Genomic DNA, 72,089 nt, shown 5'->3' with positions numbered 1-72,089 from the left:
TCCCATCTTGACAAAGACATCCGGAACCATCAAATGTGAACTCATATGTTTCCGAGGGGAAACAACTGCCAATGGCTTAGGCAACTGCTCGTGATGCAGATTATGCTTGGATGCAAATGGATATGACATGAAACAATGTGATGCACCAGTGTCAAATAAAACCTTTGCTAGAATATAATTAACCAAGAGATTACCCATGATCACGTCTGAGGAGTTTTATGCTTCAGCTGCATCCACCATATTGACCCTTGCAGACTTGGGATTGAACTTCACCATTGCATTGCATGGAGGCTTGGCTGGAGGAGGAGGCGGAAGACGCTGCTGAGTGGTGAACTTGTTAGAGTAATGACCCATCTGCCCACACTTGTGACAAGTCACCTTTGACAGTGGACGAAATTGCACTTGAGGATTCCCTTGCTTCTTCTGCTGCTGAAATCTCTGCTGGAAAGCTGGGTTGGGTGGGTGGGAAGAACCACGACCACCAAACTGCTTGAACTCCTGAATCTACCGAGGAGGAGGAGACACCCAATATTTTCGTTGCTTCTGAACCACCTGAGTTGAGGACGAGGAACTGGAATCTCTGAAACGCTTCCTCGAGTTCTCCATTTTGAGCAAAACCACTTCAGCCCTGAGAGCCAAATTGTAGAATTGGTCGAACTCAAGAGGCTCGTGCAAGGCAAGGGCCATCTGCAAGTATTCCTTTAGACCACCTCTGAACTGATAAATCTTGCTCTTCTGATCGGGGATGTCCTTTTTAGCATAACGAGCCAGCTCGTGGAACTCCACATTGTACTTGTACACAAATGAACCTCCTTGCTTCAAGCGAGTGAATTTCTCACGCATCTCTTCCACGAAACTTGGTGGAATATAATGAGCCCTGAAATCCATGCAGAAATCATCCCAGCTGATCATTCTGTCACCTTTGGAATCCTTCAATTGTTGCCACCATTCTACTGCTTGTCCCTTGAGCTGAAAAGTTGCAAACTTGAAGTCCTCTGGTTGCACATTACTGCACTCGAAGTGCTTGTTCATGTCATGAATCCAGTCATCTGCATCGAATGGCTAGTCACAAGAAGTGAAGGACTTCGGCTGGTTCGCTAGGAATTGCTTCAGAGTTGCAAACTGTTGACCACCATTGTTGAAATTTCCCTGATGCTGATGGTTCCTCTCTTGCAACAACTGAAGCAACATCTGAGTGTCTGCATTGGTTGTAGCCATCACAGCTTGCCATGCCTCAGGAGGAGTAAGCGATGGCGGAGGAGGTGGCGGAGGAGGGGTGGAGGAGGGTCAGCACTCTCACGGCCCGGATTCTGGCGAGTTGGTGGAGCCATCCTGGAGAAGGACAACAACGTTAGACTAGAGATGAAAAATCAAAGATTAAGTTGAACCAACGAATAGAAATATCTGAACAAGAATACTTAGCAATTGCACTCGAACTATAATTAGTAAGAATGCTTCCTCAAAATAATTGTCGACAACATCTGATTCAAATCCACTTGTAAACCAAGTATGAGCTAGGATTGCTCGGAACAAATGCATGACAGAGATTCCATCCGATATTTTCGTGGATAGGATCGCACGGGCTCTATCCTACAGTAGCCATCATGTACAAGGCAGTGCACACGACATACGAAGCGTCCCTGAGTCGTAGCAAGCTACAAGGACTCTTTAAGACACAATGAGAACCGTTGTAAGATGATCGTGAACAAACGAATCCACTGAATGTCGAATCCCAACCTCACATCATGCATCTATTGGAAGATTGTCCTATAAGTAACTACTTGAATTCCACCTAAGAACTCCCAAAGTTTCTGGTCATGCAATCTGGTCCACGGATACAAGGAGTAATATATCACTCAACTCCTATACTAACCTGTCCAATGTATCACATCCGTCAACACATAACTAGAGATTTCGGAAACTCATCTATGTCAGATCCTCGTGATCACAACAATACCAAGTATGGCAGTACCCCCAAACTCTCTGCACTAGTACAAGGGATGTCGGGGTTATCTCGCCACTACTAGTATTGAAGCAATTTCGAACATCCTCCGTCCTGAGATACTAAGAAATCTGAATGATAACGATGTGCTCAAGAATTCCTTGGAGCTCGACTCCCCGGAATAAAATCAACACAGCAGGAGTCACCAAGACAGAACTTTGTCACATCGGTATCATATATATTCCAAAATATCCGCGTGATCCTAATTTTTTTGAGCGATAAGAGGAGTAGAATTAAAAATTCCTAAGTCGTGAACCTCAACACAACATAGAAGAGGAGAAAAAAGAAACCTACTCCCGATATAACTAAGACTCAAAATAGTTTTTGCTAGACTCAACTCGGCCAAGTTCGATAAATCAAAGGCTCCTATGGTCGTAAGGCTCTGATTACCAACTTGTAACGACTAAAATGCGACACTTTCCTTATTTGGGGACGAGGCCTCAAAAGGGGAAAGGGTCGCATCTAACCGAATCACAAGTAGGATAACATTGCCATCACATAAATAGAGAGATGAGTATAAGATTCGGCTTACACTCATCACATGCTAGATTACAATCCACACAAGCATTCATTATTCATACATAAGACAGGGTCCGTCTACGGACAAGATAAACGGCAAAATCATGCTATCCCGCCTTGCTAGTCCCACGATCACGACCATGCGCCTCTAATCCTCGGATACGTCACATACAGTCTGCCACTGTCTTCGTCGAACTCCCACCTCAGCTGTGTAACCTCAGGGACGCCTGCATCTGGAGTACCTGTACCTGTGGGTGGTTGTAGTAATCTGTGATCCACAAAGGACTCAGCAATCTCATGACCTTGGTATCGACCCTAACTAAGTTAATGGGTGAGGTAGGGTTAAGTGTTTGAGTTTGCAGCATCCTAAGCATATTTGGTGGCTAGCTTACGAAGAACAGAAATATGATATGGTCGTATATGTAAGACGGTTGAAGACTAGAGTGGTCACTAAGTGATCCTGATCACCTACTTGCGTCATTCATAACCCCACCGTGTTCTCGATCAGAGAAGGAGCTCTGAAAGAAACAATCACAGTTACACACACAGTTGGCAAGTTTTATTTAAGTTACTTCAAGTTATCTAGAATCGGATGTTAACAAAATATCCATGTTTTCCACATAACCGCGGGCACGGTTTTCTGAAAGAATTTAACCCTGAGGGGTGCTCCAACTAGTCCATCACAAATTACCGCAGGCCGCATAGTAATCCTCTACCATGAAACTTGTGATCTCGTTGGATTCCTTAGTGGAAAACCTCAACTGTGAGAAGACCCAAAGTCTCACCGGAATCCCAGTGTGGAAGATATATCGTGAAGGTAAGACAAATCCAGCAAGACCTCCCGACGTGTCGACGAACCCGATAGGAGCCGCTTATCTTGTTCCCAGGACACGACAGATGGGAAATCCTACGGGAAAACCAGACCACGAGTTTCCTCGCGGTGGCCCCGCAGTCCGTCCGTTTTGGATCAACACTCATGATGTGCACTGGCCCAGGGGGGTTGATTAGTTCCTCGGGGTAGCTATTCCCTATGATTTTTATATTTATGTTATTAACAAATTAAAACCAAAGTTGGGTCTTGGCAGACAAGCCTTAACACTAAATGATTTATCAAGGGGGTCCCCATAACAACCCTGAATTTGTTAGGAGCGCTCGGTTATGGAATAAAACACCGGTAGCCGAAAGTAAGGCGGAAACATCGGAACAAATCACCTGGCAAAAGGCTAGGCCTTCCGCTATTTACCAAGAATATACGTGCATTAATTAAATAGCAATTAAATATGATGATATCAAATGCCCATGTTATCACATGGACCAGCTGGCACCTACAACTAGCAACGCTAATAAATTAGTGGTTGAGCAAGCCTAACTTAGCCAAACAATATTTGCTAGGAGGGGAGGTGTTTGAGGTTTCATGGAAATGTTTGATGGCCTATATATCATGTGGTAGGCAGCGAAGATGTAACGATAGAAACGAATCACTAAGGAAAAACAAAGCTAGAAAAGGTGTCAAGGTCACGATCATCTTGCGTGTGATTTCCTCAGAGTGGAACTGGTCCTGATCTTCCTGCATAAACTCACCGGACTCTTCGAACTCGTTTCCGGTCCGAGTAGCTACCCAATATAAACAAGCAGGAAATAAATACCAGCAAAATGATGATTCCACAGACATAATGATGCATGCATGCACAACCTCTAACCATGCACATGAACCACCCTACACAAATAATCAAGTGCCACCTCACCACAAGGTGACTTTCTACACAAATGCTGAAAACCATATTCTAGTACCACCATTGGATTCCTTGGGATTTTCTACCCCAAATCCATATATCATACTGCCACATTTGCATGCAGAAAAACACCACAAATAGTAAAGGAAAAGTTACACAGAATCAAACTAACTATAGTCAAGAACAGGAGTTGTTCTTGAGCCTGCCCTATTTGGCATATGCCAGAATAGGCAAATCCATTTTAGGAACATTCTAGAATTGGAAATTCATCAAACAAAAAAACAATCACACATGCAACTGCAGGGGAGGGTCCCACTGGTCATACTCACCACGGTCCCTAGTGCATGATAGGTGGGGAGAGAGGGGAATCGAACCCTGCACCTCCTTCTCACACACACAGCCAACCACCACTGGGCTAGGCTCGGGTAACTGCTCAACTAAGGGAATAAAACCTCCTAATCTGTCAACTACACGTGCAACGGAGGGGGAAATCCCAACGCAGAATAAAAAGGGGCGCGCTCGGACTCTAACCCAGGTCGCGGAGTGCGTGGTTGGCTCGGCTGCCAGTGGGCTAGGAGGGGAGGTTCTGATCCGAGGGGGATATATCCCGATACAAGGTCAAGGAGGCACCCTCTCTGTTTGACAGAGAGGCGCCAGCGACGATGCCGCTCGCCGGTGCACGCTGGCATGCACACGCGTGCACTACACGGGGGGAGGCCATGCGCTTGAGCCAACTGCTACAGTTGCCACTACCTACGCAACCTTGTTGCAGCTGCACCGAGCAGCATGTTGTTGCTGCTGCTTGCTACTACACGGCTGTTGTTGCTGCTTCACTACTACCTGCATGCGCTGCTGATGCACTATAGCTTGAGGACAGAGCAACGGCGGCGAGCTACACGGCGCGAGCGGTGCTGCAAGAAGGAGAGGGGGAAGCAGAGATGCAGACAACTCTCACCTAGGGTTCAGAAGGGAAGCGGTGGAGAACGCGCGACATAGAGGTGCGAGAGGGCTCGCCCGAGAGGAAGAAGATTGTTGTCGTCGTGGACGTCGAGGTGGTCGTCCTCGGCGTCCGATCTTCGCGAGAACGGAACCCCCTTGGTGTGTGCGAGCTCCTAATCCAGACGGGGAAGAAGACGGCCTTCCGAACAGCTGCTGCTGACGAGCTCACCTAGCTCTATTCATGGTGACGGCGGTGTCGGGTGGCTCGCCCCGACAGCGCTAGGAGGAAAGGGAGGGGGAAATGGGTGGAGAAGGAACCCTAGATGCGGGGCATGGCCAAATAAGCCGAAGAGGAGCCCTAGTGGCCGTCTGATGGAGGGGAGAAGGGATCTAGTGTTGGTGCTTTGTTCGTATAGAGATGATGAACGCGAGGAGGAAGAAGGAACGTGGAGGTGGGCTTGGACCGAAAGTAACCTACTGGGCCTCTTCTCTCTCTCTATGAGGTAAGAAAAGCATTTTGCAAAAAATAATAAAGTTGGTTTTTGAAATAATGCGAGAGGTTAAAAGAAAAGGAGAAAACAGAAAATAAAAATATAGCTGGGATTGTAAAATCATGCTCCAATTTATAAAAATAAATTGGGCATTATTTAAAGAGTTCAAATAAAACCTTTTTATTTAGAATAGGTTCTATTTTAAAATAAAACCAAAAGGAGAAAACACAAATTAAACCAGAGGGTTGCCTCCACATTTAATAGAATATTTTTAGGAAAAGATGAACATTTTTATTGGGGAAAACACGGGCTTTTAAATCTGCCACAAAATAAAATGGGATAATTAGATTTATCCCCCTAGTTGTGTCCCACTCGGCTGTTTTACCCCTAATTTCCAAAAGTCACCGGTTCTGTCCAAGTCACTACGCTCCTCTTATGCTTTTGCCCTTTGACCGTTTGACCGTTAGTTTGAAAACTTCATAATTGATTCATACTAAATCAGAAAAATGCAAATAAGATACCAAAATGTTGGAAAAAATATCACCAATATGTGAGTGTCATTTTGATTCATGACAAAGGTGTTGGAAAGTGCCCATCTGAGTTTTAGCTCGTATGATACCATCATGAATAGTAAAATATAAAAAATATAAAAATATATTTGGTAGCAAAGAATGACAAACGTTTTAAGTGCTTGCCAAGTTTCATGAGGGAACGACATTCATGGAAGTCATGGCAAAAAACAATTTATTTTGGAGTGTTGATTGTTTCTTTTGCTACGACTTCCACGAATGTCGTTCGCTCATGAAACTTGGAAAGCACTTAAAACATTTGTCATTCTTTGCCTCCAATTTTTTTTAGAATTTTTCGATTTTTTTATATTTTACTATTCATGGTGGTATCATAAGAGCTAAAACTCAGATGGGCACTTTACAACACCTTTGTCATGAATGCAAATGACATTGACATATAGGTGATATTCTTCCGAACATTTTGGTATCTTATTTGCATTTTTCTGATTTAGTATGAATTAGTTATGAAGTTTTCCAACTAGCGGTCAAACGGTCAAAGGGCAAAAGCATAAGAGGAGCGAAGTGACTTGGACAGAACCGATGACTTTTGGAAATTAGGGGTAAAACAACCGAGTGGGACACAACTAGGGGCATAAATCTACTTATCCCAAATAAAATAGAGAAAAGAGAAGGGGTTTTATCCCATGGTGCAACTTGTGGTTTTTGACATGCACTTGTTGCACCCACCTCAACAACACAAAGACACAACCACCTAACACTTGCACATCACATCAAGCTCACCCACATCAACACAACAAGAAAAAAAGAAAAAAATGCAATGCATGAAGGCATGATGCACATGAACACAATGTTGGGCTCACACCACATCTCATTAACATGCCAAGGTTGCCATACAAGGAAAGATTACAAAAGGGGGAAGAATTGCATTGGGGCTGTCACACCAATCCAGCCTGATCTTTGTGAATCTTTCAGGAAGCTCAACCTTCAAATAGTACCTCGGGAATTTCTTGCTAATCTCCAGATTTCTCCTACCTTGGAAGACCAAGTCCGCCAAGCTCAACTTCTTGATGCTATGGTGAAGAAAGTGAAGATCGGCTTGGCAAAGAGCATTACAAAATATAATTTCTTTCGTGTTGATGATAGAGATACCTTTTTCTTCGAGGACCACCTTGTTGTTTCGAAAGGAGAGCTAAGGAAAGTTATCATGGATGAAGCCCATAATTCCCTCCTCTCGATACATCCAGGAAGCTCTAAAATGTATCAAGATCTGAAGCAAACCTTCTGGTGGACTCGCATGAAACGTGAAATTGCTCAGTTCGTGAACGAGAGTGATGTATGTCGCAGAGTGAAGGCGGAACATCAACGTCAAGCAGGTCTCCTCCATCCTTTGCTTATACCCGAGTGGAAATTCGATCATGTGGAGATGGATTTTGTCACTGGGTTTCCGAAGTCCAAGAGGGGCAACGATGCCATCTTCGTCGTCATCGACAAGTTGACCAAAGTTGCTCATTTCCTTTCGTTCAAAGAATCTATCTCGGCAGCTCAACTGGCAGAGCTATACACTTCAAGGATAGTCTCTTTGCATGGTGTTCCTATGCTCATTTCTTCAAATCGTGGAAGCCTCCTTACTTCCAAATTCTGGGATTCCTTTCAGACTGCGATGGGTACTAAGATCCGCTTCAGTACAGCCTTTCATCCTCAGACAAGTGGTCAAGTCGAGAGAATCAATCAAATCCTTGAACATATGCTCAGAGCTTGTGTGATTTCTTTTGGCATGAAGTGGGAAGACTGCCTCCCGTTTGTCGAGTTCTCATACAACAACAACTTTCAAACAAGTTCAGGCAAGGCCCCATTCGAGATTCTATATGGTAGGAAGTGTCGCACCCCCGCTCAATTGGCCTGAGACTGGTGAGCATTAGATTCTTACGAATGACATGATCGCTAAAGCACAAGAAATGTGTAGTGTCATTCGGGATAATCTCAAAGCCGCTCAGTCCCGTCAGAAGAGCTACTACGATATCAAGCATCATGAAGGGCACTCAGCGCTTTGGTATCGAAGGAAAGCTTGCTCCTCGCTTTGTTGGTCCTTTCAAAGTTGTTGGCAAGAGAGGTGATCTTGCTTATCAGTTAGAGCTTCCATCCAACTTCTCCAATGTGCATGATGAGTTTCACGTCTCCCAGCTCTGGAGATGTTTCAAGACCCCCGAGCGAACAGTTGACCTCCAAAACATTGATCTCCAGCCAGACCTCTCCTACCATGAGCATCCAGTAGCGATTCTTGAAGAGATTGAGCACAAGACATGCAACAAGTCTATCAAGTTCCTAAAAGTTTGATGGTCACATCATTCCAACAAAGAAGCCACTTGGGAACGCGAGGACCTCCTCCGTTTCGAATTCCTAGAGTTCTTCGAGTCCTAGATCTCGGATCGAGATCCTCTTGTAGTGTGGGGGAGTTGTAACAGCCCCAATACATTCCTTTCCAACTCTGTATCTTTCCTTGTATGACACCTTCCTATGTTGGCATGTTGAGTGTGAATAAAGTTTAAGCTTGGCCTTCATCACTTGTTGCATCATGGCATCATAAGCATCATATCATTGCGTTGCATAATGCTTGTTCAAGTGCCATGTGAGTGGTTGTGGTGAGGTGTGTGCATTGTTGTGTGAGTGTGCTCATGTGTGGTTTCAAGCTTTGCAACACCCTTGTTGCATCAAATAGTAGGAAAACCCTCTTCTTTTATTTTAGGAGCTGGGTTAAAAGTTACTGGTTTTGGTCAATTAAAAATGTTGTTCCCCTCTATGTTGTTCTCTTAAATTTTGTAGCAGTAGCCCTTGCCTTGTTTGAAGTTTTTTTGCTGTCAAAAACCTTGCAAAACAGTTTGAATTAAATGTTTTGGGTGATATTTTGTTGTTGTAGAAAAATGCCAAGTCATTTTTCTAAAATAGTACATAATAACTGTGAGGCCACGGTATTTTTATTTTTGCAAAACACTTTGTATTTTTCTCTGTGTGCATTTTAAGATGTTTGTGGGGTTTTAAATAAAACAGTGGGTGTTTAGTAAATTAAGAGAGAGAGAGAGAGAGAGGCTTACCTGGGCGTTTCTCCGTCTCCCGGGGCAGCCCAACAGCAGCCCTGCAGCCACTCGCCAGCCCAAAGCATGACCGCTTCGTCCTCCTTTGTAGGGCGCGCATCGGCAGCACCCATGTCGACGACCTCGGTGATTTGACGGCCAAAGGTAGCCCTAGAGGCCTATAAAACACGTCGGGGAGCTAGCCCTAACTCCCCCCACTCCATTCCATCCCTCCCCTCGTCTTGCCGCCGCCAGGTAAGCATCTCCCCGCTCCCGTCGTCGCCATGATCCCAGTGCTCCGGCCGAGCTTCTACTCGAGCAAAGGGTGACCTCCTCAACCCTATTCCGTCGTGCTAGTGAAGCGAGAAGGATCCCCTGCTTCGCCCTCTACTTCCTCAACATCAAGGAGGACGCCAAGGACCTCCTCAGTGCCTCCCCCATTGCCATCTGCTTCCTGCAGATTCGGGCAGAAGAGCGTCGTCATTCGCCGTCCCCCAGCGCCGTCCTCCTCGCCCCAGCCACCATCTTCGCGTCCGAGGTAAGGAGGTACGTCCCCTCCTTACCTTCCCGCTTGTTCGTTTGTTGTTAGCCAGCGTACGCGTAGATCGAGCCGTCGTCACGCTCGTGCTCTCGGTGTTGTGTGCCAAGCTGTGTTTTTTCTTCAGTTTCGGTAGTAGTGAGCACAGCCCCGCGGTTCCCCGTCCCAGCGCGCGCCCCGCAGCCGTGGCACACCCGCATCTCCACAGCCGCACGCCCGCGCATGCCTGCTTCGCTCGATGAGCTCTCTGTAGTGACCTATCCGCCGCGTCGCCTTCCCTGTGACCGGAGAGGCTCGACCCCGCCGTGCCTCGCCTTTCCCCGCAGCAGCCCTAGTAATGGAACCCCCAAGGGATCCCGCATCCCCTCCGGCCATTCTTAGCTGCCGCCGTCGCCGCCTCGCCCATCGGAGGCGAGTTCATCCGTGTGTTTGGAAATGGAAGAGGGTGTGCACCGCTTCGTAAGTTAGCCTATTGGGGGCCGAACCCCTACTGGTTCAGACCATCCCCTCCTAGACTAGTGGTTGTCGCGTCGCGCCTCCACCAGGGAGACCCGGGTTCGAACCCCGGCTCCTCCCCCTTTTTCCCATTGTTTCAGCCAGCCTGATAGTGGGCCACATGTCACCCCCACAAGGGCATAGAGCCACTTCCAAGTGGGCCAGGTTTCAAATTATTTTGGTGATGTTGTTTTGCTGTGTTTTAATTGTTTTTAGAACGTTGCCAGAGTTGGTAGGTTTCCAAATCTGGACATGCCATATTTGGCTTTGGCCAAATAGGGAAACTTTTAACTTATAAGTCATTTGTGATTTTGGGGGCTATTTTTGATTTAGTTTGTGAGTGGTTTTCTCTGTGGAACATATAGGTGTGATATATGGTTTTGGGGTAAACAAAACCAAGGAATCCAATGGTGGCGTTGGATTTCACTTTTGAGCAAGTTTGCAAAAATGCCATTTTGTGATGAGGTGGCATTTTGCCATTTTTGTAGTATTTATTTTGTGCATGCTTTGGAGTTTGTGTCAACATGAAAGTTCTAGCATTTTCTGAATGCTAGGGCCTGGTATTTTTGTTTGGCATGATAATCTTGTATATAAGTGGATACCTTGTTGTTAACATGTATAGAAAATATTGTTGTTTGCATTGTTAGAATAATTTCTAAGTGGTGGAACTATTATTTTCTTTTCCTGTTGTGAGCATGGTTCCCATGGATGTTTTGATCTTTCGTGGTTGCACAAATGGCATGAATTGTAGTGGTTGAACCCCTCTACAACTTGGTGCCACAAGTTTATTCATAGGAGTTTGCATCATAGTTTTATTCCTTGTCAAAGTTGCTATTTTCTTGGAAATGGCAGCAAGTGAAAATCTCTGATTTTCACTAAGTCTGAAGATTCTGTTATTATTTTCTTGCCTTGTTACTTTGATGCTAGTAAGTTTTCTGTGGGGTTTTAGTTCAAGCTATGAACTAGTGAATTGTAGAATTTAGGATCCTCTATCACCCTGTTAAATTTCATGCCTTGAAGCTTGCTGTAACTTGCTATTTTGTTACTATCAAAATGCTTCAGGTTATAAACTGCCACTGGAAATCTGTGATTTTCACTAAGTCGTGAACTGTTATGATTTTTCCTATGTTTAGGGCTTGGTAGCCATTGATTCTTGTACCTAGTGCATTATCTATTTGTCGGTTGTTGTAGTACTAGTTGATAGATTTGATTTCATGCCTTGGTTGAAATAGTTGGATGGCTGTAGTTACCTTAATTCTTGTGAGTAAGTCGTAAGATGCTGTTAGTAGATAGATTGTGTGCTATTTTGTTTTAGTCTTCGTGTGAGTTGTGCTTGATGGAATTGCATGATCTTTAGCTCTATTCCACCTAGAATTTTGTGCTTGGTATAGTGGTAGCCTTGGAATTCCAAGTGAATGCCCATAGCATCTCATATGTTGTTGTTTTGTCTTCGTAGGCTTCCGTATCTTGTTTTGTAGTCTCCGAGAGTTCCGTAACTCGGTTCGCGGTGTTCTTTATATGTTGTTGCACCATTTTCTCGTGTTGCATCCATTCCTGACATGATAATGCATGTATAAATAAGTTAACTTGAGGTTCTGTCCAGAATGTTAATAACTCAAAAAATGCATGAAAGATGACTAGTATAGCAATGTCATGCTTCCTTTCATGCCACACATGCATCATATTTCTTGTAGCATCATCACTTGCTGGTTTTTATTGGTTGCTTATTTATTTTGGGTAGCAACGGGTGCTGAGAACGAGTTCGAGGATTCCGTTGAGTACGTTCAGGAAGATCAAGAGCAGTTCCAGTCTAAAGATCTCATAGGCAAGATGATCGTGACGCTCGCACCGTTTCTAGCTTTGTTATGCCTACTTGAATTGTTTCCATCATTACTTATCGCTGCCTACGACCTGATAAATAAGCCTCCAAACATTGCCATGAAACCTCTAACCCTTCACCTCCTAGCAAATATTGTTTGGCTAAGTTAGTGCTTGCTCAACCACTTGATAGAATTGCTAGTTGCAGGTGCAAGTTGGTCCATGTGGTAACATGGGCAATTTTATTATCATCTTATTTAAATTCTATTTAATTAAAGCACATATATACTTGGTAAAAGGCAAAAGGCCTAGCCTTTTGCTAGGTGATTTGTTCCGCTTTTGCCGCCTTAGTTTCGGCTACCGGTGTTTTATTGCACAACTGAGCGCTCCTAACACGTTAGGTTGTTGTGGGGACTCCCTTGATAAATTGTTTAGTGTTAAGGCTTGTCGACCCAACTTTGGTTTTAATTTGCTAACAACTTAAATATAAAAAGCATAGGGAATAGCTACCCTAAGGAAACTTAACCAACCCCAGGCCAGTGCTCCTCATGAGTGTTGGTCCAACCTAGAGCCGTTTGCGGGGCCAACCTAGGGCAACCCGGGAGATGTCTATCACGTCACCGTACGTTGTGTTTATCCGGCGTGTCCTGAGACTGAGATACGCGGCTCTTATCGGGGTCGTCACCACGTCAGGTAGTCTTGCTAGACTTGTCTTACCTTAAGGATATATCTTGTGCATCAGGATTCCGGTGAGACTTTGGGTTTTTCTCAGAGTTGAGATTTCCACTAAGGAGTCTAACGAGATCGTGAGTTTCGTGATCGAGGATTTCTATGCACCCTGTGGTAATTTGTGATGGATTAGTTGGAACACCCCTGCAAGGTTAAATCTTTCGGAAAGTCGTGTCCGCCGTTATGTGGCAAACATGGAAACTTTGTTTAACATCCAGTTCTAGATAACTTGAAGTAACTTAATTAAAATTGTCAACTTGTGCGTAACCGTGATTGTTTCCTTCAGATTTCCTTCTCTGATCGCGAACACGATGGGTTATGAATGACGTAAGTAGGTGTTCAGGATCACCTAGTGATTATTCATAGTTCAAGAACGTCATGCGTAGACCACTCTATCTTTAATTCTTGTTCAACATAAGTTAGCCACCATAAATGCTTAGGTTGCTGCAAACTCAAACATATACCCCATTCTTACCCAACAACTTAGCTAGATTCGATACCAAGGTCATGGGATTGTTGAGTCCTTGTGGCTCATAGATTACTACCACCACCCACAAGTACAAGTACCGCAGATGTAGATGCCTTCGAGGATACCCAGTTGAAGTGGGCGTTTGACGAGGACAGTGGCCGTATGTACGTGACATACCTCGACGACTAGAGGCCCTTGGACGTGATCGTGGGCCTAGTGAGGCGGGAACATTGCTTTTGTCACTTATCTTGTCTGTAGTCGGACCGTGCCTTCTAAATGATTTGAATAAATGTTGTGTGAATCTTGTACTTAAATTTGTGACGAGTGTAAGCCAAATCTTATTACTCATCCCTCTTGTATGTATTTCAATGTTTACCGTTCTTGCGAAACGCTTAGATGCGTCCCTTTCCCCTTTTGAGGCATCGCCCCCAAATAAGGAAAGAGTCGCATCTTGGACGTTACACGAAGGAAAAACTGAAGAAAGTTATATGCAATCCAAAAAGGATACGAGGGATTACAAAGAACTAACCAGTTAGTAATACTTACATCCAAACATGTTTATTTGCATTTATAAGCATAATAAACTTAGTTAGCTCAAAATGACATAATACTTACATCCTAATAAACCTATTTTCCTCTAAAATGACATAATAAGCTTAATTAGCTAAAAAAGACATAATTACCTAAGTTAGCTCTAAAATGAAAAATAAGGAATAAGAAAAGGAAAAACAAGGAAGAGGATAAAAAGGAAGAATAAAAGAAGAAGAATGAGAAGGAAAAGGATAAAAAGATAGAAGAGAGAAGAAGAAGGAAATATATTCTTATTCTTCCTTTTTCTCCATCTTCTACTCATTATTATTATTATTATTATTATTATTATTATTATTATTATTATTATTATTCTAGTCTTCTTCCTCTTCTAGTCTTCTTCTTCTTGTTGTTGTTGTTGTTGTTTTTCTTCTTTTACTTCTTCTTCTTCTTTTACTTATTCTTTTAGTCTTCTTCTTCTTCTTCTTCTAACTTTCTTAATTACTTTCATTTTTGCAGATTTGATTTACTTCATGGAAGCTGGCATTGATGGACTCCCAGTGTTCGGTTTTTTCATTTGTATTGATGAACAATGTAAAACTTATATATGTATATATGGATGAACTATGCGAAACTATGTATTGTGCTAGCCTATGTGTTCTCTAGATTGTTAAATATTTCATTATGATGTTAGAAATATATGTGATGTGAAATATACTCCCTCTGTTCCGTATTATTTGTCGTTGGGACATTGCCTCCGACCAGGTGAAAACGAGCAAAAGTACAAAACTACCCCTAATTAGAAAACAAATTGTCGTCGCTAGAAGGATCCTCCTCGCCAACTCTCGCGTCCTCTTCCTCCGCCCCCACCTCCGTCGGCGCTCGCGTCCTCTTCCTTCGCCCCCACCTCCGCCAGCGCTTGCATCCTCTTCCTCCGCCCCCACCTCCGCCAGCGCTCGCCTCCACTTCCTCTGCCCCCACCTCCGCCAGCGTTCGCCAGGCTCCTCCCTCCGCCCCCACCTCCTTTAGCTGCTCGTCAGGCCCGTGTCGCTAGCAGCAGGCCCCTGTCATCCATCAGCAAGAACCTCCGCCAGGCTCTTTCTCGCGCCTCTGCGTGTCCTCGGTGACCTCGCGAGGCTCACCCACCTCGTGCACCAGGTGGCCAAGGAGCGGGACGACGCGCTGGACCAGGTGCAGCAGCTACTCCTCGGCGCGGCCAAGCAGATTGAGCCGTCGTGCTTCGGATCCAGCCAGCGCAGAGCGGGAGCACCCACCGCGTGGCCACGGCCCCGTCCCCTCTTCGTCGGCCCAAGATCGAGCAGGGGGAGTGGCGTACCGCAATTGCTGGCGTTGCAGATTGAGTCGCCGTGCTTCGGATCCACCTCCGAAAAGTAAAAATGCAGTCTTGACAGGTGCGACAGCGACGGGGGCTGACGGAGAGGAGTCCATGCGGGCGACGACGATGGGGGTGACAGGAAGGAGGCGACGAGGGCGAGGGAGAGGCGCCAGCGACGAGGGCGAGGGAGAGGCGCCGGCGACGAGGGCGAGGGAGAGGCGCCGACGACGAGGGCGGCTGTGCGGCTGAGCGTGCACGAGTGAGTGAAAGAGAGGTGGGAGGGTAGTTTAGGAAACAACTAAAATAATCCTTCGATGCGAATTTTGTAGTGGAATCCCCCAACGACAAATAAATCGGTACAGAGGGAGTATATGCTAAAGATGTGTGAAACTATACATACATACATATTCGTGCTGTTAAAATATAGGGAAATAAAAAAAACAGACAAAAAAAGGCAACACAACCTCTTCGCTATCTGCGAGTAGATGGCAAAGCCCTTTGCCATCTGCCAACAAACGGCAAAGAGGAGACGTGGTAGCAGCCTATGCAACCTCAGACTACAAGGTCTGACCCATTTGGTCACTTTGTCGTCTGCTGACAGATGACAAAGGTTTGGTCTAGGCTGATAGCAAAGGGCTTGGGACAGGCAGATGGTAAGGGCTTGGGACAGGCGGATGGCAAACTTTGCCCTCAGCTGAGGCTAACAGCCATACGTTGCGTCGGCGTCCTTTGCCATCTGCCAGTTGATGGCAAAGTTTCTTTGTCGTCTGTTTTGTTTTGACAGATGGCAAACAGTCGCATTGCCGACGCTACCAGCGACAAAAGTGTTGCCATCTACAAGAACCCGATTCTTGTAGTGATGGCCTGATCATTGGGCAAAGGTTTGGGGTCAAGGAGAATAACAATAGTAATTCAAAACCCAATCACTCACACAAGCAAGTAGCAACAAAATCAACCATCACAATATACTGGCTCCATTTTTTATAAAACATCATGTAAAAAAATGATACAAACATAAGGTTTGACAAACAGTGACAGCGGAGAGTGGCCGACATGGGCGTTGCAACTCCGACAGCGGAGAGTGGCCGACATGGGCGTTGCAACTCCGACGATGCTGCCTTGAAGCTGTTGGAAGCAACACCAAGCCCCTGAAAGCATAGGCAGCTCTGCAATGAAGACTAGTCGAAGCTACAACTAAGCTTCGTCAGATGCATCGTTGGAGCTCCACCAGATCTACAATGAAGCTTCGCCGAACGCGTTGGTGTTTTGTTGGAGCTCCGCCGATGCTAAAATAAAGCTTCAACAAACATCATCAATGATGTGCTGAAGCTTCACCGGACAATGACTATGCACCATAAAAGCTGCAATGAAGCTTCACCAGATGCGTCAATGCTGCTTTGCAGCTCCACCGATGCTGCAATGGAGCTTCGCCGAACACGACGATGCCACTTTGGAGCTCCACTGGTGATACAATGGAGCTTCGCCGGGCATCATTGATGCTAAGTTGGTCATCGGTGCTGAATCGGTGCTTAGCCAGACAACGTTGCACCAAAAAGCTGTAGTTACACCAAAAAACTGTAGCGGAGCTTTTGTCTTGGTGCAAATGCGCTGCGTTGAAGCACTAGCGCGTCAACTGCTGCCACATCAATGGCCACTAGTAGACCGCTACTGCTGCCGTGGCGTGTTGCTGTAACCCAGCGGCCACTAGCAGATCGGATGGCTGTCTAGCCGAAAGAAATCATCCAACTGATTCGTAGCAATGATCATAATGTATTCGTAGATGAGAAGGAGCCGAGTTAATTTTACACAAGACTGTTACAGTGGGGGACGGTGACCACTCGGACCAATCACCACGGCTCGGCTATGGTTTCTAGTAGTACACTAACACAGAATACCCAATCCCTACAATGCTTGTTGCAGTTAGCGCCCAGTTAGCCTGACCATCCACGCACCACCCAAGTACAGACCAAGCAGTGGACCCGCCAAGAGCATCTGAGTCAAGGGATCAGTCGAGGGCGTAAGCACAGCCGCAGCAACCACCGCGCCAACAACAACATACCTCCAGATTGAGAGCATTTGTTCACTGGAAACAATTCCAACTTGCCCCAGCAACAGCTGGATCACAGGCACCTGGAAAAGAGTAGCAAGGAAATTCATTATGCTTCTCCTATGTATTCAGATAGTAAAATAATATTTGCAGTGCAGATCTATGATAGTACTATTTGCTTATCAAAGGAAGGAAAGGCAAACCATCAGCTAATTTTGATGATCAAATAACGATTTACTCAGACATACATGAGTGCCAATTCCATTATCAAGATTCAGCTACTGACTGGAGCATACATGATTAGCAGTGTTAATCATTTGAAAAAACCACGACAAGTATTTTGAAATGGAGGGAGTAACTATTTACTTCTAGTTTTTCATGAAATGGTCCACATGATCACTCATGACCAATGGAAAAAATAGCGCGCTACAACAAAATAGCGTCGGCGTCAGAATACGCTATTAAAGTGCTATATCGCGCTATAGTGTGCTATTAACGAGACGTTGTACACTGATTTATTTAGCGGGGCAATTCTTAATATGCTATAGTGTGCTATTAGCAATGATATGGCACGCTACTTTTTCAGTACACATGACAAGAAGGTCCAAAACACAAATGACAAACTAGATCTGGTGAACTTTCTTGACAGGTACTCCCTCTGTAAACTAATATAAGAGTGTTTAGATAACTAAAGTAGTGATCTAAACAGGGAGTACAACTTTGTCTATACATACAGACTTAATCCTTTCTTCTTCTCTTTTGCGGGGTACATACAGACTTAATCCAACACAACCTACTTGTGGTTACGAAATCCAGTGTCTTCATAAATGAAACCTACCATTTTAAAGACCTTGCAATAACCTAGCAACCCTACAATGAAGTGGATTCTCAGCAATGGTCTATCACATGACCATCCGTGTACATAAACTTGACAGAACGTTACATGATCTAATGTTTAATTTTGGTACAATTGTAAGCAAAGGAACACTTTCCAACACCCAACTTGACATCATGGTCTAAGCATAGAGGCCATGTTTACCTGAAAAGATAACCCTGTGCTGAACAGAAGCACAAGTACGAACTCAAAGTACTGGTCTATTGACCATATCGATTCCACCGCTCCCTCGGCATAATTCACGAAAAAGTTCAATGCCGCTGGAGCAAGAATAGTGTAGGAGAATAAAATGCCAAGGTAGAACAGAACTGAAGAACCCAAAACAATGGGCCCTAGGAATTTCCGCTCATCCTTGGTTAAACCAGGGAGAACAAATGCTATGATCTCATACAAAATTACAGGACTTCCGATTAGGAGGCCACAATAACCAGAAACCTGAAGAATAAAAAATAGAAAGCATTACTTAAGCTTTGACATATAACCATGGAAGAAGGGTGCATGCTGATTAAAAACTGATACACAAGGAGTAACATACATATTATGTTTTTCATATAGACTAATAACCAATATGAAATCCAGCGGTCTTCGGAGCAGTTTATAGACTGGCATGTGTAGTAGTTTGTGCCTTGCATAGTTGGCCACCTTTTTCAAGGATAGCAGAGTGCACATTTATTTCCAATGCTGCAGTCACATGTACAACCCTATGTACTTACATTTGAGTTACTCACATGTTTTTATGTAAGTTTGCATCACTAGCTAGCAAAATCATGCAGTAGTTTCTAGAATTAAATTTGTGAAAGTGTAGTATCAATCACTAAACCATAGCAAGTATAAATTGTTTTGAAAAAAATATACCAGTGTATTCTACAGATGTGAAACACATTTTTAAAATTTGCGTCCCTTTCCTTCTCACCAACCTTGCTACTAGTGCCTACCACAATCAGCATCAAGAAACTTCTGTGCAAATAGCTCTGTCAATCTGAGATATTTATCAAGTGCTTTTGTGCAGGCACATAGGACAATATGGTTTCTTACATCTTCACATTCTGCTTGTAGAGTACGTGAAAATGTGCCCATAGAACTTTAGCTTCCCAACCATGCAAGTGAAGATTTTCATATAATCTATGTGTTGAACCGGTATGGGCCCAAGCCCATCCTGTTATCCCTTAGGGCCCAAGCCCATGTAGAGGGACTGACCTAGAAGGAGGCATCCAGCCCTCCCGTTCCCAGTTGAGCTGCCACACACACACACGATAACGCTACAAACAGGGTGAGCCAGCGACTCAACATGGTATCAGAGGCCAGCGACGGCGGGGCCTGAGGAGGTGGCGGTGGATCTGGGTGGCATCCGGCGAGGCGGCTGCGGATCTGGGAGGCGCGGCGTGGCTGCGCAGGAGGCGCAGCTCGTCAACTGCGGCGGCGCTGCTATCTCTCGAGGTAAGGCGGCTGTGCGCGTGCTGCGAGCACGCGCGACGCAAGGCACGACGGCGCTGCTGCAGACGGCGGAGGGGCGGCGGCTGCTGGGCGTGCTGCTGCTGCTGCTAAATTTGCTGGAGCTGCTGGGGTTTAGAACTGCAGCGGTTGTTTGCTGCAGACACGTGCTGCGAGCGGAGGGGCGGCGGCTGCTGGCTGTGCGCGTGCTGCGAGCACGCGCGACGAAGGCACGACGGCGCTGCTGCAGACGGCGGAGGGGCGACGGCTGCTGGGCGTGCTGCTGCTGCTGCTAAATTTGCTGAAGCTGATGGGGTTTAGAGCTGCAGCGGTTTTTTGCTGTTGGTCTGGGCTGAACAGCTGCTGCTGCTAGGTTTGACTGGGCTGCTGTTTCTGCTGCTGCTGCTGGAGGAAGAAGGCTAGCTGAGGACTGACCCAAATTCCGATCGAAAAAACAAAAACTTATGGATTAAATGATTTCGCACTGCTGCTGCTAGTGCTTGCGGTTGTGAGCTGAGGGGGAGAAAGAAGGAACTGCTGGCGTTGTGCAGCTGCTAGTCAGGGGAGATACGAGCTGTGGGGTTGTTCTGCTGTGTTTGCTGCTGAGATTGCTGTGTGCTGGTGCTTGGCTGTGACTGTTGTTTGAGGAAGAGTCTCTACTGCTGCTGGGAGTTGCGGCTGCTACTCCGACCAAAGATGGGTGAACCAAAAGCTCTTGCCGAGGCTTTTGAGAAGCTTGCTAAGATCCTTGCAGAGTCCAACTCCAACTCGGGGGCCATCGTTCCTCGACAGGAAGTGTCTCGGAAGCTCGAAATGTCACCCCTGGACATGAAGCTCGAGGGGGGCACAAATTATTTGAGCTGCTCCAGGAGGGCTTTGTGGGTTGTTGAGAAGAAGGAGCTTGATGGATATTTGTTGGGCACCGTTGCAGAACCAGAAGACAAGAGTAGTGCAGAGGGAAAGAGGTGGAAGGTCATCAACTCTGTTCTTATGGTGTGGTTGTTGAACTCCATCATGCACTTCATGGGACGCTTTGTGGAGGGGCTCTACACACCTACTGAGATATAGAAGATTCTGTCCACCCGGTACTCTGGCAAGGGCAATGTCATGCTCAATGCTCAGATTGAGTACAAGATTAGGTTGTTGCGCCAAGAGGATGACATGTCCGTGATGGCATACGTGGCAGAACTGCAGGCTCTGTGGGCAGACCAGGATAACTGTGATCCTCTGGAACTCTATGATGCAGCCTCAATCAAGTCAAGGGCTCAAGTGGATGGCACGCAGGCGTGTGCTGAAACTTTTGGCTGGCCTTAAAGGTTGCTTTGATGGCAGGAAGGCTTCCCTGTTGCACCAACCTAGTCTGCCTAACATTGCTGAGGCTATTGCAGCAATGACTCAAGAGGAGGTGCGCCTTTCGCTTGAGCATGCAGATGTGAAAGCTGTGCTGACTTCGACATTTGCAGTCACTGAGCACATGGAATGCAGAGATCACAACAAATGTCATATCTGTGGGTAGGAGGTAGGTCACTGGAAGAAGGAATGTCCAAGTCGTGGCAGAGGCAGGGGATAAAACAGGGGGAACTGGCAGAGGTAGGCATGCTAGAGGCAGATGTGGATACCACTGTGCCGGCCTCAGCTGAAGGGGTCTTGGGGGGTCGTTTCTATAAATTCACCTATGAAGTGGAGGAAGTTCTTATCAGGAATGTTGCTGTGGAAGATACCACTGTGCCTGTCGCACATGGGGGCATTCCCAAAAACAACCTGACTCCTAAACGAAAGCGGGAGAATCAAGATAAGGAGGACAGCAACTCCGCATCCTCTGGGGTTGGTAAACATGATCCTTCTTTTCATGGGGGCAAAACCTGTCGTTTGCCTCCAGCTGAAAATGTTTCATCAGAATCTTGTGACAGTGATGAGGACACTTCACTGCTGATCGAGTCGATCAAGCGTGAACATGAGGAAAAAACTCGTGATACCTCTAAATGGATTGTTTCTGCCAGTAAGGAACCAGCGAATAAATCCCTGGGACAGGATGTTGGCTCGCAGGAAGTGCAGGAGACTTTTTCTTCTGCTGTTTGAAAAAACTTGTCCTATGCAGAGGTGGTAACTAATTCTTCTCAGGTTTCGGAGGTGGAGGGAGATGTCGATCCAAAACTAAAGGTTTCGAAGGAATATGTGGTACTCTTACCTGACCCTGATAGCATTGAGGAGGTTATCCCCACACCTCCCGTTGCAGCTGAGGCTGAACTTAGATTCAGTAAGTGTAATGCTAATGGGATGCAGGAGAAGATGGAGGAAAAAGCTAGGAGACTGGCCAGGAAGAAGGATTTGGAAGGTAACAAAAAAAAACACTACAACTCCTTTGATGTCCTTTCTGGTGCTGAATTAATATGTAGAGCGTCTAATATGGGGGTTATCATTCCTGATAATAGTTTTACCAGTATTAATGTGCTCAGAGAGTTGGAGGTGTTAGAGAGGAACTGGAAGTTAAAAAAAAGCTGGATAATGATAATCAGGAACAGAATATTAGTGTCAATGATGGCCTGGGACGCAACACCCCTGTCAGTTTAGACTGGCTAGATCAGGATGAGGCGGTGTTTGAGAATATTTCCTCTGTCAAGTCTAAAAAGAAAAATCAGCGAAAACCGGCTGTCAAGATTTCTAGGCCTGTGACTAGAAATCAAAAAAAGGAAGGGGACCTTGTCGAGGAAGTTTGTAACTCTACCGTGCCCCCTGGTAGAGTTATTCGGTCGCAATTCCATAAGAAGCGTTCCAAATGAGAGGTCTCATTTGGAACTGTCGGGGGGTAGGCAAGAAAGGAATGGCCATCTGCCTCGTCGACCTTGTTCATGATCATTCCCTCGACTTTCTGGGTCTCCAAGAGACCATGAAAATATATTTTTCTCCCTTTTTATTTGTTTAACTGGGATTGGATCCCTTCTGTGGGGAAATCCGGAGGCATCTTATGTGGGGCTAGACGTGACGTCCTTGACGTTGTTTCAAGTATCAAAGGAAAGAACGGAGCTCGGCCCCCGCGTCGCTCCCAGGGGCGACACGGGCGGCGAAACCCTAGCCGCCACCCAAGCCCCCTCCTTCCCCTCCCTCCCCTCGCCGCCGCCGGAGGATGCTGGTGGGCGAAGCCCTCGTCGGTGGACGGCGGCGACGGGGCCCCTGTTCGCGTGCTCGCGCGCTGGAGCGGTGAGAGCATGTGGTGGCGCGTCGGAAAGCTCGTGCAGGGGAGGTCGAGATGGCGCGCTGCGTGTGCGCGGAGGCGCTGCCTGCAGCGAGCGGCAGAGCTGGGGGCGCCCAGATCTGGGCCGCGCGGGCCCGCCTTGGCCCGTGTCAACCACTCTGTCCCCACCCACCCTTCTCCCTCCTCCCACCCCTCCCAGCCGCCGCCGGTGGTTGCCGCTGGGTTGTGCACGCGCGCGGCGACCCTGACGGTTGTTGCGATGCTATGCCACGGCGAATCCCGGCGGCGGAGGCTGCGGGCCGGCGCGGCGGCGGCGCGGTGCAGGTGATCGTTGTCGCCTGCTAGACGCGCTCCCGGCGGTGGCCGGCCTGCTGGCGCTGTGCTGGCCGGTGCCCAATCCTGCGACTACCGACGTTCCTAGGCTTCCCTCTCTATGTGCTTCTGTCTTCTTCGACGTTCTTCGCCATGTCCGGTCTGCATCTGCATCTGAGGTCCTTGCTCATGGGTCGGGGCGAAATCCCCGCGCAGCGACGGCCTGCGCTGTCAACGGCGACACCCGAGGGTGCCGTCACCTCCTTGGAAACGTTGGCATGGCCCTTGACCGGACCTCCTCGAGCACCGGGAGAAATCCTAGGTCCGACCTCCTGAACCGGGCAGCGGCGGCGTCTCAACGCCGTTACCCTCTTGAGGGCGCTGCTTTGGCTGCAAGCGGAGTACTTGATGCGGCAGATGGTGGCTGGTGATGCACCGTTGGCGTAGACGGCTGAACAGGGAGCAGGTTATTTGCCAGCGCCGGCTCTCCCCCAACGATTGCTACACCAGTTCCTATCAGGCCCTGCCTTTCACCCGCCGATCCCTAGGCACATGGGTGTGAGGTACGTTGGCCTGGGCAGTCCTGGAGCTGCAATTGTCCCTGGAGGTGTCTAGCAATGGCGGCTGGGCGAGGCCTAATGTCGTTGTGTGTCTGTAGCTGAGGGCACCTCCTTACCTAGTTGTAGTCGCTTGGTGAGGACGGTCGTGTGTGTGTGTGTGTGTGTGTCCCTCCTTTCTGGAGGTTGTACCCCCGATGTCTTCTTCCTGTTCAATGCAATGAAACGCAAATTCTTTTGCGATTTCTCGAAAAAAGTATCAAAGGAAAATACATTCTCCAACTTACTCTAAATGATAAGAAGACCACCTGGGGTTTATTGGTGGCATATGGTTCTTCTCATGAGTTCAAGGAGGAATTTCTTGTTGAGCTTGCTGCTATGTGTAGTAATATGCAAGTTCCTTACATTGTAGGAGATGACTTTAATATACTTAGACATTCTGGTGAGAAAAACAAAAAAATTGCGAACCGCAAATCATCGGATCTGTTCAACTCGGTCATTAATACCCTGGCTTTGCGAGAGATCCATATTAGCGGGGGTCAATACACTTGGACTAATAACCAGGCCCACCCCACTCTTGAAAAACTAGATCGTATCCTGATGTCTGAGACACAGGAAGACGTCTTCCCGCTGGTATCTGTTAGGAAGCTGGTTCGTGAAATTTCTGACCGTAACCCCTTGTTACTTTATTCGGGTGAGGAGGGGCGAGATACTCCCAAACCTCGTGAATTCCGATTTGATCTTTCTTGGATCAAAGAGGAAAATTTTCTACCTGCTGTTAGCAAGATCTGGGCCAGATCGGTGCGGTCTGCTGACCCCATAGATATCCTGAATATCAAGTTGAAGAGGATCAAAACCTACTTCAAAGGATGGGGCTCAGATAGATTTGGGCATGACAAGAAAAGAAAAGAGGAACTCAGAGTTGAGTTAGCTCCCCAGGAGGAGCTGGAAGAGGATGGACCCCTGTCACCTGATCTTTATGCAGGGCCGGCCCTGAGGGGGGGCAGGGGGGGCGGCCGCCCCGGGCCCCCGATATCCAGGGGCCCCCAAAATGTGGTGCGTAGGCAGGTAGCCCATGGGCCCAGATAGACTGCTAGCAGCAGTTGGTTGCCCTAGACAGTAGGCGCCGTCGCATATTCCCTGATCGACTGGCCGCGATCGCGAGTCGCAGGTGGAGAAGCGAACTCGTGATGCGCCGGCGTCGAGTCGCCGATGGAGTCCGCAACTCCTTTCCCCAGTGATCTGGTCTCCATGTCCTTCTAGCATATGCACTGACGCACGTTCCGCGATTGCCTGCCAATCAATATCGCCGCAACGCTGAGCGCCTGATTAAGTTGCAAACAGTTGATCGATAAAAGGTGTGAAGGGGTAATGATCCAGAGCTGCACGCATGCACTGCGTATGGCCGACCGGCCGGCTGGTCGCACCTGCATGATTAAGCATGAGCGTCGATGGTGCAAGGAAAAAGGTTAGCTTGCTATTTGTATCTAATTTTGATTATTGTGCTTGGTTAGTCAATGGCTCTTTTTTAACATCGGATAGATTAATTTATGCCTATAAAACTACAGAAGTAGAATAAATTGTAGGAGTTACAAACATCAACAACTAATTACGAAGTTTTCAATTACCCATTTTTATTAGGAAAGGAGCTAATTAATAAAAAAGATCAAGCGAACTGGTTAGGTCTTAGCCATGCGAACGTGATACTTTATAGTCTAGCGCTACAAGCGGCGACTACCTGCTGCAAGCAACATCATGGGCTTCGCCTAGGTGCCGCGGTCGGCTACTTCACTTCAGTCTTCGCCTTGGGTTCTTCTTTAGAAAAAAACGATTGACGTCATTGATACTTTCAAGCATCTGACATTTTTATTGTCATGATGTTTATGTAAGGGGCCCCGAATTTGAGTTTCGCCCCGGGCCCCTGAAATCTCAGGACCGGGCCTGTCTTTATGACAGGAAAGTAGACATCAACTTTGAATTACATGAGTTGTTGGTTAATGAAGAGATTTTCTGGCTACAGCAATCACACGAGAGATGGCTGCTTAAGGGGGATCTGAATACTGATTATTATCACAAGATTGCTAATGGACGGAAGAGAAAAAATACGATTCATTCTCTCAAAATTGGTGATACACTGATTGAGGGTAATGACGATCTTATCGCTCACGCCACTGAATTCTATAAAGAACTCTTTGGCCCTGCCCCTAGCAATATGTTTCATTTAGACCCTGACACCTGGTCGGAGGAAGAGAGGTTGAGTGAGGCTGATAACCTGATCCTCTGTCGAGAGTTCACGGAGACAGAAGTGAAAGAGGCCCTATTTGACATGGCTACTAATAGGGCCCCTGGTCCTGATAATATCCCAACTGAATTTTATCAAAATTGTTGGGAGATAGTAAAGGACGACATTATGAACTTGTTTCATCATTTTCATAATGGAACTCTTGATGTTCAATGTCTCAATTATGGGGTGATTTCACTGCTGCCCAAAGTTTCGGGGGCAGAGAAAATTCAACAATTCAGGCCCATTTGCCTTCTTAGGTGTCCTTACAAACTTATAAATAAAGTTTTGGATCGACATGCGGCTGTTGTCTCTGATATCTTAATCAGTTTGACACATAACGCCTTCATCAAAGGTAGAAACATCATGGATGGGATCCTAGCTTTGCATGAGATACTTAACTACACTCATGTTAAAAAGAAGTGGGCATAGTGCTGAAACTTGACTTCAAGAAAGCCTATGACAAGGTCAACTGGGAATTTCTTTTGGAGTGCCATAAGTTGAGAGGCTTCAATGATACCTGGTGTGGCTGGATTAAGCAGATTTTATACAACGTTACGGTAAGTATCAAACTGAATAATTGTGTGGGTCCCTACTTCCAAAGTGCCAAAGGGGTGCGGCAAGGCGACGCACATTCCCCATTCTTATTTAACTTAGCTGCTGAGCGCCTAGCTAAAATGATGAAGAATGCTCAGAAAAACAAGCTGATAGTTGGGCTTACTTCGGATCTCATTCCTGATGGGATTGCTGTTTTGCAATATGCGGATGACACTATCATTTGCATCGAACACGATGTAGATAAGGCGGTTAACCTGAAGTTACTGCTTTATATCTTTGAAATGATGTCGGGTCTTAAAATTAATTTTCAGAAGAGTGAAATTTTTGCTGTTGGTTGAGATGATAATGTGGTGAATACCTATGCTGAGCTTTTCAATTGTGATATTGGCAATTTTCCAATTAAATACCTTGGTATGCCGGTCAGTTATACTTCATTGAAAAACTCTGATTGGGAGTTCATAGTGGATAGATACATGAAGTGGTTTGAGGCCTGGATAGGTAATGCTGCTGTTAAGCCAACGCAACCAAAAGTCCGAATTAATGGAAAGGGCTAGTGCAATCCACATATACTGTAACACCCCCTCTCACGTGTGACGGGAAAGACAAGTCAACACGTGCAACCAGAAGAGAGCGACGGCGCGCGAAACTCACATATGACTCAAGAGGCCTCTACGTGGACACAAAGGGGGGCTACCAGCAATTTTTAATAAATTACGAAAACCAGGACTTGAACTCAAGACCTTAGCTCTAATACCATGTTAAGCTTCATGCACTAGCCAACGCAACCAAAAGTCCGAACTGATGGAAAGGGCTAGTGCAATCCACATATACTGTAACAGCTGCCTCCATGGGAGGTAGGCTCACACTTCTAGACTCTGTGATTACTCAAATCTCCATATACCATATGTCTATGTGGCTCATGAATAAAACATTCATTGAAAAACTTGACAAACACTGTCGAAGATTTTTTTGGCAAGGTCACAATAGAAAAAGGAGGTTTCACTTAGTCAAGTGGAGCAGAGTTTGTAGATCCAGGGATAAAGGGGGTCTAGGGATTAAAGACCTTCGTAAACAGAATATCAGTCTGATGGTGAAGTGGTGGTGGAAATTAGAGACACAAAAAGGGATCTGGCAGGATATTGTCAAGGCCAGATATTTCAGAAATAAAACTGTGGCTACTGTTGAGCCCAGGTTTTCTGATTCACCATGCTGGAAAGCAATTCTGGAAGTTAAAGAATTTTATTTGGTGGGGAGGAAAGTTAATATTGAATCTGGGAATATTGCCAGAGTGTGGCAGGATCCAATTAATGGGAGGCTTCCTTTCAAGGAGCAATTTCCACTGCTTTTTGATATTTGCAATAACCCTGAATGCATGGTGGAAAACCTGTGCTCAGTGGATGATAGCTCTTTTTCTAGAAGAAGATTAAATCCAGAGCTCAGGGCTCAATGGAGTGAGATGCATAGCATCATCTCTGGGATCACCCTAACCCAGAATAATGATAGAGTGACTTGGGGTCTGACCGATAATGGTAAGTTCTCTACAAAATCTATGTACAAGTGGCTGGAGAAGCCACTCCATGGGTGCCACTATAAGTGGATATGGAAAGCAAAACTACCCCTGAAAATCAAAAATTTCATGTGGCAATTGTCACAGGATGCTGTGTTGACTAGGCATGTGATGAAAGGGAAAAAATGGCCTGTGAATCCTAGTTGTTCATTCTGCTGTGAGAGAGAGACCTCACAACATCTTTTCTTTGGTTGCCCCGTTGCGAAAATTGTGTGGAGATCTGTGGGGGTTACTCTGGGGACTAAGTACTGCCCCAATTCATACTGGCAATACTTTTCCTGGTGTAACACTTTCTTGCCGGCTGGAGGGAAGTATTACACAGTTGGCCTGGCGGCTGCTTGCTGGGCTATTTGGTTGGCTTGCAACCGTGCCACTTTTGAAACAAATGATCGAAACCCCATTTGAGATTGTATTTTCTATGTGTTTGTTCCTCTTGTATTGGGCAGGTCTGCAGAAAGGAGGCGACACGGAGGAGCTTCGGTCTGGCGTTGAGATGGTGAGAGCAAATACTGTGCAGTTGATGAAGATGTGCGAAGCAGCTAAGCGTCCGATTACAGGGGAGTGACTGAGGCTTCGTCTTCTTAGCGTCGGCTTGGATGTGGAGAATGTGGCAGCTATCTATCTTTTGCTCTGTTTTAGGTTTGGGAGCTGTAATAACTGTTGTGGCAGTAGCTGGGTGTTGACAGATTGGTGCCATGGCATTCAGTTCGACGGCGAACGAATGTCCCATGGACCCTCCGTCTTAAAACCGGAGACTACTTCCACTTTTTCTCCTTGAAATTCTTCCGGATTTGCTGTATTTCCGTTCTTTGTAATGGAAAGGGGTGTTTGCCCGGCTCAAAAAAAATGGGGATACCCACGGAACTCAGGGGGTCAACTGTCTAGGGGCAGAGGTGGCGCCAGAGGCAGATGTGAATACCCAGGGAACTCAGGGGGTCCAGTTGTCTAGGGGAAGAGGTGGCTACTCAGGAAACTCAGTGGGTCAGACGGCTCATATGGTAGTTGAAGGGGACACTCGACATCACATGGCAAGGAAGTTGATGAGGCTTCCTATGGAGACTTTGCTCAATAGGCCTCCACTCATGAAGGTAATCCGACAAAGGCATCTCTTACTCCTAATAAGAGTGCTTTAGAGTGGGTCCTAAACTTGGAGCATCTAAGGTTGCGGGTAATTCATGTGTGTTTGAGTCTTACCATAAGCATGCTCCTACTCACAAGGGCACTATACAAACCGCCGATGGTACAAATCGGCGTGTCGTAGAGGTTGGCACGGTCAAATGCACTTCAACCATCTCCTTATCGTCAGTTTACATGTGCCAGCTTTGCCTGTCAATTTGGTCTCTTTCAGTGCTTTCATTGATCAAATAGATTGTCGTGTGATCCTTGACAAGTTCGGTTGCTTGATTCAGGAGCGCCGGACGAGCCAGACAGTTGGGATTGGCACCAGGCATAGGGGGCTCTGGTACATTGAACAGGAGGTGCAGCCCGACTTGGCATGTGTTGCGACCATGGAGGACAAGGAGAAGTAGGCGACAACCCATCACTGTAGGATGGGTCATGTATCTTTTGATAAGATGAGTGGAATATTTTCAAATGTTATGTGTGGAATAGGCAAGGGCAAGTTGACATGTGATGCTTGCGAGTATGCAAAAAAAAAACACGAGCCTCATATGTGAGTAAGGGGCTTAGGAGCATATCTCCTTTTATGCTCATTCACTCGGATGTATGGACTAGCCCGGTAGTGTCAATGAATTGAAAGAAGTATATTGCTACCTTTATTGATTGCTATTCTCGTATGACTTGGATTTACTTGATGTGTCACAAGGATGAGGTGTTTAGCTGTTTTCAGAACTTCAATGCTCTTGTAAAGAACCAGTTTCAGGTGCAGGTCAATGCTCTTGTAAAGAACCAGTTTCAGGTGCAGGTCAAGGTGCTACGTACCTGATCAACCGGACACCTTCTAGGATACTAGGTATGAAATTTCCGCCTACGTTGCTCGTTGGAGATGGTAAGTTTGTTGTTTCCCCAAAGTTGTTTGGCAATACTTGCTTTGTTCGTGATCATCAACCATCTACTGGAAAGCTCGATCCTCGTGCACTGAAGCGTGTCTTTCTGGGATACTCTTCTAGTCAGCAGGGATATTAATGTTGGTGTCCCTCTGAAAAACACAGATTTGTGAGTATGGATGTTACCTTCGGGGAGTCTGAGCCATTCTACAACGCGCCGACTGATCTCAGTCTGCTGTTTGCAGAGCTTGACCACCTACAAGATGGTCAAGAGGGGGAGAAGGATGTGTCTCATACTCAGGGTGATTCTGTGGGCAGTAACACTGATAATGTTGTGCAAGTTCATGTCCAACCAATAGTGGGTACAATTCCGGTTAGTACTCTCACTGATGATGATGTGCAGGTTCATGTTGAGCCAACTGTCGATATACTTAAGATTGATGCTCTTTAGGTTCCTATTCAGGATCAATGGCAGACGAACACCCTGGTGTAATCTCGAGGGCAACCACACGTGCAGAGGGAGCAACAAGGTTGTGATGCAAGAGTGCAGGGGGAGCAGCAGGGCAGCGAGACAAGCTCATCTGACACGGTGGAGCTGACCATTTGTCACACCCTGTTTTCACTACCACTTTTTCTGTAATTCAAAAATCTGAGTTTGTTAAAACTCTTTCAAACTAATGTTGTGAGTGCCATGATTGTCATTGTATGCTTGTATTGCTTGGTCATGTGATGATAAAAACCACATTTCTCAACATCAAATTATTTTCAAAACCCTTCTCTCATTTCTGGATAAAATAAAACCCTGCTTTGAGTTGCACTACATGCCCTTGATGGCAAGGAGTGTTCTCACCCAAAGTTGGTGATTTGATTCTAGCACTATTTTAGTGCACCAAAACCACAAAATAATTATTTTGTGAATTATTTTTCTAATTTGTTTGCATGTCCATTACTGAAGCCAGAAATGGTATTTGTTAGGAAAGCAACTTATGTTTATTGAAGGCCCAAGGGGCATATATGTATTACACAAGACTTGAGGTGCAAGAAAAGTAAACATAGACTAATAAGGACTCCTAGACTAATACTAATACTTCCTAACACCCCTCCCCCCCTCAAATGCAAAGCGTATGCAATAGCATTGCATTTGAAGAAGTGTAACACTAACCAAAAAATGATGATCCAAATTCGCGTCTTGAGAGTGTCGTCGTAGCATGAAGAGTCTTCAAAACTTGTCGAATCGCCGAAGGAGAGAACGAAGAGATGACACATTGGAGGTAGACACCGCGTCACTTGAAGATACAAGATAAGTATCAAGAAAAGATGGGTTGTCAAAAGAAGATGGCACATCAAGAGGAAGACACCGAAGAGATGGCACATCAGAGGAAGACACCGCATCACTTGAAGATACAACATAAGTATCAAGAGAAGATGGGTTGTCAAAAAAAAGATGGCACATCAAGAGAATAAAGCATTGCGCGGAAAAAACATAGTCCACGACAACCGTCAGCGAAAGAAGCTCGGCGGATAAGGCACGATGGACGTAGATCGACAATGCAAAAGAAGGCCAGAAAATCCTATAGAAAACAACAAGGGCAAATAGGCCACAAAAGTTGCATAGAAAGGATCAGGACCAAAGAAAGGTGGACGGACGAAGGTATGGTGGACTCGCATGGCATGAGAAAACACAAAATATCAACGGATTTGGTGGACGCAGCGGAAAAAATAGAAAACTAGAAAACACACACTAGATTAGGGATGATGGCAGCGGAAGAGAAAAAATAATATCATGGCGGCGAAGGCCAATTCCAACCAGAGTGTGCGTGAGACGATCCTGACTGTGTAGAAGGTGGTTGCTAAGTGCGGGAAACCTGAGTCACAATACCAGCAGTACTCGTCGAGGAAGAAAACCCCATAGGCGGATGCCACGCATGTGAATGCGCATGAAGCCAATGAACTCGGTGTAGTTAGTGCCATGAAAGATCACCGGACAACGAGGAACAACAACGTAGCCGGATGCAGCAGACGTTTTTTTTTAAGAATCGCAGTCAACGAGCAGCGTCCGCGTCTGAAACCGCGTCCGCGTCAACAGCGGGTTTGGAGGCGCCTCGATCTGGCGAGAGGGGAGCCGCCTTGACCTGGAGCGCTGGATCCCTTGTGAACCTGGCAGAGTTGACCTGGAGCGCTGGATCCCTTGTGAACCTGGCAGAGTTGACCTGGAGCGCTGGATCCCTCGTGGAGAGCAGGTCTGGCAGCGGGCGCCTCCAATCCTGTTGGATCCCTCGTGGAGAGCAGGTCTGGCAGCGGGCGCCTCGATCTGGCGGGACCTGCAGCCGCCAGAGGAGCAGGGCCTGGCGAGATTGGGGATCGGCGGATTGGGGATCGGCAACTGCGGATCGGATCAGATAGGTGCAGAGCTGACGGCGCGGGAATCAGCGGCAGCGACCAGATCAGGAGATCGACAGGATCGGGAGCAGCTCTTCCAGCGGGACGAGCTGAACCAGGCGGGACTGGTGGGATCTGGAGAAGCAACGACGGCCGATCGGGACGGCAGCTGCGGCGATCGACACGATCGGGGAGGAGAGGAGGGTGGGTAGACCGGCTGCTAGGATGGGTAGAAGAAAAAAAAACAGCGACGTCGCTGGATCAATCACACGAGTTACGGCATGCAAAAAATTAACCTAGCTCTAATACCATGTTAGGAAAGCAACTTATGTTTATTGAAGGCCCAAGGGGCATATATATATTACACAAGACTTGAGGTGCAAGCAAAGTAAACATAGACTAACAAGGACTCCTAGACTCCTAGACTAATACTAATACTTCCCAACAGTATTCATATATGGAAAAATACTTTTCAGCCTTAGAAAAATCTGATTAAATTTGGAGATGATCAGAAGGACATATATTTTCCATACATAAGATTTGCAACCCCTATTTATATTAGTATTATTTAAGTAAAGCCCTGAAAACTATTTCTGTCTGTTTTGACCTTTTGAAATATTTCCAAAGGAAATATTTTCAATAAAATCCTAGAAAATTCCAGTGGTATCCGTAAGCCATATTTGGTGTCCACATAAAGTTTCACCTTGATCCAAGGTGATTAAGGACACCAAATAACTGCAAAAACCCTTCTGTCCAGATTGAAGTTAGAGCAACTTTACACTGCAAAGTTTGTCCAATGGAGTTGAAACTTTGTAGGAGTGCCTAATACCTCAAATGAGGGTACCACACCAAAAATGAGGATTTGAGGTGCCTAATACCTCAAATGAGGGTACCACACCAAAAATCTGGTCAAATGGTGAAGTTTTCAAGTTTACAAAGCTAAACTTGTCCGATGGAGCTCAAACTTGGTGAAACCCCATGTTTTAGCACCAAACTCAATCCTGTTAAGTTGCAGAACCAATGGTGGGGTGCAACCACCCCAAACCACTGTCGAGCACCTTCTGACAGATGGGTAAAAGCCCCTCTAACCTTAGCTAAACCCAATCCCTTTGCCCCAAACTCTCAGATTAGGTGGCCGGTGGCCAGTATCAATGCACAACCCCAGTCAACTGGCCCCTCTCTGGTTCAAAGTAGAAATGACAAAATCTACATTCTAAGCTTCAGCTCAAAGCTGACATCACCTGTTTCTCTTGTCTCCCTTGACCAGCCGAAGCTCTCACGGGTCTCCAACGGCTAGCCTCATCCCAGCCAGTGCCCAGGACATGCTAGACACGTCCAAAGCACCCCAGAGCACACCAGCATGCTGTGGCATGCCAAAACTGCGCTCTGGGCGCGGTACAGAGAACTCCAAGGTGGGGGCGACGCCCTCGGCTAGTTCTAGCCTCCCCCGAGGTGTCCAACTTCTTCCCCAACAGCCCGTCTGCATCATACGACCATCAGGGCCCCTCCTCTCCCACGCTAGAGCTAGTGCAACGCGTGCCCCGCGCGCACCAGTACCGGCCAGGGATGCGCGGCCACGGATGCTCGTCTCCCCTCTCTCTCCCTTCCCCGCAGTAGGTTCTGGCAGTCCAAAACCACGTCCTGAGACCGTGGTTTCGACCCCAGCTCCTCTCTGCACCCCCATGCGCGCCACGGTGAGTCACCGGCGCTACCGAATCGGCTCACCGTCGCGGACCTATAAATAGCGCTCCCCCTCGCTCCTGCACCCCTCAAACAGCATCGCAGCAACCTCTAGCACCTCCCTAGCCACCCCAGCAAGCCAACAGAGCCCCGGTGCTCCAGATCGACCGAGGTCCCTCCGCCTCGGAGCTCCGGTCGATCTCCGGCTACACGACGGCTCCTGCATCCCTCTGCCCACCAAACCACTCCCCTTGACCCCAGGGATCATTCCCCCAACTTTCCCAAGCTAATCTGTGCCCCTAGCTACCCCCTCACCTTCGCCCGAAACTCCTCCGCCGCGGCTTCCTCGTCGCCGGTGAACCTGAGCCCCTCCGCCGTTGTCTCGACCACCAACAGGTAGGCGACGACGAGCCGGACCCATTTTCGTCTTCGTTGGGGCCCGAGGACGTCGGTAGCCACGCCGGCGTGCTCCTCCTCCTCTCTGGCCAGAGGTAGGAGACGACCCCGACAGGTGTGCCCCACCTGTCGATGGCCCATCTCTCTCCCTCGATGCCCGCAGCAGCTGACCGCAGGGGCCCGCGCGTCAGGTTCAAACCTGACGGCGCACGCGCCTGGCAGGCTAGCTGGCGGGCCTTTGGGCCGGCCCAGTCCCAGGCCAAGCCAGGGGTTGTAGCCCTTTTTCTTTTGTTGAAAAACTTGATTTTCAAATATTTTTATAAAAAGATTTAACCAGTGTAAAAATATGATTTTTTCCAGTGTTAATCTTCTAAAGATGTGTAGTATTAAATAGAACCATTGTTTGAATTTTTGCAGCAACTATTCTGTTTTATAATAATAAAAAGGATTAATTTGGAATAGTTTTGCTTCTGTTTAGTTGATTTGAAAAATATTTCTACATTAAAAACAGAAGCAAATATTTTTTAAATAACAACCTAGATTTATCAGAAATAACCAACATTTTTAAAATGACTTTGTGATTTGTTTGAGAGTGAGCTACTTATTATTTTATCTTCATACGACGATAGAGAACCCGTGTGATGAAGGAATCGGAGCGAAAGACCTCGAAGACCCCGGATACCTAGCTGACCAAGGCAAGCAGCCCTTTGACCATGTCTGAGCATATGTTATGATGCATGCTAGTGTAGCAAATATTTTCGTTGCATATGATCATAAGTGCCGGTAAATCATTGAAGTGATGTTACCGATGGCTCCTCCGGAGCACATGCATTGAGCTTGATCCTACCACCTATAAGGGTCATGCTAATATCATGTTGACAAGTAAAGTTAGAGTAATATTAGCATGAGCATGTTGTTAGAATAAATCAAAGGTTTATGAAAACCCCGTCGGGTGCCACTATTGCCCGAGGGTGATGATGAGTTAGGTGGCCACTTTTGGTGAAGTGGTGCACCGAGTATTTGTGTATGGTTTCGGAAATGGGATTAGATTTATGATGTGTCGACCGTCCCAACCTTACATGTACGACCACGTTACCCCTTTATGGGACGGGGCTATGTTAATTACTCTGGTCGGTGCTAGCAAAGAGCCACATTACTAGTGGCGGGAGTGATGTGTGGTCACTCTCATGATGGGGTCGTGCCAGGTAGGGCGACTATGCCATTGTCTAGTATCGTCAGGGGAAAGGCATTGATCGGGTACTTACCTCGGGTATGTTATATACCGCAAGTCGTGGATGACACGGAAGTTTCCCGGATCTCGTGGGTCCAGCGTACTACCTCTGTAGAGTGTAAAACTATTCAAATAGCCGTGTCCACGGTCAAGGACGGTTGGGTGGTGCTGCTTAAACTACGTCCAGTCGTTTCCGCATAAACCAAGTGCGTGTATGACTTGTGATGAAAGGAGTCATTATGAAAGTAATGATATGACCAAGTTTGGTGACTTGGCATATAGGGTGAACCCGGATGGTTCTGCCCTTGACAGATATATTAATATCTGTAACCTGTTCTTTAAAAGTAGTTTACTTATGATGCATACCTATGATCATGTTTATTTACCATCAAGAAGATATCCACCAAAGAAGCATGTTATTGTTATCCTTCACTTGCATTGTTCATATCATGGGTTGTTTGCGAGTACATTCAAAAGTACTCATTGGCTTGCCACTGGTTATATTATTGACCAGACATGGAAGGACCGGAGTTTGGAGATGAGTACGTCTTTGGAGACGCCCCTGCGAACTAGGACGCTTCCCAGTCAGAATGCCTGTTGGTGTAGGCTGATGGCATGGGCACCCGCTTAGCCCTAAGATTTCCGCTACTAGTTGTATCAGTGTGATTTGGCCTTGTAGGCCCTGCCTTGTGAACTTGACCATTCGATCACGTGATGTAATAATTCAGTACTTGGATGTAAGACTCTTATTATTCAGTATCTGTGTGTTCGGTGAGCATTGATCTCTGGGATCACTGAGCACGTTCATTCAGCAATCTCGACTCATAAGTCGGGGTCCCCACACCATTGCATTGTGAAAGGCTACACGTGAAGCGACAAGAAAGGGTGAAATAGCAAGGAAGGCTCTACCAAAGGATGATGCTTGTGATGATCTTGATATTGGCAATTTTGTGTCTTATAAGGCTTTGTCACACTCATATAAGGCATTCGTTGCCTTCCTTCAAACTGTGTCAATTCCAAAGGATTGGAAGGCTGCAAAGCAAGATCCAAAGTGGTGTGAAACGGTGATAGAAGAGTTGGAAGCATTGAGAAAAAAAGAAGACATGGGTGCTAACCACATTGTCGGCAGAAAAGAAAACAGTGAGTTGTAAGTGGATCTATGCAGTGAAGAGGAATCCTGAAGGGAAGGTGGGATGGCATAAGGCCAGTTTGGTCGCTAGAGGATATAGTCAAACTTATGAAATTAACTATGATGAGACGTTTGCTCTCGTGGCAGAGATGAACACAGTAAGAATATTGGTCTCCTGTGATGCAAACTTTGGATGGAAGTTGCATCAATTAGATGTCAAGAATGCCTTCTTGCATGGTGAGTTGCAGGAAGAAGTGTACATGGAGATACCACCAGGTTTGGTACTTCAGAGACTACGTGGAAGGTATGCAGGCTGAAGAAATCCTTGTATGGACTGAAACAATCACCAAGGGCATGGTTTGATAGGTCCAGGCGTGTTGTCCATGGTATGGGGTATGGTCAGTGCAACGGTGACCACACGATGTTCTACAAGCACTCTGATCGGAAGATCACCAGTCTTGCTGCTTATGTGGATGACATTATTATCACTGGAGATGATGAGGAAGTAGAAAGATTGAAGGGTTGCGTGAGCAAGGAGTTTAAGGAGATTGACATTATCAAACTTGATGCTCATGTCAGCTCTGGGCAACAGTTTGGAAATTGCTTGACAAAGGGACTGGGAACAAAGGACTGTAACTTGGGATGTGACAAGATGGGAATGATAGTATCTACCACCCATCGTGAGGGGGGGGGTGTATTATTGGCCCAAGCCCATCCTGTTATCCCTTAGGGCCCAAGCCCATATAGAGGGACCGGCCTAGAAGGAGGCATCTAGCCCTCCTATTTCCAGTTGAGCTGCCACACACACACACACACACACACACGATAGCACCACGAATAGGGTGAGCCAGCGACTCAACACTATGTAAGAGGCTGTTGATGATAGTGTGCGTATGTTGATAATTTCATCACTAGAGGTAGTCTGGTTATAGAAGTCTTTGACGTCACCATTACTTTCAGACAAAAAGGAAATGTCAGGGGGACCCTTTGTCTCCAATGATATTCAACAGACATGTTGGCTATTTTGATCAAACGTGCCAAACTGGATGACCAGATTGCAAGGGGTAGGGGTAGTGCCACACCTTGTGGATGGTGGCCACTCAATTCTGCAATACGCGGATGATACGATTCTTTTAATGAACTTGACCTTGAAAAGGCTAGAAACCTAGAACTTCCGCTTTCAGCTTTTGAGCATATGTCACATCTGAAAATCAATTTCTATAAAAGCAAATTGTTCTATTTTGAAGAAGCCAATGAGACTGCTACACAATACGTCGACCTGTTTGGTTGTGCACAAGGCCAATTCCCTATTAGATATTTGGGAATTCCGATTCATTATTGATGCCTCACTGGAACATGTCGAAGAGCGCTTAGAGAAATGACCGAGCAATTGGAAAGGTAAGTTCCTCTCCGTTGGAGGACGACTTATCTTTGATCTATTTTGCTCTCACAAACATGGTTCTCTATATGCTCTCATTTTTCCAACTCCCAAAAAGGAGTCCTGGGGAGGTTGGATTACTTAGATCCATTTTTTTTAGCAGGGGATAGTCAAAAGAAAAAAAAATAGGCTAACTGAATGGAGAGTGGATTGTCAGACCAAAAGATCTAGGAGGACTAGGTATACAGGACCACCCAGGTCAAAAAAATGCCTTAGTAAATGGTTGTACAAGCTTCTTACTGAGGACGGTGTCTGGCCAACCATCTTGCGTAACAAGTACTTAGGCCCAAAGGTTGTCTCTCAGTCATGCTGGAAGCCCATGGGTTCGCATTTTTGGGCAGGACTGATGACAGCTAAAAAACATATTTTTGACGCATTAGAGACAGCTCAGAGATTTGATTCTGGGAGAACAAGTGGCTAGGGAACACCACGCTTTGGGAACAATACCTAGCTTTGTACCGCATTGTTCGTGATAAGAATGATACTCTTGCACAAGTTCTGAGCTGTCCCCTTCGGATATATCCTTTAGGCAGGATTTGATCCGCCCCCGCCTTGTGTCATAGCAACATCTACTATCTCAGTTGGATGCGTTGATCCTGACACAAGGCCGGTATGAGTTTCGCTGGGATCTTACAAAAGATGGGTCCTCATGGTTGACTATGTATCGTGTGCTTTCACACTCATAGCACACTCGGAGATTCCAGTGGACAATAATAAACAAATCTGGAGATATCACTATAAGTTGACATTTTCATGTGATACCTTTGCAGAGGTGTTTCAACCTCGCCCATCACAACTGTCAAGGAAGCAAGAAGTGTAGTTTTTCTGCTCTTGCGAGACAATCAAATTCCTCTTCTTTCACTCCAAGTTTGTGCATTATACATGGTCAGTGATCCAAATAGCACCAAATTTGTATCTGTCAACAACGGTCACTGGCTCGACGGCATAGCCAATATATTTTGTACTTATGTATACTAATAAGGTTGGGAGCGTTTGTCTTACCATGGTCGCTTTGGCTATGCAGAAACGGTATGTTTTTAATGATAAAAACTCATTCTCCCATGCAGGTTATCTACCATTGTATGTGCTACACCGAATGGAGTATCAAAAGGGGGCATTGGCTTTGTAGGTGGTCAGCGCTACACCAAGTGGAGTACCGACCATTATTCATGGAGGTATATACACAGTTGAGCAAGTGGCCACGGAGGTTTTACCCAACATAGGTGGTAGCATAGTCTCTAGATAGGCCTCCACCATCCCCGACATAGGCATATACAAGTGCATTTGGTGCCCCTTTGTGGTTTTAGAGTATTGACGACAAAAGTGGTTAAGGGACTAATGTGTTTGTGAGTATACATAGGTGAAAGTCCCTGAAGACTTTGTTTAAGCAATGATCGTGACCACAAAAAATGTGAAGGAAACACTGAAGGTTTCGGTGCGCCCTTTAGAAGAATTAGCCAAGGAACTGAAGAGTGAACTTTAGCTCTTTACTAGTTCTTTTTATTCCTTTTTGAGTCATAGGGCAAAAAACCATGCGGTCAAGGGGGTCTAGGTGTTATGAAGACAATATTTACAAAGTGTGCTCAATCACAACCTATTTCTTCAACTGAAGATTTCAGAAATATCTTTTAGTGCAGGATGTTTTCTTCGATGTCCGAGATGATATTCTTTGGCACATCTTAGTCAAAGTCCTCGCTGAGGAAGTAGGAAACTAGTTTTCTGGTTCTCTTGTCGTGAGAAATTTGAGAGATCAAATTTCCGACTGTTGTGCCAGCTGGCGATAACACGTTTGTGGGCGCGCCCTGTCCAACGATCATATCGGCCCTCGAGTTACGACCTCAGCTATAAATAGCCCCCCTCCTCCACCATAAGTTGGTTGGCTGCTACGCGTGACATTTAGACAAGTGTTGTCTGAACAACCCATCCTCCCTAAGCTTTTGAGTGAATCCAAGGAAAAACCCAATGCCAAATAGCCAAAGTGATTGAGAATCACTGAAGAACCTCTTCGAATTCATTGAAGACTTATTACTCTTGAAGACTGTGATCTTCCAGACGGATGGTCCAAGAGTGATTGTGGACTACCGAAGAACAAGTGTGTGAAGGTCCCGGGGATCTATCTTGAAGATCTACCATGAGTGGTTGGGTGAGGTGTAAGTGTTGGCTAAAAGAGAATAGGGTGAAGACATTTGTCTTCTGAGTTAAATCTCAGCCTTCTAACCAGACATAGAATTGTCATAGCAACTTAAACCGGGTCAACAAATCCTTGTTTTCACCGAGCTACTGGTTCTATACTATTCATCTCTATTTACTTTATAGTTGGGGTAGGACCGATTGTAGAGAAGCTTGTCCAACATCTTTTGAGATGGTTTGGGCATATTCAGCACAGGCCTCTAGAAGGTCCGGTACATAGCGGACGACTAAAGCATTATCAACAAAGATCAGGGTACACCAAACTTGACATGGGGGGAGTCCGGAAAGAGAGATCTGAATGAATGGAATATCATCGAAGAACTAGCCATGGACAGGGCTGCGTGGAAGTTAGCTATCCATGTGCTGGAACCATGAGTTGGTTGCGAAATCTTATGTGTTTCAGCTATAGCCTACCCCAACTTGTTTGGGAATAAAGACTTTGTTGTTGTTGTGGTTGTTTACTTTAAATAATTTGCATCTTTTGAAGAATTTAATCCTCCGTCTTCTGGAAGTCTTTCACTAAATACTTAACTGTTCCACTCTATTTATTTATGCACTGTTTAATATTCAGTGTTTTGGTACTGAAGTATATCTATCGTTACGTTAGACTTGTTTACATGTTCTGTTACGTTGTTGTGCATGTTATCTACTGTTTTGATGACTTTGTTTCAGTTCTAACTGAGTGTGTACTCTAGTTTTCTTCAGTCAGTTATATTTCAGTTCTGAGACAATATTACTAGAACATTCAAATAAGAAATGTGACTTGGCCTTAAAGGTATACCTTCAAAGATAAGAATATTATAAATGATCTAGAAAAACTATAAGAATAATATCAACAAAATACTAAGTGCAGAGCAGTTCACCTTCAATGTTGTAAAGAAAAATTCTCCAGGGGAGAGCTGCAAAAATCGGACACCCTGAACACTAACAGGCGCTTCAAGAATCTTAATTATATCTTTGGAGAAAGCAAAACAACCAATTATTGAAGCTCCAACAGCCAATACAGATATAAATATCCTCGCACGAAGTTCCTCTAGATGATCAAATATACTCATTTCCTTATCATCTGGAAGTAGCTCTTTGCTTGGATAAAGAAAATTATATAGACTACTCTGATCTTCCTGTGTGACATCTTCAAAAGAACCATTTTCGACTGTACAAGATACATTTGAGCTGTCAACATATTCCAGAAATAAATTCCACCAAGGCATAATGATTAATAAGATAAGATGTAGTTATGACCAGTAAAAAAGAGGCACATAGGATTTTGCTATAGTACATGTCTCAAGATGTGCTTTGGTAATGCTAGAACAATAAAAGTGCATCACATTCTTTTATCCAACTGAAAAGGGTTAACACTAGTGAATTAATAGTTCCTCAAAGTCAAACAAACAATAATTCTAGTGTATAACTTTATTCAGCATGTGCCTATCCTCTTCCATATAATCTACTCCCTCCGTCCCAAAATTAAGACCATTTTTGACACTATCACTTTTAATTAATGTATGGGTGATGATTTCCATTATTTTAGTGCTGCATTTACCAAAGGCTTTGTTGTTGTTGCATTTACCAAAGGTTGGCACGGTAGTGACAAGAAGGTAAAAATTGAAACATATCATAAATGCCATTTGACATTTAGCAATCAATTTCTCTTTGAGTCAAAAATTTCGAAACTACCACAGTACAATACCTCTGATCCGAACTCAGTACAACAAGAAATCGAACGGCGCACTGCACTTTGGTCAGAGGCATGAATGGTTCGATTGTAGCAGCGTCGGTCGTAAATTGGACACAACCTTTTTTCGACCAAGGGTGGATTTTATATTGGCTAAATCAGACAAAAGCTACCGTGTGTATAGCATCGTTCGAGAACTTCCTCAGAGCCACTCCGGCGCACGCGACCACTCCCCGCGCGCGCCGGAGGCGCGGGCCGCGCCGCCGGCGGCCCCGAGACTCACGGCGCCACGCGCACCCCTGCTACCGCCCCCGGCGGAGCTCCAGGCACCCATCGACGGCTCGTCCGCTCCGGTGCGAGTCATCATCGCTCGCTCCGTCAAGATCGAGGAGGCTGAGGGCGTCCTCCGCCGGGCCATGGTGGCCTCCATCACTTGGACGCGACCCGCCGTCTCCGCGGACGAGGTGTCTGAGCTGCTCCACACCTCCCTCGCCCTGCACCCCGGCGACTTCTCCGTCCATCTTCACCACCCGGAGGACTTCCTCATCATCTTCGCCTCCCGTGAGCTCAAGGATCGCCTCGCCGGCGACCACTTCATCTCCCGCCCAGGCTTCTCCCTTTCGCTGCATCCCTGGTGTAAGCTAGCGCATGCCCGCTCCGGCAGGCTGGACTACCGCGTCCAGATCGAGCTCCGCGGGATCCCCGCTCTGGCTTGGCACCTCTCCACGACGGAGCACCTCCTGGGCACTAGCTGCTGGATCGAGAGGCTTCACCCTAGCACGCGCTCCCGCGCCGACCTTGCCACGTTCCGGCTCTCTGCCCGCACCGCCGACCCAGCCCGCATTCAACGCCATGCCACCTTGGAGAATGTCGAGCTGAACCCCTCGCGCCACCAGTCGGATGCTCCATGCATCTCGACCCTGACATACCCGGTGTCCATCACGCTCACCCACGCCGAGCTCGACACCCCGATGCTAAGCATCCCCGCCCCTGCGGTCGATCCCGACGACGGCCAGGGCGGTGACCAAGGGCGCCGCGACGCTGACCCCGCCAGGCGTGCTCGACAGCGCCGCCACGGCCGCAAGAGGCGCCGCACGGACTCCGCCCCTGCTGGCCGCGCCGACGGCATGGCCATGGACGACCTCTCCTGGCCGCGCAACCCACGCCCGCAGCGTGCTGACGGTGTCGCTATCGCTGTTGGATGGGCTTCGGCCTGTGGCGTGCGGCGTACGGCCACACAGCCGCCGGTGTTTCGCTCGGTCCGTACCATGCAACCGTGGCCGGGCCACCGCGGGGCCCATGGCACTCGTCGCCCCCGTCATCGCCCTAGTAAAGAAAAGTGCAAAGGAGTGTTCAGGACAACCACTGCACCCGACAAAGTTGGCCTGTCCCCGATCCTCAGGCCGACAGGATCAGAAGCAGGAGCTGGGGCGCCCACCCTCGTGGCCCAGGATGACTCACGCACCCCTATCGCTGGTGCAGGGGTGCGGGCCCCTGCACGGATTCAAACACATCATCGCCCGACGCGGTCGTGGATGGCATCGGGGCGTCCCTTGGCGCTGAACCCACCACCTCTGCCCAATCAGATGGGTTGATCCCCGTGGGGCCCCTCTCTCTGGAATTAGAGATCCCTGACTCCCAAGCCACTCAGTCTCTCACCCCAACCGAGGCTGATCCGGCCTCTGCGCAAAGGCCGATCCCCACCCTGTACGCCCCTGGCGCTCGTTTGGAGCCTTCTGCGCCCCACACGGATGACGGGATATTGGTCGGGTCGTAGGCCGGAGCGATGACGGCGGGCTCTGTCAACCCTGCCTCCCCCACGCCAGCTGTGGTCGTGCCCACCACTCTCCCCGTGGTTGAGGCCCAAAGCACTCCGGAGCCCGCCCCCCTCCTTGTGGACGCGGCCCATGACGCTCCTGCACCTGCCCCCCTCCCCGAGGATGCGGCCCAAGGCGCCTCGGAGCCCACAACGACCGCGTCGACCAGCCCACAGGTTGTGACCCACCTGGGCCATGCCCCCACGGGCCGCTTCGCTTCCCCACCGATCACCATGCTACGATCGCGCCAACGGCGGCCTGCTGCGACATGGACGCTGGGAGAATTCCTCTCGGCCACCACCAAGCACATCTTTGTTGTCCTCCCGACCCCAAGAAAACGCCCTCGCCGGCCGGCGCTCAACTTCTCCCCACGCCGGGGCCGCTCCGCGTTCTCCTCCGCCGGGGCCGCCTCCAAGGCCGTTGCACCGCCCACGGCTGAGCGTCCGGCGCAGGTGCAGGTCCTCCGCACACTTGGCATCGTGGGCGTCAACCAGCAGATCACCGTTGCCGAGATGCGGGCCTACGACGGCATCTTCGCTGCACCCATCCCTCGGTCCGTGCTCGATGCGATCGCAGCGCTGGTCGATCGTGAGAGCATCTCTAGTAGTACCCTCAAACCCTCAAACCTTTAAAAATAACTGTTTTTTTTACAGTTTGCGAGCAAAAAAACGCGTAGACTAAACCCCTTAACCCTCAAACCCTCAAAAAAAATTTGAGGATCCAACCCTCAAACCCTCTCCCGACCTATAAAAGTGAGGGTTGGGGAGCGAAATCTACCCCAACCCTCACTTCGATCCATCCTAGCGCGGGAGGGAAATTTCCCATCCCAACTCCCTCCCGTGCCCACCCGCGCCGCCGCCGGCCCGCCCCCCGGCCGCCTCCCCTCCACCTCTCGAGCCGCCGCCCGCCTCAACCTCCCCAGCCGTCGCCCGCCTCGACCTCCCCCGCCGCCGCTGCCTCCTCGACCTCCGTCGCCGCCGCCCGCCTCGGCCTCCCCAGCCGCCGTCTCCGCCTGCCTCGGCCTCCCTAGTCGCCGTCTCCGCCTCTTGCCCGCCTCGGCCTCCCCAGCCGCCGCCCGCCTCCCCCTCGACCTCCCCGGCCGCCTCCACGCCCCTCGCGCCCTCCGCCTCCCGCGGCAAGAGGCCGCCCCGAGCTCTCCTCGCCGATCCGCAGGAATATTCCATTATAAGGGTTGGGTTTGAGGGTTCTAGTCTTTGCCCCTGTTTTTCAACCCTTATAAGTGCCAAAAAATGCCAATTTTCAACCCTTAAACTGGTTTAAGGATTTGAGGGTTCGAGGGTATTACTAGAGATGCTCTGAGCTGCCTCCCCTCCCGGGATCGGCGCCGACCACGACCACGCCGGACGCGGCCCCATTGCGGCCTAACCGCTTAGTGCAGCGCCCTTGTTGATCGTGTTCCCATGAATTACGACCTCAAGATTGTCATCTGGAACGCCCGCGGCCTGAACGCGCGCGCTCGCTGTACGGCCATTCGCTCGCTGATATGTACCACCGAGGCCTCCATTGTATGCATTCAGGAAACTAAAATGGAGTTGATCTGCTCGTCGACCGTCCTTGAGACGCTTGGTTCCGAGTTTGACGAATACGTCTATTTGCCGGCCCCGGCACTCGCGGGGGCATACTCTTGGCTTGGAAGAGCCGGTCCATCACCCTCTCCGACCAGACATTCACTACAAACACGCTCTCAGCCACCCGGCGCCGCACACTGGTGGCTTACCGTCGTATACGGACCCCAGGCCGATGTGGCGAAGATCGCCTTCCTGCAAGAGCTGCGTGACGTGCGCGCCGGCTGCCCTGGGCCTTGGATGCTGTGCGGGGACTTCAACCTTATCTATCGCGTGGAGGACAAGAACAACCGCAACCTAAACCGCCGCATGATGGGCAAGTTTCGTCGCCTGATCGACGACCTCGCGCTCAAAGAGGTGTACCTTAACGGCCGCCGTTACACTTGGTCGAACGAGCAATCGCCGCCAACGCTCGTGCGCCTCGGTTGCGTCATCTGCACCTCGGACTAGGAAGAGCTACATGGGGAGTGCCACCTCCGCTGCCTCGCGTCCGTCGTCTCCGACCATAGCCCCTGCTACTGGACTGCTGCCCCTGCCTCGCGCTCACCGCCGCTTCCACTTCGAGCAGTTCTGGCTCCGCCTTGATGGCTTCCAGGAAGTGGTCTCCATGGCTTGGAACTCCATCACTCACGCCGATCCCTTCAAGTGCATGGTGCTGCGCCTCCAGGCCACAGCTAGAGTGCTGACTAGCTGGAGCGCTCGCTCGGTCGGAGGCGTCAGCCTCAAGCTCACGATTGCACGGGAGCTGATCCCCAAATTCGACAAGGCGCAAGAGGACCGGGCCCTCACCACCGACTAGTGTTGGTTGCGCTCCCAACTGAAGATATCCTACCTCGGGCTAGCCTCGCTTGAGCGCACCATTGCCCGCCAGCGGGCACGGATCACCTCGCTGAAGGATGGAGACGCCAACACCTCCTTCCACCGCCAGAGCACCTACCGCAAGAAGAAGAACATGATCCACACGATCAGCGTGGATGGTCACGCGATCACTAGCCACAACGACATGGTGGACGCGTCCTTCCTGCACTTTGATGGCCTGCTTGGCACTGCCGTCGACCGCGAGTGCTCGCTTCACCTTGACGAGCTCATCGAGCCCGCCGACGACCTCCTCGACCTCGAGGAGCCGTTCGATGCCGATGAAATCTGGCACGCTGTCCAGCGCCTGCCCACGCACAAGGCACCGGGCCGCGACGAAATCATTGCAGAATTCATGCGCGCTTGTTGGCACACAGTGCAGCAAGACCTAGTGGATGTCTTCCAGCAGCTCTATGACATGCGCGGCCGGGGTTTCGCTCGCCTCAACCAGGCGCTGCTCGCCTTGCTCCCCAAGCGCGCCGACGCCGCCACCTTCGGGGACTACAGGCCGACCAGCCTTATCCATCTCGTCGCCAAGGTGTTCGCTAGAGTGCTCTCACTCCGCCTAGGCCCACAGCTGGATCGCCTCGTCAGCCCGAACCAGAATGCATTCATCCCCGAGCGCAGCCTGCATGATAACTTTGTCCTCGTCAAACAATCTGCGCGGCTGCTCCACCAGCTCAAAGCCCCACAAGCCCTCCTCAAACTGGACCTGGCGAAGGCATTTGACTCGATCTCCTGGCCTTTTGTCTTCGAGGTGCTGCAGCGCTACGGCTTTGGCGTTCGCTTCCGAGCATGGATGGCCATCCTGCTATCTTCAACAAGCACTAGGGTGCTGCTCAATGGCGACCCGGGCCCCCCCATTTGGCATCGTCGTGGCTTCCGGCAGGGCGACCCGTTGTCCCCGCAGCGTCAATCGGGCCACCTCGCTGGGAATCATGCAGCAGCTCCACCCGCGGCGCACGGTGCCAGCAATCTCGCTGTACGCAAACGACGTCGTGCTGTTCTGCCACCCTTCACCGGCCGAGATCACCACTGTCAAAGGAATCTTGCACCTCTTCGGCCGCGCCTCCGGACTCCACGTCAATTTCGCCAAGAGCACGGCGACCCTCATTCGCTGCGACGAGGACGCGGCAACCGCTGCAATACAACTACTCGGTTGTCCCATCGCCGAGCTCCCAGTTACCTACCTGGGAATCCCACTCACGATCCGACGACCGACGGCGGCGCAGCTGCAGCCCCTGGTGGACAAGGTGCAAGGTGCGGGGCCAACTTCCGTCTTGGAAGGCTTGGCTCATGAACAAGGCTAGGCGCCTCGCGACGGTGAAATCAGTCCTCTACGCAGTTCCCATTCACCAACTGCTCGTCTTTGCGCCGCCCAAGAAAACCATCAAGCAACTTGAGAAGATTGAGCGCGGCTTCTTGTGGGCTGGCCGCGAGGCTGCCAATGGGGGAAACTGCCATGTAAACTGGCGTCGGACCTGCCGTCCTATCGAGCTCGGAGGCCTTGGCATCCCAGACCTCGAGCGCGCCGGGCTGGCACTTTGTCTGCGATGGCTATGGCTCAGCCGCACCGACCATGACAGAGCGTGGAGCGGGCTCGACCTACAGTTCTCGGCGGATGAGCGCACCCTGTTCTTCACCTGCACCACAATGACCCTGGGAAACGGCCTCTCGGCCCTTTTCTGGGATGACCGCTGGATTGACGGCCGATCCGTCGGCGAGATAGCGCCGCAGCTCCACGCCTGCATCCCCACACGCAAGAGGAAGGTGCGGACCGTCGCGGAGGGGCTCAATGCCAATGCTTGGGCTAGCGACATCGAGGGCACTCTCGGCGTCCACGAGATTGGTCAGTACATCCGCCTCTGGAACACCATCGAGCACACCATCCTGATCAACACGCCCGACCAGCTCACCTGGAAGTGGACCATGAATGGATCATACACTACCAAGTCTTACTACAAGGCTACCTTCCAGGGATCCATCCCCAGCGCCTCCTCGAAGCTCATATGGAAGAGTTGGGCACCACCCGGGGTGCGCTTCTTCCATTGGCTTGCTGACCAGGACCGATGCTGGAACTCAGATCGCTAGGCTCGACGAGGGCTGCAGCACCACGACCCTTGCCTCTTGTGCTGCCAGGACCCCGAGACGATGGACCACTTGCACCTCCACTGCCCCTTCTCCAGGCAGGTACGGAAAGATGTCATCACCTGGCTTCGCTTGCCGTGCACACACCCCAGCCACGAGTCTTCCCTTCTTGCCTGGTGGCATAGCGCCAAGCAGAGTATTCCGCCCATGCGCAAAGGCTTCGCCTCCATGGCCCTGCTGACCCCGTGGATGATTTGGAAGCACCGCAACAGCTGCGTGTTCGAGGGCACCCAACCCTCGGCCAACGACCTGGTTGCGAGGATCAAAGACGAGGCGTCCCTCTAGACCAAGGCGGGAGTGGCTGGCCTCCGCGTCATCATCCCCCAGACCTGGGACGTGCACTAACTACGTGTAATCATCATCAGTATTGTCCCTCCTAGGAGGATTGTAACATAAACTCTACCTTTTCAATACAAAGAAACGCATGAATCTCACTTTTCAATACAAAGAAACGCATGAATCTCACTGCGTTTTCTCGAAAAAAGAACTTCCTCAGAAAATTTAGTAGCCATTCAAGTGCAGATCCTCTGAAACCCTCCAATTGCCCAATCAATCGTTCCACTAATACTCCTGACTTGCGAGTTCAACTAAACTAGTATAGCCCAGATCCCTCCGAGATCTCAACTCAACAATATACTACCAAGAAAGCATGGGAACAGGCTAGAGGCGTACCACGTCCTGCAAGTGGATCTTGGAGGGTGGCGCCGAGGCTGCTCGATGGAGACTCTTCTCTTTGAGACGCTGGCAAATTCGTGTCCTGGCCGCTGCTCCCCTCAACGGCGGAACAGCGAAGGTGCCGGCGGCGGCAGTGGAGGGGCTCGGGCGTGCATGAGGACAGATGGGGAAGGGAGATGTGGTGGCGACGGAGGAGGATACTGCCGAGTTGCGGTGGCGGGCGGGAGAGCAGCGCTCCTGCGCTTCCCATGGTCTCTCGCGGGAGCTCGATAGGTGATAAACCGATAATTTTCTGCTTGCTACAGCCAGTTCCGTGTAGGTGTTGCTTCCAGACCTTCTTCTTCTCCTCCCTGGCTCCTCGGATATGCTTCTGCCATTTTTTTAGAATCTTTTTTTTTAGGAATTTGTTTAGAAGCCTGGATGTGCTTCTGCTGTTACCGGCCACACAAGTCCTCGCCAGCACGCCCCGGCCACACTTTTATCAGGTTGTGTGCCGTACCTGCTTGAAGACTTCGCCTCACAGATTGGCCGTACAATGCCCTAGGAGCATCTTCAGCCGTTTGATATTCGAGGAGGCATTTTATTTTTTTCGCGGCTTAGGAGATTGCCGGTGAAAATTTTAGTCTAAAGTGTACATTTTTCACTCGTTGTGTCTCTAAGAACAGTGTTGGGGCTCATGAAGGCAGCGTCATTTCATCGACAGGTCGGAGATAGCGTCGTGGCAGCCCTCGTGGTCGAGCACACAGACGAGCATCTTGAGCGCGGCGGCCTCGACGACGAGCGCCCACTCCGAGTGGACGGAGAGATCGAGCGCCTTAAGCAAGGACGACAGGTCGGAGGCCCTCCGCCCTGGTGCCCTCTGCCCCGACCGCGAGCTCCGCCCCAGTGACGCTTCCTCGACAAGTGCCTCGAGGTCTTCCACGCCCTTCCCACCGAGCGGCGGCGGCGGCGGCGCAAGCGTGCTAGGTGTGGGCTGCCATGGCCGTGTCCGTGTGTGCATGGAGGGACAGAGAGATAGGATGGATGTGTATGGAGGGGGCATGTGGGTGGGCCAGGGAGGGAAAGGGAGGAGAGTGGCGCTCGCAGGTGGGCTAGCACTGTAAAACGGCGAAATTAGCCCCCTCCCCCCCCCTGTGCCCTCCATCTCCCTGGGGTTTGCCTTGGGGATGCCGACGCATTTTTTGGTCAAATCCGATGAAAATTGAGAAGTTGAGGGCGAGTGGGAGGTTTTTTATTCATCGGCGGTTAAAAAGTGCTCTCGGGGCTTGTTGGGGGTGCGGCTGGCACTAGTAAATTTTCATGTTTATTATCTTTTGTTTAAAAAGGCCAAAATAAAACCTTAGAAACAACAACATAAGAGCAACTCCAACGCGCCGACCCAAATGGACGACGCTTGTGTCCGATTTTTATCCGTTTAGGTCGGCACCCGCTCGACGTCCGTCGCGTTTAAGATTTGGTTCGGCGGTATGCCCAAAGCCCGCAACCCATTTCATGTCCGCGCACACATTTGAAAAGTAGATCAAGCCAGCGATCATGCCATCGCCGAGAGTTCATGTCGGCACCAGGCCAGCTTCACAAAACAGTTCATGTTGGCGCATTTGCCAACGGCCGACACACATGCCAGCACAAAAAAAGGGACGGGAGTTCGACCATGGTCATGCCAGCGTACTTGCCAGCATACAGAAAAGGATGGCGCTCGACGTCATAGATGACTCGTGTCGATCTTGAGCATGTCGGCATGCATCTTCTCGAACCACGGTCTCTTCCTTGGCGACACGGTGTTGAGATCCACCTTCATGATCTCTACCCCCGTCATCATGCTAGCGAGAGCCACTTCTTTCGCCTTGGTCTTGGCATTGGCGGCCTCGATCTCAAGCATCTTGGCTTGCTTATCCGCCTCCATCTCAAGCATCATGGCTTGCTTCTCCGCCTCCATCTCAAGCCTCCTCCTTTGTATCTTCATGAAGGCGTTCATTTGCTCTTCCTTGTCTTGTTGGCGCCGCTCCTCCCTTGAATCCTTCTTGCTATCATGCCCTCCATGGTTGCGATCAAGGCGATCGATGCCGCATCCCGCTTGTTCTCCTTCTCTGGAGTTAGTCTTTCCCCACGGTCGTGGCTTCTCACCCTCCCCAACCTCCTTCACGACTTCCTTCCCTCATGCGCTATGAGGGCGGCATATTGGAGCTTGAACTTCTCTTCATCTTTAATGATCCTCCAACAATGATAAAGGTTGAAGGACTTGCCTTCGTGTTGGAGCTTGAATGCCTCCAAAGCTTGGAATGCCTCCAAAGCTTGGAATGCCTGCAAATGATTTAAACACACGCATATTAGCGAATGAACATGAAAACAAAGAAGGGTGCGTGCATGCATACCATGTCTTGCATGCCGATGCCGCTCACGGTGCGTGTCTCGATGCTCTCGTAAGTGGAACAAAACTTATTGCATTCTTCTTGGATCACCTTCCATCGCTTCGAAATGGACACCCACCCGTGCATGCTTTGCATTTGGTATGACGGAAACTTCTTGTGTTCGTGAAACTCACAATGGACATGAATCCAAAAGGTTGATGCCTTTTGTTCGGCGCCGACCTTGGGGTCTTGCCCAATGTCCCTCCAACACTCACAAAGGAGCTTGTCCTCAGCCGCTGTGTATGCTTTTGTCCGTTCGCTCTTTCGCTTGGGCTACACCCCAACGGCTTGGTGAAAGCACATATGCTCCCTTGGTGATTTTGATAATTCATGAAAACATACATTGTCTCTTGGACTAGTGCTTTTACCTATATATATATTAGGCTCCATGGAGAGCTATGGCTTAAGGTTTATGTGGAGATGCCCCTGGATGCTAGAAAGGAATAATATTGTCTCAAGCTTCAAGCTAGAAGACTCTCCATTCTATATTATGAGAAATCACTTTTGAGTCCATATGAAAGCCAATACTATATCTGTCTCGGTTGGAATTATCATTCTTTTGGAATCTTGACCTTTTGAAACAATTCTTCCAATCAGCCTATTTTTTGTTAAAGAGTTGACTATCATTGCAACTCGGTTTCACCGAATTGGGAAACCCGGTCCAACCGATTTCTCCAAGAGGCTTAAATATCAATCTCGGTTCTACCAACTCATTATGACTCGCTGACTCCGACTTTTCTGACTTTGTTGCTGTGATAATTACTTCCGGACTATTGTCTTAGGGGGAGATGACTTCTCTAGGGGGAGAAAAATATCAGTGTTCCCATGCAATATAAGAGTGAGAATCCTCTAGGATCCCTAACTTAGGGGGGGCCATTCAAGGACCTCTTATCCATACCTAAGGAGGAGAACATTCAATGAATACTACAGAATATCTAAGGGGGGAAGACAAATTCCAGGAACCCTTACAAACGAGAGGAGTATCCAGAATCCTCTTTATTCTCTCAATGAGCCCTTACCCTCCGACCTTTCTGTTTGGTAATTGTGCCAAAGAGGGAGAAATATCATCAAAGCTTCCATTCAGTGAACCTATTTATAGGGGAGAAATACTATCAAGAAGCTTATACAAAAGAGGGAGCAACAACACTAAGGGATCGATCCCTCAATTGGTATCAGAGCAAGGTCTCCAAAACCTTGGCTTAGCCGCCATTGGAGGAAGATGGATGTGATTAGTTCCCAGATTTTTAGTTGTAGAGTGCTTATTCTTGATGGGGAGTACTTTAGACAATGGAAAGATGAAATGCTTGATATATTCGATGAGTTCCATTTGCGCAAGTATATTGAATACCCCCATGCGCCTCCCATTGACCCCATACATCCTTCTCATGATGATGAAGTTAGTATGCTTGGTAATCTTAACATTGTCAATCTTTTCATTAGAGGTTACCAAGAAATGTGATTAATCAGTTGCAAAACTTTGAGTGGGCTCATACCTTGTGGAAAGACTTAGAGAAAAGATATCCAAATTATTCCTTGAAAAATCTTGATATCATTGTTCACAAATACATTGCTTTCCATAAGATGAAGCCAACCGATCCTAACTTCGACAAATGCCTATTTGAGCTTCGTGACCTCATGTGTGCTAAAGGAAATGTCATTACCATCAACAACATCATTGTTGAATCCATTCGAATGCATAGACTTGAACATTGTCATAGTCAAATTTCTGATGAAACTTTTGTCTCTTACGAGGAAACTTCATCCGATGATGACTATGCGGAACGTGGCTACTATGATGACGATGAGAACTTCGACACCGAGTATGAGAAGACCACGAGGAACCTTAATCTTATGGCTAACCTTAAAGACTACATGACCGGTGGTAAGGTCTCAACAGTGGATGTACCGATCACATGATCGGAGATAAAGACATGTTCCATGAGATTACACCAAACCATGGACCTCGGAGGTATGTGACTTTTGGAGACAACTCCAAAGGTGAGGTACTTGGTCTTGGTAAGGTGGTCGTATCTCATGATAGTTCCATTCAGAATGTCATGCTAGTAGAATTTCTTGGCTACAACCTACTTTCCGTATCTAGACTAGCAGATTTCGGTTCCGATGTGCTATTTACAAAAGTTGAATGCTGAATGTTTCATAGCGACAATGCTAACATCGTCTTTACTGCTTTCCATAGAGGTGATCAATACATTGTTGATTTCTCTAAGATATCCAAACCCCGTACATGCCTTATTGCAAAATCTTCTAAGGGTTTGTTATGGCATAGAAGGCTTGGACATGTTGGTATGCGTAATCTTGACAAACTCATCAAAGGTGATCATATTCTTGGTGTTAAAGATTTTATCTTTGACAAAGATAGACTTTGAAGTGCTTGTCAAGTAGGAAAATAAGTTGGAGGAAGTCATCCCATGAAGAACATCATGACCACAGGATGACCCCTCGAACTTCTTCACATGGATCTCTTTGGTCCCAACGCTTATAAGAGCCTCGGTGGAAATTCTTATGGTCTAGTTATTGTTGATGATTTTCCAGATTTATGTGGGTGTTCTTTCTCAATGATAAGCCACATGTACAAATGATCTTCAAGAACTTTGCTCGAAAAGCTCAAAACTAGTTTGAAGTGAAGATCAAGAACGTTCGGAGCGACAACGGAACGGAGTTCAAGAACACTAATGTGGATACTTTTCTTGACGAAGAAGGTATCTTACATGAGTTCTCGGCGACGTACACACCTCAACAAAATGGAGTTCTTGAGATGAAGAACCTGACGCACATAGAGATGGCAAAAACGATGCTTGACGAATACAAGACTCCAAGACACTTTAGGGCAGAAGCCATGGAAACAGCTTGCCATGCCATAAACTGACTCTACCTGCACAAGCTTCTCGGTAAAACGGCATACGAGCTACTCACCGGTAGAAAAACCCAAGTCGGATACTTTCGAGTATTCGGCTCTAAGTGCTATATTCTTGATAAACATCGTCAATCTAAATTTGCACCTAAATCTTATGAAGGTTTCCTTCTTGGTTACGGATCAAACTCTCACGCTTACCATGTCTACAACAACTTTGCTCGAAAAGTTGAAGAGACGGTAGATGTGAAGATTGATGAGACTAACGGTTTGCAAGTCGAACAATTGCCAATTGATGTAGGAGATAAGGAACCTTCGGAAGCTATCAAAGATTTGTCCATTGGCAAGATTCGTCCCATGGAGGTGAAGGAAATCACTTCATCAACTCAAGTGGAAGCTTCTACTTTGCATCAAGGCAAATCGCAAAACGACATGGAAGCATCCACAAGCGGTACACGACATGATGAAGAAGAGGAAGAGAAACATCTTGATGATCCACCTCAACCTTCCTCACCACCACCTCAAGGAGAAGATGACGCCAATGATAATGCTCAAGATGATGATGAAGAAGAAGAAGATCCACCATCCAACAAGAAGAAGCTGTCAAGAGTTAGAGCAAGAATGGACAGAGATCATCCGCTGAAACAAATCTACATCGACATAAACAACGGAAGAATCACTCGCTCTGAGACTCAACTAGCTAACTTTTGTGAGCATTATTCTTTCATATCTAGCATTGATCCCTTGAAGGTAGAAGAATCTCTCCAAGATCCAGATTGGGTGAATGCCATGCATGAAGAGCTACACAACTTCGAGAGGAACCAAGTATGGACACTTGTTGAAAAACCAGAAGGCGGGCAGAATATCATTGGTACAAGGTGGGTTTTTGAGAACAAGCAAGATGAAGACGAACAAGTTGTATGCAACAAAGCATGTGTGGCAGCCCAAGGATACACGCAAGTCGAAGGTATGGACTATGGTGAGACTTATGCTCCTGTTGCTAGACTTGAAGCCATTCGTATTCTTATAGATTATGCCAATCAACATGATATAACTCTCTACCAAATAGATATTAAAAGTGCCTTTCTCAATGGAGAAATTGAAGAGGAAGTTTATGTTAACAACCTCCTGGTTTTGTGAACCCTAAGAAACCTGATCATGTTTACAAACTTCGTAAAGCTTTATATGGTCTTAAACAAGCACCTAGAGCTTGGTACAAATGCCTAACAAAGTTTCTCATTGAAAAGGGTTTTGAAATTGGCAAAATCGATGCTACCTTATTCACTAGAAGAGTAAATGGCGAACTATTTGTTTGTCGAATATATGTGGATGATATTATCTTTGGCTCTACTAACCCACATTTTAGTGAAAAATTTGGAAAGCTAATGTCAGAGAAGTGTGAGATGCTCATGATGAGTGAACTGAAGTTCTTCCTTGGATTGCAAATCAAACAGTCGAGAGAAGGTACGTTCATCTCTCAAACCAAGTACACCAAGGACTTGATCAGGATGATTGGATCATTGATATATCTATGTACATCTTGACCTCACAAGGGATGATGCACTCATTGATAAAAAGGTTTATCGATCAATGATTGGATCATTGTTATATATATGTGCCTCTCGTCCTAATATCATGCTAAGTGTTTGCATGTGTGCCCGCTATCAAGCATCACCTAAAGAGTGTCATCTATTGGTTGTGAAACGGATAGTGAGATACCTTATACATACACTAAACTTTGGCATATGGTATCCCAAGGGATCTTCCTTTGATCTTGTTGGCTATTCCGACTCGGACTATGTTGGACACAAGGTTCATAGAAAATCCACCTCGGTTACATGTCAATTTTTTGGGAGATCTCTTGTCTCTTGGACATCCAAGAAACAGAACTCGGTATCCTTATCAACTACCGAAGCTAAATACATTGTCGCTGGATCATGTTGTGCTCATACTATGGTTGTCTCAAACGCTTAAGGATTATGGAATTCATGTTAGAAAAGTCCCATTATTGTGTGACAATGAAAGTGCTATTAAGATTGCATATAATCTTATGCAACATTCTAGAACCAAGCACATCCAAGTGCGAAATCATTTCATCCATGATCATGTTGCGAAAGGAGATATGGATCTCAGGCATGTTCGTACTGACAAACAATTGGCTAACATTTTCACTAAACCACTTGATGAGAAAGTGTTATGTCATTTGAGGAGTGATTTGAACATCAATGATGCTTCAAACTTGAGCTAGACTCACTCAGATGCATGCAAGGGCATGAGCTTGACTGACTGCTCCTTGATACCATTGATATGACTATCTTATGTCTCGGAAACTATGCTCCCTTGTATTGCATCTAACCTTTTGTAGGTACTTGGAAGAAATTCACTCCACAAGATTGCAATAAACTCACATCAAAAGCAATCTTGATATGGACAAGTATGAACAACCTTTTCTTCGAAGATGAAGGAAGAAGACAACAAAATCATATCCTTGACAATTCTATGATATTGAATTTCACTCATGTCATTTGGATATATTATGTTCTTCCTTGCATGACTAACCATTGTAGGTGAAAAATGAACCAAAACGTCATGGATAGCTCCCAACTCAAGATGATCATCATCAACATTGAGCATCCACAACAAGTTCACCTACATGCCACGTCATCAACATCATTCGAAGGTATGTACTCATATACTTGATAAAGCTTTGCACCAAGTCATGAGGTAAATCAACTCAATTGATATGAAGACATGAAAATGCTTAATCAAAAAATGGAAACCCCATTTCGAGCTTAACGATGAGTATGACCTCAAGCATCCTTGCTTGACTCCTCAAGTCAAATACAATAATATGGTGACCTAGTCACCGCCCCACATCTAGATGAAGAATATCATATCGTTCACATTTGATCTTTCACATTCTTAGAACCATTCCACTCTCATATATATGTGTGTATTAAAAACAAAAAAAAACAAAAAAAACATTTTTATTCTTCTTACTTTTGTTTATGTGTCTCATTTGGAATCATCATTCTTTTGGAATCTTGACCTTTTGAAATAATTCTTCCAATCAACCTATTTTCTGTTAAAGAGTTGACTATCATTGCTACTCGGTTTCACCGACTTGGGAAACTCGATCCAACCAATTTCTCTAAGAGGCATAAATATCAATCTCGGTTCTACCGAATCATTATGCCTCGATGACTCCGACTTTTCTGACTTTGTTGTCGTGATAATTACTTCCGGACTATTGTCTTAGGGGGAGACGACTTCTCTAGGGGGAGAAGAATCTCAGTGATCCAATGCAATATAAGAGTTAGAATCCTCTAGGATCCCTAACTTAGGGGGAGATCATTCAAGGACATATTATTCATACCTAAGGGGGAGAGCATTCAATGAACCCTACAAAATATCTAAGGGGGAGAAAAGACAATTTCCAGGAACCCTTACAAAGGAGAGAAGTATCCAGAATCCTCTTTATTCTCTCAACGAGCCCTTACCCACCGACCTTTCTTTTTGGTAATTGTGCCAAAGGGCGAGAAATATCATCAAAGCTTCCATTCAGTGAACCTATTTATAGCGGATAAATAATATCAAATACTATCAAGAAGCTTATACAAAAGAGGGAGCAACAACACTAAGGGGAGACACTTGTATCAAACCCTACACATTAGGGGGGAGAGATAAATACCATTTTAATTGGCTTTATTGGTTTGAACTTATTTTCCCTACCTACTCCCAATATCTACATGCCATGATTCAGGGGGAGAGGAAACTTTACATACTCATTTTTCGGGGATAAACGTTCTTGTTTCTTGGAGACATATTCTTTCATCAAATCATATCTTAACCATGTCTTCAATTTCTTGGTACTTTTGAATTTCTTTGCATCTTTACAACAGGGTACTCTTGTGTTATCTAACATTTGTTTTCCCAAGTGTACTCCTATGTCAAGACGCTCAAGATCCTCAAGGTAAGTATATGCATCATATCCTTGTTCATGATGACCTCTTGTTTCTTGCACATATTGTTTGCAAGAGGCAGTCTTAAACATGGAAGTCTTTCTTTCACATATGTTTGATGCATATAGCCAAGATTCCGATGAATTGTCGTGTCCTTCTACCTTGTGTGTGCCCATGCATTCCAAAGCAACTATCATTTAAAGGTACTACACACATTTAGGGGGAGCTTGTACCGGTCATATTTCCTTCGAAGTTGTCATATCCTTATGAATATCTTTATTTGAAGCTTTGATTGTATGTTGTCATCAATTGCCAAAAAGGGGGAGATTGAAAGCAAATATGGCCCCTTGGTGATTTTGATAATTCATGACAACATACATTGTCTCTAGGACTAATAATTTTACCTACATATTTCATGATTAGTCCATGGAGAGCTATGGCTTAAGGTTTATGTGGAGATGCCCCTGGATGCTAGAAAGGAATAATATTTGCTCAACCTTCAAGATAGAAGACTCTTCATTTTATATTTGTGAGAAATCACTTTTTAGTCCATAGGAAAGCCCATACTATTAAAAGGGGGTGAGGTAGTAAAATGAACTAATTGCTCAAATGCTCAAAGCTAGCCACCAAAATACTCAGTCCTTTTTCCCACATATCCACTCTGTCAAGTTCCACATTCACAAATTTGGTGTCACCAACATTTCCACATCGGATCCACTGAGTTTGAACCTCAGATAGAACCCTAGCCATTCCCACCAATCGGTGCAACCAAAACTGCATCGGTGCTACTGAGTTCAGTGTGACCAACATTCTGTTGCCAAGATATACAAAATCGGAATTTCCGAGTTTTAATATCGGTGCCACAGAGTTTGGCCATCTGACCGCTAGTCACCTTTTTGGTGCCACCGAGTTTCATATATCGGTCTCACCGAGATTCAAAAGTTCACACCTTTAGTGTTAGTTGGTACCACCGAGTTGCCAACTTCGGTGTCACTGAGTTTGCTCTTTTGTGTGTAATGGTTGGATTTTGGTTGTTGCCTATATATACCCCTTCACCCACCTCTCATTCGTGGGAGAAGCACTCAGAACACATACACTTCATTTCCAGATCCATTTTCTGAGAGAGAACCACCTACTCATGTTTTGAGACCAAGATATTCCAATCCAATCATTTGAATCTTGATCTCTAGCCTCCCCAAACTGCTTTCCACCAAATCAACCTCTCTTACCCATGTATATTCTGTGAGAGAGTGATTTGTGTTGAGGAGACTATCTTTAGAAGCACACGAGCAAGGAGTTCATTGATCTACGACATCTATTACCTTTTGGAGGGTGTTGCCTCCTAGATTGGTTAAGTGTCGCTTGGGTGACTCCTACTTCGTGTTGTGGAGTTGAACCAAGATGTTTGTAAGGGCAAGGAGATCGTCTACTTTGTGAAGATCTACCGTGAGTAAGTCTAGTCATGCGTGGACGGAAGACGTGGTGGGATAGACAATGCCGCTTCTTTGTGGACCCTCCGTGGGTTGAGCCCTCCATGGACTCTCGCACCGTTACCCTCTGTGGGTTGAAGTCTCCACTAACATGGACGTACGATAGCGCCACCTATCAGAACCATGCCAAAAATCGCCATGTCAACCTCATGTGTTTGATCTCCTTACCTTACCCCTCTACATTACACTTGCATGTTTTACTTTCCGTTGCTATACTCTTAGAACTGCTTGTGTAGGGTGACCTAGACTTGTTACAACTGCTAGATTTCTGCCTTCCTTGAAATTGGGTTAGGTTAGAAGTTTTATCTTGACAAGTAGTCTATTCACCCCCCTCTAGACACATCTTCTATCGATCCCTCACTTGGTTGGCGAGATCGTCCTCGAACAAAGGCTCCCTATCGATGTCCACCTTATCCTATTCCTCAAGGTCATAGTCATCCGAAAACACGTGGCCGGGCGGGAAGCCGTCCATGTCGAGGCCGACCTGATCTTGCATGAAAGTGGGCTGCATGCCAGCCTTGGGCGTCCTCGCTTTGGGTCTCTTTGGGATCGTAGCTAGACGCAGCCATGGAGGCACCACCTACGGCAGCCGCAACACCCTCGAAGATGATCCTCTGCATGAAGCGGTTGGCCCTCTCATTGTGGACAGCTGTCAACATTCCGTCGAAGAGGTTGTGGGTGCCGAAGAGCGTGTGGCTGACATCTCCCGTGTGCGTTTCCTCGCCCCATCGGATGACGAACCAACGGCTACCGGTGTGGGGTTAAGGTCGATGGGCGCGAACGCAGGCGTAGATGGCGCCACCACACTCACCTCCAATGAGCATTCCCTGGAGAGGCAGGAGGCTTGCGGGTAGAAGTGGAAGCCGGGATAGGCTAAGTCATCGATGCGTGGGGCGACTCTCGCAACGCCATCTGAGGGGACGCAGACGAGCCTATGCTGGTCGCAGCCACGTCGGCGTTGATGAGTCTCTGCTGGCCAGGGTTTAACCCTAGGTACAATAGTGCCTCCCTTGTTGTTGTCGCGACGCGTACAACGATTACAACGATATCCTCCTGCTGCATTGCGACAACCGCTACTTCGTCCCTTGCGTCTGTCGCATGCCTCCGACCCTTTCTCTTCACTGACTCCCTAGCCCGCTCTTGAGGCGTCGTTCCTTCTTCTTCTTGGGTGCTATGACAGTCTTGCGAGGGGCGCGGTGGTGGTCTTGCGGGGGACGCGAGGCTTACCTTTGCGGGAGGGGGCGATCGTGATGCCGAACGAGGCGAGGAAGGCGAGGCCAGTGACGGCATCGAGGTCGATGTCCATGGCAAGCGGCCGGGGTGCGTGCGCGGGCGGGAGGGTTTTTGGAAAGTGTCACACCCTGTTTTTACTACCACATTCTTTGCATTGTGAAAATCTGAGCTTGTTAAAACTTTTTCAAAACAAATTATGTGAGTGCCATGATTGTCATTGTATGCTTGTGTGTGTGATCATGAGATGATAAAAACCCATTTCACAATATTGAATTGTTTCTAGGAACCTTTACTTGTTTCTGATCAAGGTAAAAACCCTACTTTGAGATGCACTACATGCCCTTGATGGCAAGAGGTGTTTCTACCCAAAGTTGGTGATCTGATTTTAACTTGTCTTTATATTCCAAAACCACAAAATAATTATTTCCCTAATTTAATTGCATGTCCATTTCTGAGGCCAAAATTGGTATTCCTACATGGAAAAATACTTTTCTGCCTTAGAAAAATCTGATTAAATTTGGAGATGATCAGAAGGACATATATTTTCCATACATAAGATTTTAAACCCTATTTTATATTATAATTATTTGAATAAAACCCTGGAAGCCATTTCTGTCTGTTTTGACTTTTTGAAATATTTCCAAAGGTAATATTCTCAATAAAATCCTAGAAAATTCCAGCAGTATCCCTAAGCCATATTTGGTGTCCACATAAAGTTTCACCTTGATCCAAGCTGATTAAGAACCCCAAATAACCCTAAAACCCCTTCTGTCCAGATTGAAGTTAGAGCAACTCTACATAGCAAAGTTTATCCAATGATGTTGAAACTTTGCAGGAGTGCCTAATACCTCAAATGAGGGTTCCACACCAAAAATGGGATTTATGGGACTTAGTTTTCGCACACTCTCTATGGAAGGGACATATCTGGTCAAATTGAAGTGTTTTCAAGTTTACAAAGCTAAACTTGTACAATGGAGCTCAAACTTGGTGAAACCCCATGTTTTAGAAACAACCCCAAACCTGTTAAGTTGCAGCACCAGTGTTGGGGTGCAATGATACGTCTCCAACATATCTATAATTTTTTATGGTTCCATGCTATTATCTTGTCAACTTTGGATGTTTTATACGCATGAATATGCTATTTATATCTTTTTCGGGACTAACCTATTAACTCAGTGCCTAGTTCCAGTTCCTGTTTTTTCCGTGTTTTTGACCTTGTTCAGAGGAGAATTTTGAACGGAGTCCAAACGGAATAAAACCTGTGGAATGATTTTTCCATAACAGAAGACACGAGGAGACTTGAGAACCAAGGCACATGACCTCGGAGGAGGTCACAAGACACCCAGGCCCGGCCTAGGGGGGCGGGCCTAGCAGGCTTGTGAGCTCCCCGTCGCTCCCTTGCCCTACTTCTTCCACCTATAAATTCTCCAAAAAAACTAAAAATACCAGAGAGAGCCACGAAAATACTTTCCCGCCGCCGCAAGTTTCTGTCTCCGCAAGATCCCATCTGGGGCACGTTCTGGTGCCCTGCCGGAGGGGGGATCCGGACACGGAGGGCTTCTTCATCAACACCATTGCCTCTCCGATGATGCATGAGTAGTTCACCACAGACCTTCGGGTCCATAGCTAGTAGCTAGATGGCTTCTTCTCTCTCTTGGATCTTCAATACAAAGTTCTCCATGATCTTCATGGAGATCTATCCGATGTAATCTTCTTTTGCGGTGTGTTTGTCGAGATCCGATGAATTGTGGATTTATGATCAGATCATCTATGAATATTATTTGAGTCTCCTCTGATCTCTTATATGCATGATTTCGTATCCTTGTAATTCTCTTCGAGTTGTGGGTTTTGTTTGGCCAACTTGATCTATAATTCTTGCAATGGGAGAAGTGCTTGGTTTTGGGTTCATACCGTGTGGTGTCCTCACCCAGTGACAGAAGGGGTAGCGAGGCACGTATCGTGTTGTTGCCATCAAGGGTAAAAAGATGGGGTTTATATCTATTGCATGAATTTATCCCTCTACATCATGTCATCTTGCTTAAGGCGTTACTCTGTTTGTTATAAACAATAGCGCTTGTTGGGAGGCAACCCAATGAATTTATCATTGCTTTTTTGCTTTCTGTTTTGTTGTGTCCACACCATCATAATTCTGTTATGATTGTGTTTTTTGTGTTTCTTTTTGTCGTTGTGCCAAGTAAAACATTTATGACTAGTTTTGGTGATGGTTATTTGATCTTGCTGAAAAAGACAGAAACTTTGTGCTCACGAAATTATTTTTCATTCCTATATAGAAAGAGCTTTTGAGTTGATTATTTTTTCTGCTGGTTAATATGCCAATTTCCCTAATGGTCATCAGTGTTCAGAATTTTTGGGATATCAGAAGTATACGAAGTATACAGATTGCTACAGACTGGTCTGTTTTTGACAGATTCTGTTTTTGTTGTGTTGATTGCTTATTTTGCTGAAACTATGGATAGTATCGGAGGGTACTAGCCATGGAAAAGTGAGAATACAGTAATCTAATATCAATCTAAATAGAAATCAAGTTTACTACAGTACCTAAAGAGTTGGTAGTTTGTTTTCTTATGCTAATGATATCACGAGTTTCTGTTTAAGTTTTGTGTTGTGAAATTTTCAAGTTTCGGGTGATGTTCTCATGGAAAATGGGATAAAGAGTGGAAAGAGCTCAAGCTTGGGGATGCCCAAGGCATCCCAAGCCAAATTCAAAGACACCAAAAAGCCTAAGCTTGGGGATGCCCCGGGAAGGCATCCCCTCTTTCGTCTTCAATCCATCTGTAACGTTACTTGTAGCTATATTTTTATTCACCACATGATATGTGTTTTGCTTGGAGCGTCGTGTATTATAGGAGTATTTTCTTTTTGTTGTGTCACAATCATCCTTGCTGCACACCTTTTTGAGAGGGACATGCACTCATCGTGAATTTGCTAGAATACTCATTGAGCTTCGCTTATATCTTTTGAGTTAGGCAATTTAGCTCGCATGTGCTTCACTTATATCTTTCGAGCTAGATAATTTTGCTCTAGTGCTTCACTTAAATATTTTTAGAGCACGGAGGTGTCATATTTTGTAGAAATAAAAACTCTCGATCTTCACTTATATCTTTTTGAGAGTGCTCTCTCTCAGTAACTTGGTAATTGGCTTGTGCTATGAAAGTAGTCCTAAAGATGATAGGCATCCGAAGAGGATACAATAAAAACTTCCATAATTCAAGTGCATTGATTAGTAAGAGAAGTTTGATTCCTAACAATTAAGTTTTTAGACATGGATTTGGTAATATTAGAGTTATGTTAGTAGGGTGTTGTGAATCTAGAAATACTTGTGTTGAAGTTAGTGATTCCCGTAGCATGCACGTATGGTGAACCGCTATGTTAGGAAGTCGGAGCATAATTGATTTTCTTGATTGTCATCCTTTGTGTGGCGGTCGGGATCGCGCGATGGTTAACACCTACCAACCCTTCCCCTAGGAGTATGCGTTTAGCACTTTGTTTCGATTACTAATAAAACTTTCGCAATAAGTATATGAGTTCTTGATGACTAATGTGAGTCCATGGTATAGATGCACTTTCACCTTCCACCATTGCTAGCCTCTCTAGTGCCGCGCAAATTTCGCCGGTGCACAAACCCACCATATACCTTCCTCAAAACAGCCACCATACCTACCTATTATGGCATTTTTCATAGCCATTCCGAGATATATTGCCATAAACTCCCACCGTTCCGTCTCATGACTTGTGCCATCACTTTCATATTGTCATTGCATGATCGTAAGATAGCTAGCGAGATGTTACAACGTCATAGGCTAAGCTAGATCCTTGCACATCCCGGAACACTGCCGGAGGCATTTCCTATAGAGTCATCATTGTCCTAAGTATTGAGTTGGGAGTACATAAAAGTGTGATGATCGTCATTATTGGAGCATTGTCCCATGTGAGGAAATAAAAAAAAGGCCAAAGATGCCCACCAAAAAAAAAGAGACAAAGAGAGAAGGGACAATGCTACTACCTTTTTCCACACTTGTGCTTCAAAATAGCACCATGTTCTTCATGATAGAGAGTCTCTTGGTTTGACACTTCCATATACTAGTGGGAATTTTCATTTTATAACTTGGCTTGTATATTCCAATGATGGTCTTCCTCAAAATTGCCTTAGGTCTTCGTGAGCAAGCAAGTTGGGTGCACACCCACTAGTTCTCCTTTTGAGCTTTCACACACTTATAGCTCTAAGTGCATCCGTTGCATGGTAATCCCTACTCATTCACATTGATATCTATTGATGGGCATCTCCATAGCCCATTAATACGCCAAGTCAATGTGACCATCTCCTCCTTTTTGCCTCACAACCTCCACCACACTCTATTCCACCAATAGTGCTATATCCATGGCTCACGCTCATGTATTGCGTGAGAGTTGAAAAAGTTTGAGAAAGTAAGAATGCGAAAACAATTACTTGGCCAATACCGGGGTTGTGCATGATTTAAATTCGTTGTGTGGGGATGATGGAGCATAGCGAGACTATATGATTTTGTAGGGATAACTTTCTTTGGCCTTGTTACTTCAAAAGTTCATGATCACTTTGCTAGTTTGCTTGAAGTATTATTGTTTTCATGTCAATAGTAAACTATTGTTCTGAATCTTACGGATCTGAACATTCATGCCACAAGAAAGAAGTAACAAAGGACAAATATGTTAGGTAGCATTCCACATCAAAAATTCAGTCTTTATCACTTCCCTACTCGAGGACGAGCATGAGTTAAGCTTGGGGATGCTTGATACGTCTCCAACGTATCTATAATTTTTGATGGTTCCATGCTATTATCTTGTCAACTTTGGATGTTTTATATGCATGAATATGCTATTTTATATATTTTTTGGGACTAACCTATTAACTCAGTGCCCGGTGCCAGTTCCTGTTTTTTTCCGTGTTTTTGACCTTTTTCACAGGAGAATATTTAACGGAGTCCAAACGGAATAAAACCTGCGGAATGATTGTTTCCATAACAAAAGACATGCATGAGACTTGAGAACCAAGGAGGGGACCTCAGAGGAGGTCACTGTTACCTCTTGAGCTTGCGTTGGTTTTTCCCTTGAAGTGGAAAGGGTGATGCAACACAGTAGCAGTAAGTATTTCCCTCAGTTTGAGAACCAAGGTATCAATCCAGTAGGAGTATCAAACCATGTCTCCACCGTACGTGCGCAAAAACAGCAAACTTGCACCCAACGCTACAAAGGGGTTGTCAATCCCTTCACGATTGATTGCAAGGTGAGATCTGAAGGCGGAAAGTGCAACAAAGTAAAAGTGTAAGGCTGAAAATATGATGTGAAGTAGACCCCGGGGGCATAGTGTTCACTAGAGGCTTCTCAAATGATAGCAAATATTACGGTGGGTGAACGAACTACTATCGAGCAATTGATAGAACCGCGCAAAGTCATGACGGCATCTAAGGTAATGATCATACATATATGCATCACATCCGAGACAAGTAGACCGATACTTTCTGCATCTACTACTATTACTCCACACATCGACCGCTATCCAGCATGCATCTAGTGTATTGAGTTCATGACAAATAGAGTAACGCCTTAAGCAAGATGACATGATGTAGAGGGATAAATTCATGCAATAGATATAAACCCCATCTTTTTACCCTTGATGGCAACAACACGATGCGTGCCTCGCTACCCCTTCTGTCACTCGGTGAGGTCACCGCATGTTATGAACCCAAAACCAAGCACTTCTCCCATTGCAAGAATCATAGATCAAGTTGGCCAGACAAAACCCACAACTCGAAGAGAATTACAAGGATATGAAATCATGCATATAAGAGATCAGAAGAAACTCAAATAAGATTCATAGATAATCTAATCATAAATCCACAATTCATCGGATCTCTACAAACACACTGCAAAAGAAGATTACATCGGATAGATGTCCATGAAGATCATGGAGAACTTTGTATTGAAGATCCAAGAGAGAGAAGAAGCCATCTAGCTACTAGCTATGGACCCGAAGGTCTATGGTGAACTACTGACGCATCATCGGAGAGGTAATGATGTTGATGAAGAAGCCCTCCGTGTCCGAATCCCCCCTCCGGCAGGGCACCAGAACATGCCCCAGATGCGATCTTGCGGAGATATAAGCTTGCGGCGGCGGAAAAGTATTTTCGTGGCTCTCTCCCGTGGTTTTGGATTTTTTGGGGATTTATAGGCAGAAGAAGTAGGGCAGAGGAGCCATAGGGGGCCCACAAGCCTGCTAGGCGCGCCCCCCGGCCGCGCCTAGGGGGCTTGTAACCTCCGTCGGGGTCCTTTGCCTTGGTTCTCAAGTTCCCCGCGTATCTTCTCTTTTTTTCCATGGTGTTAGATATTGGTGTTAGATTACTGTATTCTCATTTTTCCATGGCTAGTACCCCCCGATACTATCCATAGTTTCATCAAAATAAGCAATCAACACAACAAAAATAGAATTTATCAAAAACAGACCAGTCTGTAGCAATCTGTATACTTCGTGTACTTCTGGTACAACATTATGACAATTTGGGCAATTGGCATATCAACCAGCAGCAAACTGTCACATCCCTAACCCTTAAGCAAGATAGCATTTTGCTCATGTCTTCTTTGCATTTGCATCTAAGAAGTTTCAACAAAAGCAACAAAGTCGCAAAGGAAAAACTCCAAACCCTAGCCACCATTTCAATTAAAGGAAATCTCAAACTAGTTCAAAATCAATGAACCCAAAATGGCCTCAAGAAATGTTCAACCTTTCTGATAAATCATGAAAGTAAATGAGCATTGGATAAAACTATTTTCTTGACACCTTAAGCTTTTTGAATAAATGAAAAAGGCTACTGGTTTCAAATTTTAAATTTGAAATCAGAAACTATAAATTTCCAAAAATGTTGAAAAGCTTGGAAATGGTTGGGGATATTATAACAAATATTTCAGGAGGTCTAAAATAGTTTTTACTCTTTGTTTTGGAGCTGAATTAATTAGCAAAACAATAATTAGCAAAACAGAAAAACAAAAACAGAAAAAATGGAAAAAACCTTACCTGTCGCCTAAGCCTGGCCCGGCCCATCCCTGGCTCGTCCCCTCCCTCGCGCCAGTAGGCAGCAGGAGGTGGCCGCCGCCCCCTCCGGCGCGGCACGCACCTGCGTGCCTGCCTGGCCGCCGCCTCGCGCTGGCGACGACGGGGATAAGCTCCCCAGAGCCTCCCCTATCCATTCCCCGCCTCGGTTCTCTTCCTCCTTCCGGATCTCCTCCTCCTCCTTGCTGCCGCCATTAGAGCCGAGCTCGAGCTCGAGCCGCCCGTGCCCCTGGCCATAGGATTCCCTCCCAGAGCACGCCATTAGCTCCGCCTCGTCGCCCTGGTCATCTCTGCAGAAGCCGAAGCTTCCTCGAGCCCTGCAACGCCCGCAACGCCGTCGTCTTCCACCTCCGGCCGCCGGACCTCTCCCGTCGATTTGCTTCCTCCGGCGCATCCCCGAGCCCCTCTTCAGCGCCATCGGAACCGCCGTGAGCTCGTCGTCGTTTTCCCTCTCGCCCCACGCTCTCCCGTGCATCGTATCCTAGTTACCCACCAAGGCCGAGAGCTTCTCGCTGCCGGCCATGTCGCTGCCGTCGCTGTGATGACCGATCCACGCGCCCGAGCTAGGATTCGAGCTCCTGGAGCCTCCAGGAGCGTGTCGAGCCCTCCAGCTGCCCTCCTCGTGCCCTAGAACCGCCCCTCATAGAAGGCCGAGCTTCGGCCGCCGCTCCGGCTCGTCGCCGACGCCTCTCCCGGCGACCCTAGCCTCCCCAGATGGTCCTGCCAGATCGGCCACTTCGCGAGCATGCTGTAGCTGCAAACCGCGTGCGTATTGGTGCTGTGCAGCGCCGTCTAGGTCACCTCCGGTGAGCACTCCGCCGCGGGCCTGGTCGTCGGCGACCACCCTCCGGTGGGGGTCGACGTGGCAAGCTAACCCAACAGCTTAGTTGTTGGGGAACGTCGCATGGGAAACAAAAATTTTCCTACGCGCACGAAGACCTATCATGGTGATGTCCATCTACGAGAGGGGATGAGTGATCTACGTACCCTTGTAGATCGTACAGCAGAAGCGTTAGAGAACGCGGTTGATGTAGTGGAATGTCCTCACGTCCCTCGATCCGCCCCGCGAAAAATCCCGCGATCAGTCCCATGATCTAGTACCGAACGGACGGCACCTCCGCGTTCAACACACGTACAGCTCGACGATGATCTCGGCCTTCTTGATCCAGCAAGAGAGACGGAGAGGTAGAAGAGTTATTCGGCAGCGTGACGGCGCTCCGGAGGTTGGTGATGATCTTGTCTCAGCAGGGCTCCGCCCGAGCTCCGCGGAAACGCGATCTAGAGGAAAAACTATGGAGGTATGTGGTCGGGCAGCCGTGAGAAAGTCGTCTCAAATCAGCCCTAATTGCTCCATATATATAGGAGGAGGGAGGGGGGCCTTGCCTTGGGGTCCAAGGACCCCCAAGGAGTCGGCCGAGCCAAGGGGGGGAGGACTCCCCCCCAAACCGAGTTGGACTTGGTTTGGTGGGAGGAGTCCCCCTCCCTTCCCACTTCCTCCCTCTTTTTTTTTCTTTTCCTTTGATTTCTTATTCTTGGCGCATAGGCCCTCTTGGGGCTGTCCCACCAGCCCACTGGTGGGTCTCCCCAAAGCCTATGGGCTTCCCCGGGGTGGGTTGCCCCCCCGGTGAACTTCCGGAACCCATTCGTCATTCCCGGTACATTCCCGGTAACTCCGAAAACCTTCCGGTAATCAAATGAGGTCATCCTATATATCAATCTTCGTTTCCGGACCATTCCGGAAACCCTCGTGACGTCCGTGATCTCATCCGGGACTCCAAACAACATTTGGTAACCAACCATATAACTCAAATACGCATAAAACTACGTCGAACCTTAAGTGTGCAGACCCTGCGGGTTCGAGAACTATGTAGACATGACCCGAGAGACTCCTCGGTCAATATCCAATAGCGGGACCTGGATGCCCATATTGGATCCTACATATTCTACAAAGATCTTATCATTTGAACCTCAGTGCCAAGGATTCGTATAATCCCGTATGTCATTCCTTTTGTCCTTCGGTATGTTACTTGCCCGAGATTCGATCGTCAGTATCCGCATACCTATTTCAATCTCGTTTACCGGCAAGTCTCTTTACTCGTTCCGTAATACAAGATCCCGCAACTTACACTAAGTTACATTGCTTGCAAGGCTTGTGTGTGATGTTGTATTACCGAGTGGGCCCCGAGATACCTCTCCGTCATACGGAGTGACAAATCCCAGTCTTGATCCATACTAACTCAACTAACACCTTCGGAGATACCTGTAGAGCATCTTTATAGTCACCCAGTTACGTTGTGACGTTTGATACACACAAAGCATTCCTCCGGTGTCAGTGAGTTATATGATCTCATGGTCATAGGAATAAATACTTGACACGCAGAAAACAGTAGCAATAAAATGACACGATCAACATGCTATGTCTATTAGTTTGGGTCTAGTCCATCACGTGATTCTCCCAATGAAGTGATCCAGTTATCAAGCAACAACACCTTGTTCATAATCAGAAGACATTGACTATCATCGATCAACTGGCTAGCCAACTAGAGGCATGCTAGGGACGGTGTTTTGTCTATGTATCCACACATGTAAATGAGTCTTCATTCAATACAATTATAGCATGGATAATAAACTATTATCTTGATACAGGAATTATAATAATAACTATACATTTATTATTGCCTCTAGGGCATAATTCCAACAGTCTCCCACTTGCACTAGAGTCAATAATCTAGCCTTCACATCACCATGTGAATTACATTGTAATAAATCTAACACCCATACAGTTCTGGTGTCGATCATGTTTTGGCCGTGGAAGAGGTTTAGTCAGCGGGTCTGCTACATTCAGATCCGTGTGCACCTTGCATATATTTACGTCCTCCTCCTCGACGTAGTCGCGGATGAGGTTGAAGCGTCGTTTGATGTGTCTGGTCTTCTTGTGAAACCTTGGTTCCTTTGCTAGGGCAATGGCACCAGTGTTGTCACAGAACAAGGTTATTGGATCCAGTGCACTTGGCACCACTCCAAGATCCGTCATGAACTGCTTCATCCAGACACCCTCCTTAGCCGCCTCCGAGGCAGCCATGTACTCTGCTTCACATGTAGAATCTGCTACGACGCTTTGCTTGGAACTGCACCAGCTTACTGCACCCCCATTAAGAATAAATACGTATCCGGTTTGCGACTTAGAGTCGTCCGGATCTGTGTCAAAGCTTGCATCGACGTAACCTTTTACGGCGAGCTCTTCGTCACCTCCATACACGAGGAACATCTCCTTAGTCCTTTTCAGGTACTTCAGGATATTCTTGACCGCTGTCCAGTGATCCACTCCTGGATTACTCTGGAACCTACCTGCCATACTTATGGCCAGGCTAACATCCGGTCTAGTGCACAACATCGCATACATAATAGAACCTATGGCTGAAGCATAGGGGACGGAGCGCATATGCTCTCTATCTTCATCAGTTGCTGGGCACTGAGTCTTACTCAATCTCGTACCTTGTAAAACTGGCAAGAACCCTTTCTTGGACTGTTCCATTTTGAACCTCTTCAAAACTTTATCAAGGTATGTGCTTTGTGAAAGTCCTATCAGGCGTTTTGATCTATCCCTATAGATCTTAATGCCTAGAATGTAAGCAGCTTCTCCTAGGTCCTTCATAGAGAAACTTTTATTTAAGTAACCTTTTATGCTCTCCAAAAGCTCTACGTTGTTTCCAATCAGTAATATGTCATCCACATATAATATTAGAAACGCCACAGAGCTCCCACTCACTTTCTTGTAAAT

General features: G+C 47.0%; 1 protein-coding gene and 1 pseudogene across 1 annotated transcript; one reads left to right on the top strand and one right to left on the bottom strand.

The window, feature by feature from the left end:
- Positions 1-16,945: 16,945 nt before the first annotated feature.
- LOC123443622 (sec-independent protein translocase protein TATC, chloroplastic) lies at positions 16,946-49,683 on the bottom strand. The gene is made up of 4 exons (XM_045120095.1): positions 49,239-49,683; positions 41,349-41,638; positions 18,282-18,572; positions 16,946-17,325 (listed from the first exon to the last, which is right to left on the bottom strand). Exons 1-4 carry the CDS (start codon positions 49,489-49,491, stop codon positions 17,116-17,118), a joined length of 1,044 nt encoding a protein of 347 aa, XP_044976030.1. The 5' UTR covers positions 49,492-49,683; the 3' UTR covers positions 16,946-17,115.
- On the top strand, positions 18,574-23,409 carry LOC123443623 (annotated as a pseudogene).
- Positions 49,684-72,089: the final 22,406 nt, after the last annotated feature.

This window comes from Hordeum vulgare, chromosome 3H, assembly GCF_904849725.1.
Source record: "Hordeum vulgare subsp. vulgare chromosome 3H, MorexV3_pseudomolecules_assembly, whole genome shotgun sequence".
Lineage (NCBI taxonomy): Eukaryota > Viridiplantae > Streptophyta > Magnoliopsida > Poales > Poaceae > Hordeum > Hordeum vulgare.
The sequence above is the reverse complement of the archived record's forward strand: the minus strand, read 5'-3'. Positions and strand labels throughout refer to the sequence as shown.

Excerpts from the sequence above, each read along its gene's own strand:
- LOC123443622 (XM_045120095.1), bottom strand. The coding sequence starts at position 49,491 with ATGGGAAGCGCAGGAGCGCTGCTCTCCCGCCCGCCACCGCAACTCGGC. Across the intron at positions 41,639-49,238 it reads AGATCCACTTGCAGGACGTG|TCGAAAATGGTTCTTTTGAA; the intron begins GTACGCCTCTAG and ends TATCTTGTACAG. Across the intron at positions 17,326-18,281 it reads GCACAGGGTTATCTTTTCAG|GTGCCTGTGATCCAGCTGTT; the intron begins GTAAACATGGCC and ends ACTCTTTTCCAG.